The sequence below is a fragment of the Thalassophryne amazonica genome, chromosome 15, assembly GCF_902500255.1.
Source record: "Thalassophryne amazonica chromosome 15, fThaAma1.1, whole genome shotgun sequence".
In the NCBI taxonomy this organism is placed as follows: Eukaryota; Metazoa; Chordata; class Actinopteri; order Batrachoidiformes; family Batrachoididae; genus Thalassophryne; species Thalassophryne amazonica.
Genome location: NC_047117.1, coordinates 10,486,984 through 10,559,072, shown reverse-complemented (window position 1 = coordinate 10,559,072; position 72,089 = coordinate 10,486,984). Strand labels below are relative to the sequence as shown.

Sequence of the window (72,089 nt, the reverse complement as noted above, 5' to 3'; positions counted from 1 at the left end):
GGAGACCCGCGGGCATCGCTCCTCCTTCGACTTTTTTATTTATTTCATTCCCAAGACATGGTTTTCTATTGGAAGCGTCCTCTAGTGAACCCTAAGCAGGTGTTAGGCCATTATTTCAATGTGACAAACGCTCCCATTAAAACGTGAAGGATTTACAACTGATTTTTTTAAAAGACCTTCAGCCACAGGTGCAGCTGGCCTGAGGCCCCCTCCGCACGTGGCCTCAGCCACACGTGCAGCTGGCCTGAGGCCCCTGCACGTGGCCTGCGGGAAAGCACCTAAAAGGCCTTGGAAAGCCCCTGACAGACTGAATGACTAATAGAGCCCTTTTTTTGGGTTGAACACCTGCTAGTTCAACCAGAGGACATACAGTTCGGATCAGGACACTTGATAGTTCATCACAGTTCAAATATGGACCTAAAAATTCTTCTACAGTCCCTCCTCTGGGACTCGAAAGAGTCCCATTACATCAACTATACTCTTGGGTTGTTTACTGACAAGACATCCTCATTTGTGCATTGCAATAAAAAAGAAAAATACATCACTCGACTTACTGATAACTCTGGTGCGGATATGACTATAAGTGATTCTTCACACAGTAAATATATTTAAGTGTAAGTGCAGGTGAACCTACATACTAAGGCACAAGGTGATCAATTAGCTGGATTATATCAACGCAAGGTGACATTCAAACTTTGAGTTTTAGTGTAATTCAAGGCACTTAAAATGGCCACATAAAACAAGTTACAGCAACTTCGTAATCATGGCAAAGTAAAGGCTTTACATTGACATCAGTGCAACCAATCATCTTCAATCATTGTCTCACTCGACCAGAGGCTCCAACCCATTATACTTGGTTCTACATATTATTTTGTTAAAGAGTCACACATGTATTACTTAAATGCATCAAATAACACCTACGTTACCACTATTTAGTCGACCAATCAAGAAACTATTCTAAGGTTAGCGCAGCTATGACTAATTAAACGATAAAACACAATAAATGGTTTCCCTTCATGTCCGTCCTTAAGTCATTTGCCTTAGTCAATCATATAATGGTTTTCATTATAGGCCATTTCTCAACATTTTCCACTTTGTTTTTCTTCTTTTTTCAGCTTGTTTTCTAATGCCCTTTTTGGCCAGACGCCAAATTTAGGCGATGCATGTCTCTTGAGGCATGCTATAATTTAAGAAAAAGGGGTCCCTATGGTGCATCTTTACTACTAAATCTACAAACACGCCGTGTAAGGGTCCCCTTTTTATAACTTTGCAATGTGATATCTATGTGTATGCATTTAGCTTTATCTGTGTTACGCAGATGATGGTAAGGACAGACATTTACCCAACCTTCGTTACTAACATATATCCTTCTTTGTTTTATTTACACTCAGATTTCTGAAACCAGTCCGCAATTCAAACTCAAGAACCAAGATCATAGTCCGTGTTCAGTGCCATTACGTCAGTCCGCGCTCCTCAGCATTTACTCAGCATCTGAAGTTTTGGGAGAAGTTGGGGAACATGGGGAGGTTGGCCTTTCAGGGGTAGTGGGGGGAGGATCAGGAATTCTGGCTTTCAGACAGTCGTGCAGTTCTCTGATGGATCTTTCCAGCTCCTTGTGCTGCTTGGCCAGGTTGTACAGGGCCCCCAGAGAATTCTTGCCCACATTCAGGGTGGTGGTGGCCAGCCCTAGCTGTTCCCTTTCCATATGCTCCATCATGCAGGCTAGCATGTCCATACTAGACTGAAGACCACACAGTTGAGTATGGAGGCCCTCCTGAGCACAAGAGATGTTGGCATTGTCACGGTGTATCCTGAACAGGTATGCAGCTGTCTGACTTAGTTGTGGCATGATTTCCTCAAATAGCTCATGGGGAATGTGATTTGTGAGGGGCAGGAGCTGCTCCAAGGTTTTTGGAACAGACTCTTGTGGAAGACGAAGCTCTCGAACCAAGATTGCCATGTCCTGTGGGGTGACCATGACCAGATTAAGGTTGTGCAGTCCAGGGGACAGGAAGTACAAGGGGGAAGGCATTTCGTGTGTGGGGGGAGTATTGTTGATGTCGCACAGGCAAGTGGGTGGGACACTCTGGGCATTTAGCAGCCTGTACAAAGCTCCCCTCTGTCCTGGTGGGTGAGTTCGGCTAAGGTCTACCCCTGCTGATCCTCCTCCAGAGGTACTGGGCTGATCAGAATATCTCTCCTGCCTTGGGGGTGGAAAGCTGGGGACAGGTCCTAGCAGTGAATTGGGTCTAGGATGCACTCGGGCGGTTGCTGCATATGGCCGACCTTGGCTGCCTCCCCTGGAGGGTATCGTTGCCACTGGTACATGTGACTGTCTCCATGGCATCTGCGGAAGGGGTGTGTTCCTGAGTCCAAAGGGTCCTTCAGGTGATGGTGGAGTCCTCGGGCCGACTCTTGCTGCAGGCAGATTCTGTGAAGCCGTCATCGCCAGGTGCTGGAACGATGAAGATCCTTCTGTTGCCAACTGGTTTAGCTGCTGGATGGATGGCGGCTGTGGCGACCAATCATGTCTCGACCATCCCTCCTGTATATCCTCTTCTCCAAACAGTTCTGAGAGTCCAATCAGACTTGATAGAGGCAGATCAGGCATAGGTCCCTGATCAGGGGAGTCTGGTCTCTCAGCCATACTCCTGTGTCCTAGTAATATACATATACGTTCATTATTACAGCTCCATGTCATTCTTTCAGATATTGTCTATCCTATCTCTCATTTTTGTGGGTGCATGTGTGTGAATGTAAATGTGTGTGCATGTCTTCTTCCTCGTCTACAATATCACCAAGCACGGTCCATCCCAGTCCTCCCTATCTGGGGTGTACGCCACAATATTAGGGAGCTGGGGGCTGTCGGGGAGGATAATTGGTATTTCATCCATTTCCATATATTCTGGTTCTCTGTCTGTTTCGTTTGTGCTTTCTTCCAGGGCTCGGATGGCTAACAGTGGGAGCTGTCCTACTGTGGATGAAATCAATTTATTGACCAGAAATTTTATCAAGGGAATACCACAACATATTACCAGCAAGACCGCCACCCCTGTTGGTGCCAAGATTACACCTATCTGGTATAACCAGTCTTTCCATGATATCCACCCTCTCCTTAGAGTCCCAAACAGTGAAAACAGTGGGCCAATATTCATTCCATTCCCTACAATGTATCCAGAATCGTCAGTTTCATTTCTCCCTCCTATGGAGTTACTTAACAGTTCCTGTTGCATCTCCTCAAGTGTGATTAAGAGCTCTGTCAAATTTCCGTCTTCCCCTGTACGCATGGGAATAGCTGTGCAACATTCGGTGGCTTTGATCATAATACAAACTCCTTGTTCATCAGCCATCATCATCTCAATAGCTAATCTATTTTGCATTGTCATTAGCGAGGTGGCGTGCAGTTGTTCGGTTAAGGCTCCTACAGCTGCCAATGTCCAATTCAAATATCTTTGTTGATTATACCACAAGTAATTAATCCACTGCACCTCCTGGAACCTAGAACGGATTTTTGGAGTAACCCCGAACAGAGCCAATGCCCATCCCCATTTATCCGCATCTTCATCTGCTTTAACTCTGCTACTGTCTATGGCTTCTAACTGTCGGGGTATCCCTTCTGGTATCCCGTTTCTTACTGTGATGTTGTAGTCTGTTTTAAACGTCATTATTCCTCTTTTCTTACGAAGTTTCTGTGGCATGGGTTGTATTGAATTTGGCATTTCAATTACTGTTATAGCTCCTGTGAGCATCACAGGAGCACAAAGGCCCTTCCAATTAGGGGACAGCGATGACAGGAGTTTCCTTCTTTGTCCGCATATCCAAAAGATGTCAGCTAAGGGTACCGTTCCCTTAGCTAAATTTGGAGTAGATACCCATGAAGCATGGGTGAGATTCAGTCCAATTACAGACCCCCCTGTGGCCGGTACTATTTGTTCACACTGTATGCCTGCTGCTGGCAGGGTGTGACAGACGGTAATGTTCCATGCTGTTTTGGCCGGTTTGTATTCTTGCTGCTTTTGCATACACTGTATGTGGTGTTTTGGCTGGGTCGTCCCTACCTGCCAATCGCTTATGTATTGTGCTACTAAGCCTTTAGCTATACAGAATGGGTGTATCATCCCTTTCTCTATTTTAATCATAGGTGGAACGGTTCCTTCTGTACTTAGGGGCACTGGACAAAGTTTACTGTCGGCAGCATATTTTTCATCACCTACTGCCATTTTCATAACACATTGTGTATAGCATTCTGCTTGGTCTGAGTTATGTTGGGGACTCCTATAACAGTTGTTGATATCAGGTAGGGGTTTAGCCTGAGGTATCACACCTTTCCGGTGACAGGCTATGCAAGGCTTTTCACTGATCTGCCTAGCCGAAAATTTCAACCATTGGTAAAATAAATTGGTCTTCAACCCTTGTGTGCGGGCTAGGTCTGTACTGGGATCCCATCTCCCTAAGTGACTGCTTGTTTCTAGGCTTCTAATTGTCCTCTTTTTCCTTGGTTTGATTTTTACCCATTTTGTGGCTTCATGTACTGTAACAGTTACGTCTTGCTTGGTTTCCCTGCATCCTCTTTTATCACAAATTACCTCTATGTTGAGTGTTCCCTCCTCTTCACATTTGATGCTAATGGCTTCGCCTAATATGTAATCCCCCAGCTTTCCCTGTATTCCTATGTTCTTGTAGGCTTTTGATTTAATGTATACCAAATTATATGTTTTTCCTGTGTTTAGAATGCCTTGTTTAGCTGCTATTGCGGCCATGGCCACGGCACAGTCCGTTGTATGTTTTGGATGTCTATTTTCTCCCATACTGACCACCAGTAGTATTGTCAATCCCTTGAATAATTCCTTAATCATTGCTCTGATGACTGTTGAGATGTGCTACTAGATGTGCTACTAAGTGAGCCGTCACTAGATGAGCTGTCACTAGGGATGTGTGGTGTATCTGTGCTTTGTCTGGGTTGTACTTCCTGCGGTTCTTCTGTCGGTAAATCTACTGAGTTGCTGTCCGAGTCTGATGTCTCCTGTGGCCTGTCTATCTGTCGGTCTGTATTTCTGTCTGTCTGTTGGCCTGCGTCTCCAGTTGTTTCTGAGTCTGCATCTGAGTCTGTCGCTGCTCTATCTGGCAGGGATCCACTACTCTCTGAAGCTGTGCGTCGTCTTTGTTCAATCAGTCTCTGTGAGCGCCTTGGTCAGTGTTCGCCTGGCTGCAGGGAGGCGTGGCCTTCCCTTGGTGCTTCTTCTGGCTGCAGGGAGGCGTGGCCGTCCCTCGGTGCTGCTGTAGGGTCTCTGGCTTCTCCTGCTTCCCCCCTTGGCCCGGCGGCTCTGCCAAGACGAGCTTGCCGAGGCCGCAGGGGCGCTGGGCCACCAACCCTACAGCAGTGGTTTAAATGAAACCAAGTGTCCTTACCGTCTACTTTGACTGCTGTACGTGAGGCAAGAATAACTTTAAAAGGACCTTCTCGGCGGGGCCTGTCCCACTTCTTTTTGAACACCTTGACGTAAACCAGATCACCAGGCTGGATGCTCTGATTTTCGAGTGGAATCTCTGCTTCTCTGTCTTCTGTAGCACCTTTGACCTGCAAAAAGATAGTTTTGTGTATTTGGGTTAACTGTCTCAGATAATTATGCCATTCGTCTTGTAGCTGCTCCAGCGATGGTCCTTCGTAGGGTCCTCTCAGGTATGGAATAGGCATCGGCCGACCTGTAAGAGCTTCAAATGGTGTCAAATGGGTTAGTCGGTTAGTTTGTGAGCGCATTGACAATAAAGCAAGCGGCAACGCATCCAGCCAGGTTAGTTTGCCATTGCTGTCTGCTATGATTTTTGCTAGTTTGTTCTTTAAAATGCCATTAGCCCGTTCCACTGCCCCATTTGATTGAGGGTGATAAACACACCCAAACTTCTGTTTGATACCCAATTGTTTGAATGTTTCTTGTGTAACCTTGGCTACAAAAGCCCTACCGTTGTCAGATGAGATAGTATCTGGAATGCCAAATCTTGGAAAGACGTCTCGGCACAAGAATTTGGCTACCGTTTTATGGTCTTGATTTGCAGAGGCTACTGCCTCAATCCATCGGCTGAATCTGCATATCACTACCAAAACATATCTCATTCGTTTAACTCGGTTTTCAGCTCCCATGTCTATGAAATCCATCATAAGATGTCTGAATGGCCCATTAGGGACCGGAATGTGGGCTAAAGGGGCTGTGAATGATTTCCGGACATTGTACTGTGCACATACCTCACACTCATTCAACAAACGGTCCACTGTAGCTGCCATATATGGTGACCACCAGACAGCTTTTAGTTTGTTCATAATTTGGACTCGCGAACAATGATCGGGTCCATGGGCCCAAATGATTGCATGTCGTAATAAATTGGTGGGTAACACAAAATGTCCATGACTACTGCGCCACAGCTTGTCCGCTGGCCCCTGACTGCGTGTCTCAATAGCGCCTCGTTTAACCCACATTCGTTTTTCTTCTCCACTGGCCCTACTTTGAGCCACTATCAGTGCGTCAAGTGAAACCAGTGGGGCACAATCTTGGATGGTTAGCAGGGGAAACATATTTTCTCCTTGTGCTCCTTTGCGAGCTGCGTCATCTGCTAGATTGTTACCTTGAGCTATGATGTTATTATTCTTTTGATGACCTGCACATTTAATGATGGCTACCTCAGACGGTAATTGGAGAGCTTGTAACAGTTGGGAAATCGCTTCTCCATGAGTGACAGGGGTGCCATCTGCTCTCAGGAATCCCCTTTGTTTCCAAATGTTTGCATGTACATGACATACGCCATAAGCGTAGGCTGAGTCTGTGTAGATATTAACACGTTGATCTTTAGCTATCTGGCAAGCCATAGTTAAGGCTTTGATTTCTGCCAGTTGGGCTGAACAAGGCTGATCAATTCCTTGGGACTCCAGTAATTCAAAGGTCTCGCCATCCGTGTTTAGTTTAACAATCCCCATACCCGCATGCAATCCCGCGGCATCCCGAAAGCACGAGCCATCCACGAACAGGGTTAGATCTGCATCTATGGCGTGATTATACAAATGTTCTCTGGCTCTCAAAAATTTCTCTGTCTCTGCCACACAGTTATGTGGAGTACCATCTAACGGTGTGGTCAATTTGGTGGCGGGATTCACCGTGTGACAACGTTGTATTGTTATTTCTGGAGCGGACAACACAACTTCATATCCAGTGCGTCTAGCTTGTGTTAAGACAAAACGTTTACTGGTTAGCAGGGCATGTAACTGATGCGACGTGTACAACATTACTGCATGTCCCATGATTATGGATGATGCTTTTTGAAATGCAAAGGCAGCTGCTGCTAGACCCTGATAGCATGGTGGCAATCCTGTTTCAATGTTGTCAAGCTTTGTACTATAATAGGCCAATGGTTGTTTTCCTTCATTTGTTTCCTGCATTAGTACAGCACAAGCATATCCAGTTTTTTCAGTAACATACAAATGGAAAGGTTTCCCATAATCTGGGTTACCTAACGCGGGAGCAGATTGCATGTCTGTTTTTAGGGCCTCAAAAGCTCCCGTTGCCTGATCTGTCCAGACGAGGAGAGCTGCATTGCTTGTTTGCCCCACTGCTCTAATCATGGCACGCAAAGGTGCAGTTTTTATAGCATAATCACAAATCCACGGCCGACTGTACCCTGCCATCCCAAGGAATGAAAGCATCTGTCCCACTGTTTGGGGTTTGGGAGCCTTGATTATAGCCTCCACTTGGCTTGGGGCTATACATCGCGTGGTCCCACACAACTGTCTTCCCAAGTATTCTACTTGTTGTTTGCAGAACTGCAATTTGTCCTTACTTACTTTATGACCTCCATCTGCCAATGCATGCAATACAATTAATGAATCTTTTTCACACTGTTCTTGAGTCTCTGATGCAATAAGGAGATCATCCATATATTGCACCAATGTACTGGGTATGTCAAGGTGTTGTAAATCTTCAGCCAGGACTTTGTTAAAGATGGCTGGGGACAGGTTCAGTCCCTGAGGTAGCCGTGTATACGTTAGCTGTTGTCCCAGAAATGTGAATGCAAACAAATGTTGTGAGTCTGGGTGCACAGGCACACTGAAATAGGCTGAACACAGATCGATTACTGTGTACCATTTTGCTCCAGCAGGGATGCTTGATAGTATAGTATGCGGATCAGGTACTATAGGTGCATCCATTTCTATTATTGCATTGATAGGACGCAAATCATGTACCAGCCGATACTCTTTGGTATTGTTTTTAGGGATAGGATAGATAGGAGTATTGCATGGGCTTGCAGTTTTTATTAGAACTCCAGCTGCCATTAGTCCCTTAATTACTGGTTTTATGCCTTCAATAGCCTGAGGTTTTAATGGATACTGCCTTTGGTGAGGCAGTTTTGCTCCCGGTTTTACTTTGATTTTTACTGGTAAGGCTGTTTTTACTAGTCCTACATCTGTTTTGCTTTTGGACCACACCACTGGTGGTATTTGCTCTAACAATTTCTCTTGTTGGGCCGATAACACCATCTGTCCCTCTGGTCTAGGATTGAGCTCCACTTTTTGAGCTATAGCCTCATCATTTACTTTTAAATTAATTTGTATAAACTGCTGGTCTTTTGACAGATGTACTTGTGGACTTTCCATGTTTTGCCATTCTTCAACTTCTGAGGCTGTCTTTACCATTGGACCTAGGTCATGGGATTCGTACTTTTCAGAGACTAAAAGGGTCACATGAGGCATGGCATTCGGCACTTGATACCATTGTTGTTCAGCTGAAGTTAGCTTGACAGAAGCTGCGGCCCCTTGGGGGCCTAAATAAATTTCTGTGGTGGTTATGTGAAACAGCCGTTGATTCATCAATGCATCCCAGCAGCATGCATAGTCAGTTTGTTCTTGTTTGGCATCGAACATCAGGGTGACATGTAAAGGTAAACTAGGTGTACATACTGCTTCATAGTGTTGTTCTGCCCAGGGCTTCCATTTTTCCCATTCCAGTTGAAGATTTGAATTTTCTGGTTGTAACTTCAGCCAGTATACCATGGGTTGCACAGGTCGGACCTTGTTTTCCATGTCCATAAGCACCATAATGTTGGTGAGTGCTTCGTCAGGAAAGTGTATTTGCAGTCCTTGATGGGTACACACTATCTGGGTTTGTAGCTTACATAAAATGTCTCTTCCCAGCAAATTCACAGGTGTATTTTGTGAGTATAACAGGGGTGCTTCAATTGTTTTTCCTGCAATCGTTACAGGAAGTGGGCGTGTAAACGGTATTATTTGAGTCTTCCCAGAGAAGCCGATGGTCTTAATTACAGACCCAGAGAGGGGGAGATGAGCGCCCATTTTCCCTATGCAAGAGTATGTTGCCCCTGTATCCACCATGAAAGGGAAATCTCTGTTTTGTATATTAACAGTGACGGTTGGCTCTTCCTTAGGTATCATCGAAATAGCCAATGCCACCGTTTCCCCCTCTGTCTTCTCTAGGCCTCCCTATTGCCAATAGGCAGAGGGTCCAACCCAAGGTCGGGCCGGACAATTTCTCATTCGATGTCCAGGTTGTCCACAGCTCCAACACTCATTAGAGGGTTGATCCCCTATTGGGGGTGTTGGTCCCATAGGCGGTCCCGCTTGACTGTTCCTGGGAGCTGAGTTTTGGAATCTGCTTCCAAATGAAGGTTGGCAAGATCCTCTTCGCCACCCTCCTCTTTGACCTTGAAAGTTCCGTGACTCTCCTCTCCACCCATGACTGTAGGTGGGTCCATTTCCGGGTGTGCCAGTGCTATGGTAGTGATAGTGATGCTCCACTGGTGCTGAGACTTCTCCTGCAGCAGTGCTCCCTGCTGCTCCTTGGGGGCTCTGTGTGGCTGTTACCACAGGTGCCTGTATGGTGGCAGCAGTGTTTGTCGTAGGGCCTGTGCTTGCCGACTCAGAAGGAACAGGGGTCATCATTGGTGCCTGGGTCTTTGTTTTTTCTTTCTTGACTTTGGTTAGCTCTCCCAACTGCATCTGCACCAATTTTTTCGTCAGGGATTTTGCTGCATCTTCTTCTTTTTGTTTTTCTTTCTTGTAGATTTCAAGATGGTGACAAATATGCTCAGAGTATAAAGCCCAATTCATTTTCGATAGTCCCACGACTCCATCTAGGGCTTTCTGAACCTCATCTGGTAGAGCCTTTTTTACAGTTATTTTAAACAGGATTTCAGTTGCTGGAGAATGGTTCCATGCATTTCCTGTTTCCTCCGCCCATCTTTTCTGGAATCGGTGCAGGAACTTCTTTGGGCACTCTTCAGGTGTCCACTCCTCATCATCCAATTTAGAGGGATCCAAGACCTCAGGGTACTTTCTTCTCAGTCCTTCCCACATGGAGTTTCTATAGCGATTAAAGGGGACTTCATCATGTTGATTAGTGCCCATCATTTGTGTTAGTCCAACCTTTCCTGCTAATTCTTCAGTGTCATGTTTTCCCATGACATGCATTAGCAAGGCTTTTATGTCACCTAAAGACAAGGTTACCCCTGCAGTGCCTTCTTCTAAGGCAGTTATCCATCTCCCAGCTCCTTGGGTGATGTCTGGCAGCCTGTTGGCCAGCCCCACCATGTCTGTCCAGCTCCATGGGGTATACACATGATGACCATTTCTAACCACCAATGGGCATATGAGGTCTTCGTCCTCCTCTTCTTCTGTGGGGGCTCCATACTGTCTTCCAGATCGAGTGCGACTGACTGGTTCCAGGCAGTCCATCCAGTCGGTTATATTCTGTTCTAAAGCCGCTATGTCTTTGGCTACACATCGTTGTCTTTGCCTGAGTCGGGCCTCTTTTGCACTCTCAATGATGATCTCACCAGAAATCTTTCGGGTGGGTGGCTCTATAATGTGATTCCCTTGATTGGGCGTCGATTGTTGTAATATTCTTCTTTCCTCGGCATCCCTATGTCTTTGTATTCTTTCCTTCGCTAGCCGAAGTTGCTCAGCTAGTTCTTCATTATCTCTTCTGGCCAGATCCAGTGTGTCACAGAAGCTCTTGTGCCACTCTTCGGAGCCTCTATAGCCTGTGAAGGTCCAGTCGGCTGACTTATGGTGGGAGGGGACGGTTTTCAGTGGACCTCGATGTGCAGGCGGAGCCTTCAGGTCTCTCTCTTTATCCTCGTCTGCCTCCGTGTCACTGTTATTTGTGGCCCCCCCTGCTGGTCGTGGTGTGCGACCACTTACTTTCGGACTTCGAGACCTTGTATGATCCATTTGACAGACTGAGGACCTGTCTCCTTGTGGCTCTCGAGCTTTTAGTGTCAGTGTGAATTTGCCCTCCACATCCATGCCTTGGTCCTCTTCACGAGTTCCTAATACAAATTGTCCAGCTGTCTTTCCCATATCATGACGTTTATATGGGGGTGGCTCTGCTTCCCAGCTCGGTGCACTGGCTTTAGTCTCTTTGGATCTTTCCTCTGTCATTTTTTCTCTTTTCTGCTGTAGCCTCTGTGCTTCCTGCTTGAACAAGGCCAAAACTTCTTTTTCTTCAGTGCGTTTTTTGTTGTTTTTTACGTTCTTCTGCTGATCTTTAATTTATTTTTTCTGTATTTCTACCGCAACTGCTTCACACATCACCGGATCAAATGATCCCTCCAAAGGCCATTGCCTGCCCCCATGTGACCTTTTGTGCCACTTTCTCATACATTGGTTGGCCTTAGTGCGTTTTCCTGGATATTTTCTTAGTACTAAGTCTAGCGGGGTACTTTCCCGACCTTGACCTTGAGAGTTACCCATGTAACCCTGACAAACGCTATGTGAGGTGTTTCTATGGTGTTCTGGTAGTCCCTCAGGGGCTGTCCTGATCCAGACCAATAACTTGCTGGCTGTAACACCTGTTTTGTATTTTAAACCCTTAAAAGGATTAAATTTCCAACTGCTATGCCCGTCTTCTTTTTCTTTAACTAAATATGAAAATTTACCTGTTTCCCACCGAACCTTCCTTGGGACCACAGTCAGAGTCAACCTAGGAAACAGTTCTTCACCTGGATCGGTTGGTAGTGTTACTAAATGATTTAATGGTATGCTAAGTTCTTTATTAGGGTCAGCACAAAGCAGCTCCAGCCACGGGGTTAAACCCTGATGCCACAGACGTCTTATCAGCAGCTCCCAATTAATTAGAGGGAATTGTTCTATCTTTTGCTTCAGATTGATTACCTTAGTAATCTGCCATAATTTCTGATTGATCTCTTGTTCGTCCTGCCAATGTTCTGCTCCTACCCTGTCAAAATAGGTCCTTTCCAGCCAAAAATGTGTCCTGATTCCCTGGGTTTCGATGTCTCCGTCAGTCAAGTAATGTTCTGGGAGTATTATTTCATCATCACTTAAGTCTCCCATCAATGACTGTCCCAAGCATTGATCAGTCTGTCAGCTTTTTCACTATAATCTAAGCTTTATCTCTTTTGATTTATAACCAATTTTATTTATTTAATCCTCTTACAACCCTAACACTTCCTAATGTCTTTGCTCCCGACTTTCTATTTTCCTTCTAATTTTTTTTTTTTTAACTTTCTGCTTTTCGTCTTTTTCTGCTATGTTTGTTTATTAGTTTTCTCTCTTTGAAATAATATATTTACATAGCACTCTTCTCCTGTCTTTTTCTTCACTGTCTCTGTTTCACACTTTCCTCTCTGCCTGTCATGCACCTCCCAAGTCCTCCTGTTGGGTCTAAATACCTCCCCCTCGTACTCTTTCACATTAATCTTGTATGTCAGCCAGCCTGCAAGTTCTCACAGCTTTACACAGATTACTCTCCACTCTCCCACACACCAATCTTCAAAAGCTTTATACACAAAAATTATTAAAAACAACTTTCTATATATCTCTATCTAGACTTCTGCCACTTTTCACTCCGCGGCTTTAAACAACCTTTTTATTCACTTAACACCAATGTGTTCTGTTTAAGCATGTATCTCTTCTTCACGTTAGACAGCTTCTCCGGCGCTGTCAGCAACTTCATATATTACTTTTTTACAAGCCCTCTTTGAGCGTACAATATTTCATTTACTTCTACGCCTTACCGCGCCTCGCGTGCGTATCCTGTGCTTAATATATTATTTTTCACCAGCTCCTTTCTGAGCATACAATATTTCATTTACTTCTACGCCTTACCGCGCCTCGCGTGCGTATCCTGTGCTTACTATATTATTTTCACAAGCTCCTTTCTGAGCATACAATATTTCATTTATTTCTACGCCTTACCGCGCCTCGCGTGCGTATCCTGTGCCTTTCTGCACTTTCTTCTACCTTTTTTTTTTTCCACTTACTGAGCTCCTCGTGAGCTTAATGTGCCTTTGCACTGAAAATATTCTCTTTTTCTTTTCTTATAAAAAAACTCATATTACTGTGTACTTAATTACTTATTCTTCTCCCACGCCCCACAAGCGTGTATCTGGTGCCTTACTGCACTATTTTCTGCTTCATTAATTCTCATGTATTCTGCACTAACTCTTCATTCATTTTATTTTATTTTTTTATAGTTTTTCTCTTTTCTTAAAAAATGACGTCCTTTATTGAGCTCTTTTACTTACTGTCAGCTGTGCCACTTTGCACTTTTAAATCTCTTTATCACGTACGGTATTTCTACTGCGCCCCCTCAGGCGCTTATCTTGTGCTTCCTCTGCACGTATTCTCTGTTAAACTCTTTTTCTCACTTATTTCACTTCAGTCTCTGTTAAACTCTTTAAACAACCTTGTATTACCTTGTATCTATTTGTCAGTATACTCCCCTAAATTAACCCCTACAGCGCATGCTATCAGCCGGCACGTTAGTAACGAATTTCAACACCAATTATTCCCCAAGCATCCAGGTTAGTTCTTCACGCACTCTTTCCGCACCAGAGTTCATGAACATTCCTGACCTTTCACTCACACAGACATTCTTTTTCCCGGGAACACACACACCTTCTGAGCATTTTATCTACAAGGCCTGATAATTTTCAATCTTATCTTTTTTAGTCTCTTATCAATTTTCTTAGTCCAGGTTCTTTTGGGTAAGAGGCAATTAAAAATATCACCTGTCAACTTGGGCGGAAATCCCGACTCACTCCTCCAGATCGTGCAGAAGTTATAAAAGGTTTCTGCTTACCTTTTAGTTGTGATCACTGTTATTTACGGTCTGGAGGGATGAGCTGGACTGCCCCAGGCTGCCGGAATGCCCCTGGACCCTCCTGAAGCTGGCTCGCCAAGTTCTGTCGCGGCTCGTCTTTAGTCTTCTCAGGATGTCGTCTTTTAGATAACACAAACTAATTGCAAGTGATATGCTAGAAAATGACACAACACTTTAGAATAATTCAGCCTTAAGCAAGATAAAATGCACAGAGTTTTTATGTTTATTTAAGCCTTCGACACAAAGCTTAGACAAACTGAGTCCTCTAGAGAGACTGAATAGGTGACAACCGCGCTCATCTATTTATTGGAGACCCGCGGGCATCGCTCCTCCTTCGACTTTTTTATTTATTTCATTCCCAAGACATGGTTTTCTATTGGAAGCGTCCTCTAGTGAACCCTAAGCAGGTGTTAGGCCATTATTTCAATGTGACAAACGCTCCCATTAAAACGTGAAGGATTTACAACTGATTTTTTTTAAAAGACCTTCAGCCACAGGTGCAGCTGGCCTGAGGCCCCCTCCGCACGTGGCCTCAGCCACACGTGCAGCTGGCCTGAGGCCCCTGCACGTGGCCTGCGGGAAAGCACCTAAAAGGCCTTGGAAAGCCCCTGACAGACTGAATGACTAATAGAGCCCTTTTTTTGGGTTGAACACCTGCTAGTTCAACCAGAGGACATACAGTTCGGATCAGGACACTTGATAGTTCATCACAGTTCAAATATGGACCTAAAAATTCTTCTACAAGTTGTCCACCAATCTCTATCCTTTAAAGCCTAACTTAATCTGCATGTATCAAAAAATAATAAGCACTTCATTGGTCATCAATGCTTTATGAAAGCCTGCAGCTTCTTGTTTGATTTGCAGCAGGGGTTAGTTGCATCACTTAAGAGTTCCCATTAGTTCAATCAAAACACAGGATGATCAAAATATTGAGTTCTCATTATTTGTTGCTTCTACACTGCTGTCAATTCACCCTCGCCAACATTAATGTGTCTAACAGGAGGTCTATAAACGTTACAATAATCAACCCAGTTTTACTGTGCACACACTGTACAACCTTCTGCTCTGCTCTTCGGCTGGAGTGATAAATTACACTTTGTTTCCAAAACAAATCAGGCTTCAAGAAATAGAACACTGAATGTATTTGGTAATGTCAATGCAACGTAATACAAAACAACATTAAAGCTGGAACTGATTACGCCAAATAAACAACATCTCTCTAAGTGTAACAGTAACAAACACTTTTAAAACACTAGTATCAATTACATGTAAAACCCCTGTATTTCATGTGTTAAAGCACAACAAAACATTGCTGCAGTGTTTCTCAAATCCTCCCTCAAGTTGTGGGGGTGTGGAGTGGCGGGGAGAGGAGGAGGAGGAGGAGGGAAGTGAGCATTTAGAGCTTCCCTCAGCAGCTGTGTGTGTACACGCTCCTCCTCCAACACCCCAGACCAAGAACAGAATACCACAACTGCTACAACAAACAAGCAAAATAACCCAGCTCTTCTCAAATAAAAACCCAAAAAACTTCCACAGGTCCAAAGAAGACCTGTGTTACATTACACACAACATATTATACACACATGTAGACCCGTAGACCTCAACGGAACTATTAAGTACAGTGAACTGATAGGAGACTTTTTTTTTCTCTTTCACCAACCTTCTGTCAGGTTGTTTGGGACCCAGAGGTCAAGAACCGGGTATGCAATCACAGTCTCACAATCAGTTTTTAATAGTCCTCAGAGAATCTACCACAACCACTGCTCCCTTCTGTCTGTTATGTGCCACAAAAAATTAGTGAATCAGTCAATCACAATTTTTCAATCTTTTAGCAGTATTTAATATGTATACTGGGGAACTGATTCATAGAAATGTTTTATAACCCAAAGTCGTTATTGCCTAGATGATGTCGTGGACTGGGCTGTTTGGCTGGCTGTGTTTTCTGTTTCCCACCAGGTGGCACGTGAGGGGAGCTGAGCATCTGGAGACCTCACCTGCAGCTCGTTTCCACCTGATCAGGAGCTGCTGCATTTAAAGCCTGATTATGCAGTTCATTGCCAGAGACTTGACATCTTGACATTTTGAGATCTGATGATGTTACATGGATGCTGAAGCCGACTCGTGGTTGACGATTATGTCTCTGGTGAAGAGGAGAAATTGCTGAGGAATCCTTGAGGTCTGCTGTCAGACAGCACACTTCCTGAGGTAATTCAGGTTCTCTAACTATCATTATTAGAGCCTGCAAATTTGGCGTTCCCTCGCGCCTCCTTGTTTGAGTTGCTATGAGATCTGTTTGATCAGCTTCTACCCACAGCTTGCAGTTGGAACTTTCTGTTCTGCACCTGCTGGTGAGATGCCTGATCCTAAATTTAGCCTGGAAGTTTTTGCTGTGTAAATCTGTTGGCGTTATAGAGTGTTTGGACTCACCTCAGACTCTCCTCCTCCTCAGACTCAGCTCCGTCACGGTCACCTGGTGCCGGCTCTTCTCCCGGTCCAATTGACGCTGTGGCTTCCTGCTGTTCAACTGCCTGGAGCGGGCCGTATCCGCCACTCCACAGACCGTTTGACATTATAATTTATTCTGCTCACTGTGTTATTAAATCTCAGTTATTCACTCCCTCCTTCTTTGCTTCTGTTGCGTTTGGGTCCGGTCAAACTCCGGGTCGGGCTTCAAACCCACATCCAATCCTTAACAGATGAGCCTGTTTCCAGACGAGTTTATGAATAGCCGCTGGAACTCATTGATCTAAGTGGTCAGTTCCACAGTAGCTCATTCATGATTACTGATGCAAGATTAGCCAAATACTGCAATGTTCAATTGAAGCAATCAATCTGAATTCTCTTCTTTTTTTCTTTTTTTTTCCCCAGACAGAAAAGAATCACCTCACACAAATTTCAAACCAACAACACACAAAAAATATATCACACAACAATAAACCAATCATTAATGGAATATATGTTATGTGTCGGACGCAGCTCGGAGAACCGACCAGCGTTTGAAGGACCCAGTATGAAATAAGCAGAGCACGGTACAAAGGCTAACTGAATTTAATACATAACAGTGATACAAAAAATAACAGAAAGTGCGGTCTGGCGTGGTGCGCTCCCAGCAGCGCTAACGGTCCGGAGCCAGAAGCTGTTCGGACCCAAGGACCCCGCCGACACCCCCCAGGTGGCCGCAACAAACCGAGTCTGTGAAAGAAGGAACCATTATGTGAGTCCACACTCTACACACAGAGAGACCACTTAAAGGTGTACAAACAGCAAACACTTCCTGGCTTGATTACTAATCAGCTTCCCAACCTGCAGGCATGGAACATCCAGTTCACAAAACTCCACTGCAGTGGAAGCCGATACATGACTAACATACAGCTCAATATAATAAGGTGTGAGGGACACCACATTTACTGACTGTATAAATGTTAGTCACAAAATCTAACGTACCTCAGGAAGTGTGCTGACGAACGTGAGACCTCACCCCCTCCTCTTTCACAGACCGTGCATCAAACCCTGGACGTTCTCTGCATCCACTGATGATGAGATGGCTCCCGAGACGACGATCTCACCCGTCTGGTCACAAGGTCGAGTCTCTGGCAAATACACACTGTATACTCCAGTCTTAAATGCCACCATGTTCCAATCCATATAGATGCACCTCAGCTGTGAGTCCTGACGAGCCGCAGGTGATCAGGGTGAGGTCCTGATAACCTCAGCAACACAGCCACTCAGTCCCAAATGCAAACCACCTGGAAGGAGAAACAAAGGACAGAAACAAAAAGGCAGCCAGCCCCCCCCAGCCATATAACAATATAATCTTGATCAGCTTTGCTTAAAATCCGTAAAGTAGGCGAAACTAATCAACTTTTACACCTTATCCAGTGTACAAAAATCAACCATATTTTAACCACTTCATCCCAGTTACATGATCATTCAATATGGGAAGTAGGAAGACGATAGTATTTATTGTCTTTGAGTTATCAAACCAAGCTGAAAAGTTCTATTTCAGAATTCTCCCTCAAAATACTCTTTCACCCTGGACACCAACTCACACTCATATACATGTATAAAATTGATTAATGTGCACTTATTTCTCAGTTTCTTAATTCCACACTTTAAAATGCTGGAGCACCAACAACTGTGACCTTGACAGTTTTATCTAAAACAATTCACAATAATTACACACAATCTGTCTATATAGTGACAACAGAACAAAAGTAAGGAAAAACTGACAACTATAATCTGCTAGGGAAAAAAAAAGTTCTGCAACCTTATGTACATAAACAAAATTCATGTTGAAAACGGAGAACTCCTTATCTTTGCGAGTGTGTACGTGCATTCACGCGCAAAGTGTCCCTTCTTTCCACACTTCCAACATGTCAAATTGTTCTTTATCTCACGCTCACAGGCTTTACCTCTGGCCGCTCTGCAGCGCTGACCTTTGCCCTTCCCTACAAAATACACTTCTTCCTCATACATCATTATGACTGCTCCGGCAGGTTTAAGAACTGCTGTGTTTGGTGCAAAAGCATGGTCTGGTGTATTTTTCACTCCACGTCTCTCTTGCCTTTTTGTAAAATCACTGGTGTTCTCTTTTATGGTGTCAAATGACTTTATTGTGGAATTTAACTGTAATTTTTTCTGAGAAATTAACTGTCTCTCGCCACATTTTTAAGTGTTCAGGTGATGCTGGATCTTTTGTCTCCATGTACCTAACATCATTTGATTGTGTGTCATGTTGGCTGTGAGAACAGCGGTTACCCATTTTAGCTGTTCGTGGGGTTATCTCATAGGGAGATCTAAACGAACAGGCTGTTGTTCTTTTTTCACTGTTTGGTCACCGATCAGCCTGAAAAGTGTCACCACTTCGACCTCTGAGAGGTGGGTCACCTTGCTTAGGGCTTCTTTCCAGACTCGTAGGCTCACAAACAGGTGTGGTGCGTATAGAACGCTTACAACCTACTTCACAGACAGGGCTTCGTTTCTGCCAGTGGGTTAAAACTGGTGACAGGCCCCCTGCAATTCAGTTGTGTATGTCCTCAGTCATAAAAACACATTCACACCGCTGTGCTTCAGTTATTATCACGTTTTAACTCCGCTATTATCACGCTTCTGCTCCAACCGGTTTTTATATTCAGAATTTCTAGAATATATTTATATAATATATCTCAGAATTTTACAGTTCGCCCACCGAAGGTTTCCCGACCTAACACTGTACAGTTTTTTACGCGCTGTTCCGGACCTGAAAGTGGTCTTCAGTTGTCTCTTGCTTTATTAATTGCCAATTGTTACCGCTGCTGGATCTGGAGCCAACAGCCACATCAGGTGTCTGCAACAGTGGGAATGCAGCGCGAGCACGTGGCATGGTCTTTAACCGCTGCGCCACCTGACTTTTCTCAGAGAGTAAAATTTAACGCTTTACAGCCAGGCCTTAGCCTCACACCTTGCAGTGTTTAAGCCAAGAGACGAACCAAGAAAGACATTACGGGTTTTTTTTCTCCGCGGTGGTCCCAGCCACACGCGCACACGTGCACGTAAAGAAAAACAGTCTCACCCATGATCACACTCTGTCACCACCGCTGCAGTCCGTATGCCTTCACCCCGGTAAGCGTCGACCCATTAGGGAGGAGACCCGTCCCCCAGAAAGGGGTCTGCAGGAACTGGTTCCCGCGCTGCGGCCGCAGACTCCACGGGCGTTTCCAGTCTGTTGGCATCTGACTTGAAGGACCAAGATGTCAGAGTTGTTCAGAGTTGGACCTGAAAAGAACAACTGTTTACACACAAAAATGATCACGCAAGAGACACTGAATTTCTTTGTCCTGTACAGGAGAGGACAAACAAGAAGCTCCTTCAGAAAGAACTGCCGTCCTTCCTAAAGGTCCCGCCCATTTGCCTCTCCTTTTATTGAATATCTTTACATACAGCATATAGGAGTGACAATATCACAAAACAATGGAAAGACACAAAGTCTGGTCTCACATTGATATGAAAACTGTTATGGCTTTTGAGCCCTCAGTCTCCTAAGCTTTCCATAACAATGTCCAGCCCTTGAACCGTGTTCCAGTTACAATGCTCTTCTTCAAGGCTGAACCATTAATCAAAAGTACACATCTGCAATTAGCCAAACATGACCCTAGCCAACCAGTCTGACATTCTGGCAAAACAATCTGCACATTGAATGGTCAAAGATCATCTGCTCACTTTTCTCGTTTGACAGTCTTAATGATCACTTGAACCATTCAGCGTATATGATTGCTTTTGACACTAAGTAATTATTTAAAGGAATAATGGTACATGAACTTTCACACATGCATATACGTATATATGAAAAATAGAGAACAGAATCAAAGACATGATTACAGAGAGTACATCAAAGTGAAGACATTAATATTTGATAATACATATATTGACAATATAGAGAAAAACCCTGTCAGATAACAACTACAAAACCTCATTAAGTTCATTAAATATCCTACAGAAAAGAGCAATACAGATCATTCACAAATGCAGGTTATCAGGCTCACACAAACACATTATTTCTAAAGTCACCATTACTCAAGCTTACTGACACTGTGCAATACCAAACAGCAGAAATAATGTTCAAAGCAACAAATAATCTATTACCGGGGAATATTCAACAACTGTTCAAAAATCATGAAGGGGATTGATTACAATCTAAGCAGAAAATGTAACTTTAAAGAACTAAGATTTTGTACAACCAGAAAATATTTTTGTGTATCAGTCTGCAGGGTGAGACCTCTGGAGGGATTTAGTGTGTAATAGATCGATCGATCGATCCCCAAAAGGAAATTTCAGTTGTCATAGCAGCCTGGTGCCTCAGAAACAGCAACAGGGATGGATGGATGGATATATAGATAGCCAGATAAATTTATCAGCCAGGTACCTCAGAAACAGATAAATAGTAAATAGCATAGATTTTGAGATTTTGGCAAACAACCTCCTTCCCTCAGTAAGAGCATTGAAGATGGGTCATGGCTGGGTCTTCCAGGACGACAATGACCCCAAGCACACAGCCAGGGCAACTAAGGAGGGGCTCCGTAAAAAGCATTTCAAGGTCCTGGAGTGGCCTGGCCAGTCTCCAGACCTGAACTCACTAGAAAATCTTTGGAGGGAGCTGAAACTCCAAACCTGAAAGATCTAAAGATCTGTATGGAGGAGTGGACCAAAATCCGTGCTGCAGTGTGTGCAAACCTGGTGAAAAACTACAGGAAACGTTTGACCTCTGCAATTGCAAACAAAGGCTACTGTACCAACAGGGTTGGGTAGGATTACTTTGAAATGTAATCAGATTACAAGTAATCCAAATGTATGTACATACATACATGTAATCCACGTATTATTTCAAAGTAATCCTACCCAACCTTGTGTACCAAATATTAACATTGATTTTCACAGGTGTTCAAACACTTATTTTCCTCACTGTATCTATGCTACAAAACCTGCAAAGGTGTGTCAACTTAATATATGGTTAGATCACCTCTGTCTCCAGGCACTCCTCATTCCTTTCTACCAATTTGTCCTCTGTTGTTTTACAATAAGAAGAGCGACTGCTTCGTGACCATCACGTTTTGAAGACTTCCACATCGGCTTGGACTTTACAGCTAAATGACAATATTAGATTCCTGGCTTGAAGTCAGTCATGTCTGAACAAGCTCTTGGCTCAGATGGACAAAGGTAAGAACATAACGACTGTCACCTGCATAGTGATGGTTGTCGACTGTCATGTTTAACTAATACGTGGTGAAATATCAGCAGATGGTTGTCATGACATGTAAATGTGGAATTTTAGGGTGACTGTGGCTGAGTTTAGTAGATTTTATAACAGATTTATTTCATAATTAATGGTATAGGTGTTAACAAATGCATCACTGGTATGAAACAGGTCCACAACTAATTGTTGTTTTCACAATAAAGTGTGTAGCTGTTGCAGAGTAATCAAATGTGAGCTGCAACAATTAAACTTTCATGAATCAACTATGAAACTAATTGACAATGATAATAGATTAATGTTTTGAGCTATTTAAAAACATCTCAGTTCTCTGATTTCAACTTCCTAAATGTGAAACCATTTCTAGTTTATTTCACTACTATTCTTTTCGTTCTTTTTTTAATAAATGAATATTTCATTTTCAGACATTCCACCAAAAGTGACCAGAATATCAAAGTCAACACATATACACCTATTCTTTAGTGTTAATACAAACACCACACACACACACACACACACACACACACACACACACACACACACACACACACACACACACACACACACACACACACACACACACACACACACACATCTTTAATTAGTATTTTGTGATCAATCGTTTCAAATGTTTTTTGTAAAACAAAACAAAATCAAGAAATACCCCTGCAGCAATTATTTTTTTTTAAATCTATGTGTTTGCACGGACCCACGTTAGGGGGCGTAAATGAATGGTCAATAGGAATACCAATAAATAATTTATTATGCAAAGTGCAAACAAAGGTCAAAATATGCTTAGTCCAATTCTCAACAAAATGGTGATACGTGGGCAGGCCCGAGGGTAGGAGACGCCTATCCAGAGAAGAGCCGGAACCCACAAAGCCCCACCACCAACCGGAGACCTGAAATACACCAGAGCCGCCAAGGCTGACTCCGCCAGGTGGCCACTGTCCGAGGCTGCTGGACCAGTACTGCTGGCAGGAGCAAAAACAGGCTAGGGTGGGTGAGTGTTCACCCAGCAAACAGTCAGCAAATCACAGTAATTATAAATCCAGAAACTCCCAGAGTGCAGAGGAAAAACTGGAGGACGTGCAGTGTCAAAGGTTATACTCAGTAAGTCAGAAGTGAGGAGTGGAGGCTCCAACTCCTCCAACTTCCATAAACTCGGCTACAAGCTGCAACTATAAATCACAACTGCAAGACTTCAGAAAACAATGAATGTGCGTATGGCACAAAGTGGCTGAGTAGGTTTACCTGTAGGGTAAGCTGACTCGGCAGAGTTATGGTGTCTCTCCCAGGCTTTTATGGATGAAGTGATGATGATGAGAATCAGCTGATGATGAGAATCAGCTGCCAACTGAACGGTGACCTGGAAAAAGCCAGGGCGCCCTCTAGAGCACAAAAAAATGCCAAAATGGCAGGGCGCCAACTGGTGGTGGGCCAGCAGTACCTCCTCTTCGGCGGCCCACACAACACTACGGCGCTTGTGATTTCCTCTATTAATTCCAATCCTGCCAATCCTGTGGATCTTTATATTCTGAATACATATTGACATTATGAAAACAGATTATGTTTTTCAATGAATTTATTCAATCTGTCAACAAAGAGTTTTTCAAAAAAATTGGAAAATTGTGAGAGTTAAGAAACAGTGACCAAATGATGCGCACAGCCACAGTGCTCCGATACAGATAAAGCTTTATTAAACAAAACGTAACGTTTCGGGCGACCTGCCCTTCGTCAGACGTAAAGAAACAGGCCTGTAATTTGTGAACTGGTCTTTCACTCCTCTATGGCAGTAAACTGAATATCTTTGGGTTTTGAACACAACGAAACATTTGAAGGCATCATCTTGTACTCTGGAAGAGTAGACACTGATCAACAATAACATTTTCTAACATTTTATGTACCTAACAACTAATCAATTATTTGAAAAAATAATCAATACTGAAAATAATCAGCTGGTGAAAATACAGGAACATTGTGATTATTAATCTATTATTTACTGATTATCATCACCTGCTTCTGGTTTTGGTGGGATCATATTTTGGAAAATAAATTATACAAGTTCTGCTGCAAAAATTCATTAAGAAAAACAATATTATTTATTTATTAAATTAATAAAATGTTCATGAAATGCTGAAAACTATGAAATTTCAACTTATTACACGCACACACACCAACCTATATACTATATATGTATACTATATACATATACATACATATACACATACATATATATATATAAATATAAATATATATACAACCCCTGGCAAAAATTATGGAATCACCGGCCTCGGAGGATGTTCATTCAGTTGTTTAATTTTGTAGAAAAAAAGCAGATCACAGACATGACACAAAACTAAGTCATTTCAAATGGCAACTTTCTGGCTTTAAGAAACACTGTAAGAAATCAGGAAAAAAAATTGTGGCAGTCAGTAACTGTTACTTTTTTAGACCAAGCAGAGGGGAAAAAAAAATGGAATCACTCAATTCTGAGGAAAAAATTATGGAATCATGAAAAACAAAAGAACGCTCCAACACATCACTAGTATTTTGTTGCACCACTTCTGGCTTTTATAACAGCTTGCAGTCTCTGAGGCATGGACTTAATGAGTGACAAACAGTACTCTTCATCAATCTGGCTCCAACTTTCTCTGATTGCTGTTGCCAGATCAGCTTTGCAGGTTGGAGCCTTGTCATGGACCATTTTCTTCAACTTCCACCAAAGATTTTCAATTGGATTAAGATCTGGACTATTTGCAGGCCATGACATTGACCCCATGTGTCTTTTTGCAAGGAATGTTCTCACAGTTTTTGCTCTATGGCAAGATGCATTATCATCTTGAAAAATGATTTCATCATCCCCAAACGTCCTTTCAATTGATGGGATAAGAAAAGTGTCCAAAATATCAACGTAAACTTGTGCATTTATTGATGATGTAATGACAGCCATCTCCCCAGTGCCTTTACCTGACATGCAGCCCCATATCATCAATGACTGTGGAAATTGACATGTTCTCTTCAGGCAGTCATCTTTATAAATCTCATTGGAACGGCACCAAACAAAAGTTCCAGCATCATCACCTTGCCCAATGCAGATTCGAGATTCATCACTGAATATGACTTTCATCCAGTCATCCACAGTCCACGATTGCTTTTCCTTAGCCCATTGTAACCTTGTTTTTTTCTGTTTAGGTGTTAATGATGGCTTTCATTTAGCTTTTCTGTATGTAAATCCCATTTCCTTTAGGCGGTTTCTTACAGTTCGGTCACAGACGTTGACTCCAGTTTCCTCCCATTCGTTCCTCATTTGTTTTGTTGTGTATTTTTGATTTTTGAGACATATTGCTTTAAGTTTTCTGTCTTGACGCTTTGATGTCTTCCTTGGTCTACCAGTATGTTTGCCTTTAACAACCTTCCCATGTTGTTTGTATTTGGTCCAGAGTTTAGACACAGCTGACTGTGAACAACCAACATCTTTTGCAACATTGCGTGATGATTTACCCTCTTTTAAGAGTTTGATAATCCTCTCCTTTGTTTCAATTGACATCTCTCGTGTTGGAGCCATGATTCATGTCAGTCCACTTGGTGCAACAGCTCTCCAAGGTGTGATCACTCCTTTTTTTAGATGTAGACTAACGAGCAGATCTGATTTGATGCAGGTGTTAGTTTTGGGGATGAAAATTTACAGGGTGATTCCATAATTTATTCCTCAGAATTGAGTGAGTCCATATTTGTTTCCCTCTGCTTGGTCTAAAAAAAGTAACCGTTACTGACTGCCACAATTTTTTTTCCTGATTTCTTATACTGTTTCTTAAAGCCAGAAAGTTGCCATTTGAAATTACTTTAGTTTTGTGTCATGTCTGTGATCTGCTTTTTTTCTACAAAATTAAACAACTGAATGAACATCCTCTGAGGCCAGTGATTCCATAATTATTGCCAGGGGTTGTATATATATACACTCAACAAAAATATAAATGCAACACTTTTGGTTTTGCTCCCATTTTGTATGAGATGAACTCAAAGATCTAAAACTTTTTCCACATACACAATATCACCATTTCCCTCAAATATTTCACAAACCAGTCTAAATCTGTGATAGTGAGCACTTCTCCTTTGCTGAGATAATCCATCTCACCTCACAGGTGTGCCATATCAAGATGCTGATTAGACACCATGATTAGTGCACAGGTGTGCCTTAGACTGCCCACAATAAAAGGCCACTCTGAAAGGTTCAGTTTTATCACACAGCACAATGCCACAGATGTTGCAAGATTTGAGGGAGCGTGCAATTGGCATGCTGACAGCAGGAATGTCAACCAGAGCTGTTGCTCGTGTATTGAATTTCTCTACCATAAGCCGTCTCCAAAGGCGTTTCAGAGAATTTGGCAGTACATCCAACCAGCCTCACAACCGCAGACCACGTGTAACCACACCAGCCCAGGACCTCCACATCCAGCATGTTCACCTCCAAGATCGTCTGAGACCAGCCACTCGGACAGCTGCTGAAACAATCGGTTTGCATAACCAAAGGATATCTGCACAAACTGTCAGAAACCCTCTCAGGGAAGCTCATCTGCATGCTCGTCGTCCTCATCGGGGTCTCGACCTGACTCCAGTTCGTCGTCATAACCGACTTGAGTGGGCAAATGCTCACATTCGCTGGTGTTTGGCACGTTGGAGAGGTGTTCTCTTCACGGATGAATCCCGGTTCACACTGTCCAGGGCAGATGGCAGACAGCGTGTGTGGCGTCGTGTGGGTGAGTGGTTTTCTGATGTCAATGTTGTGGATCGAATGGCCCATGGTGGCGGTGGGGTTATGGTATGGGCAGGTGTCTGTTATGGACGAAGACCACAGGTGCATTTTATTGATGGCATTTTGAATGCACAGAGATACCGTGACGAGATCCTGAGGCCCATTGTTGTGCCATACATCCAAGAACGTCACCTCATGTTGCAGCAGGATAATGCACGGCCCCATGTTGCAAGGAAGCTGAAAATGTCCCAGTTCTTGCATGGCCAGCATACTCACCGGACATGTCACCCACTGAGCATGTTTGGGATGCTCTGGACCAGCGTATATGACAGTGTGTACCAGTTCCTGCCAATATCCAGCAACTTCGCACAGCCATTGAAGAGGAGTGGACCAACATTCCACAGGCCACAATTGACAAGCTGATCAACTCTATGCGAAGGAGATGTGTTGCACTGCATGAGGCAAATGGTGGTCACACCAGATACTGACTGGTATCCCCCCCCCAATAAAACAAAACTGCACCTTTCAGAGTGGCCTTTTATTGTGGGCAGTCTAAGGCACACCTGTGCACTAATCATGGTGTCTAATCAGCATCTTGATATGACACACCTGTGAGGTGGGATGGATTATCTCAGCAAAGGAGAAGTGCTCACTATCACAGATTTAGACTGGTTTGTGAACAATATTTGAGGGAAATGGTGATATTGTGTATGTGGAAAAAGTTTAAGATCTTTGAGTTCATCTCATACAAAATGGGAGCAAAACCAAAAGTGTTGCGTTTATATTTTTGTTGAGTATATGTATTAGGGTGGTTCAAAAAAAAAAAAAGTTGTAAATTCATTACTCTCACCCCTTCATTTTATGATGCTTTGGGAAAAAAGAAAGCCTGCCAAATATTTTTGTCATACATTAATATTTAGAGGTAGCACATCATAGCTGAAGGTTGTAAATATATCAATTATCGCTGCCCGAGTGCCTGTGCAATAGGTTATCCATTATCCAGTATCTAATCACATCACTTATAAAGAGGATAGAAGTTAACCACCTGTGTGTAACTAAAGTATAACTTTATATTCAATTTAAAACTATACCTGGGTTTAAATATTTCTCACAAACAACATACTTTCAAAAATGTTATTTTAGGCTACAAGCTGAAACTTTTGCTTCAATTCACAGCTTCTTTTCTTTCGGATCTTTGGTGATGGTGAATCTAACATGAGATAAATGTAAAAAGAGACACTTGCTGACTTAACATGCTTAACCATTAACTGGAAACTTCAGTAAAACGTGTCAGCTACTAGAAGTAGAACATTTGTATACCTTATTGGTTCCACCGACTGAAATAAAGGGAAACAAATTGCCCTCAAATGGGCAAATACTCAAGGTATTTTTCTTCAAACACACTGATTTGAAGAAAACTGTCCATGATGCTGCTGTGACCTCTATAGACATGACAATTCCTTTTTGGGAGAGAGCTAGAATCCCACTGAGGCCAAAGCAGCATCTGATCACAAAGTTAGAAAAGGTGTTCGGAAAATTTTTTTTTCAGAGAGAGAGAGAGAGAGAGAGAGAGAGAGAGAGAGAGAGAGAGAGAGAGAGAGAGAGCAACTGAATCAACCTTATGGCCCCCTTTCTCAGACAATGAAATAGTTAAACAAGAAATCAAGTCAGTTATTCAGTTTTGAAAAAAAAAAAAAACTTTGCCAGGGTGCTTACATATAGCTAAAAATCAATACATTTGTACATAGAGAGTGGAGGGTGATACCAAACTGTACCAAGCTTTGTCTTTGTCTCCTATGAGTCCTTATATAAATCTGAAAACAGAAGCACTAAGGAAAAGCTTGATGAGAAATTCTCACAGATTAAACTACCAACATTAACAGATGAACAACAGGAGATCCTAGGTAGACCTATTGACGAAAAGGAAATTTTGAAAGCAATATCACTAATGAACAGTGGAAAAGCTCCGGGCCCGGATGGGCTCCCTGTAGAATGGTTCAAAGCATTTAAAGAAAGATTGTTCCCTATTTGTTAAGGACATTAAACTATAGTTTTACCAAAACTCAACATCTTTCAGAAACTATGACACAGGCAAACATTTGTCTTATCTTAAAAAAAGGCAAAGATGCTGAGGATCTGGCATCTTATAGACACATCTCCCTCATTAATGTAGATGCAAAACTTCTAGCAAAAATACTAAGCTTAAGACTGGAATCTTTTATAAGATTGTTACTCAAACACGAACAAATGTTTTATGAAAGGGCTTTATGAAAGGGAGGAGCTCATTTCATAACATACGCAGGGTACTTAACAGCATACAACGGGCTAATAATAAAAATATTATGGGTTTGGTAGTGTCCTTGGACTTGTTAAAAGCATTTGACAGAGTCTAATGGACATATCTATTTCATGTGATGGACAGGTTTTCGACGGGGAGGTAAATTTATTTTTATTATTATTCTGTCTCTGCTGAGTATTGGTTTGTTTATAAGTTTGTTCTTGTAAAAAAAAAAAAGTTGGAGATTTAACATACTCGTATGTAATATGTGAATGTAATACACATTACAGTCCCAAATAAAAAGATAAAAAAAAAAACTAAAACTGGTTAAGTGTTGTGTCAGTATTACAGTTAGGTGGTGTAAATTGGATATCAACTTCAGCCTTTTTAGAGTTCCTATCAAATTGCATAATCCTTAATGAATGAGTTTTATTCGCGCAAAGCTAAAGAAAAACTAAGTACTTTCAATTTCTGCAAAACTTACATGGTGAACAACAATTAAAATTTAAATGAGTCAACATTTTATGCACAAAACGTGTTAAACTGAAAGGGGGCCAGCTTTACAACACTTACTACAGTCTTGTAATACACACACACACACACACGGCAAAAAATTTGAATATTGGATTTATGGAAGGCAAAATATGCCTCAAAAAAAAAAAAAAAAAAAAAAGGTAAAAAAAAAATTCATCTTGTCTCAATCTATGAGTCAGGTTCCATCTGCTTTGGGTCCTGGATGTCAACCAGTAGACATTTCTTCAGCCCGCTTCTGTTTACTTTAATTGGCTATAAATCACCTACATGCTTTCTTTTGTTTTGAAATTCTTAGGTTGTGCGTGGCTTTTGTCTATGAGTACGTGGGTGTGTTAAATTTCTCTCAGAACTCGCACAGGTGTGATCTTCTGGCATCTTAATTGTTCCAAGCGCCACCATGAAACAAATACTGCACAAGGCTGTATCTGAGAATATCTTGATCCACACCATCCATGTGAGCCACACCAAAAAAGATTGTGATTAAGACTTTTGCACAGATTAATGTTGATTTGGAATTTATCCATTCATTCCTCAAATTCAAATTTATTAATTTATATAGCGCCAATTCACGACAAAATCGTCTGAAGGCGCTTCACAACATAAAAAACAATTAAAAATTTAAAACACAATAAAAACAACCATAAAAGAAAGACAACAGTAAAAGAATAGAAGATTAAAAACACATCATAACACTAATGATAAAACAGGGAAAATAAATGAGTCTTTAAACGTGATTTAAAGGTCTCCACAGTGTCCGACTGCTGAATGTGTGCTGGCAGATCGTTCCACAGAGCTGGGGCACGATAGGAAAAAGCTCTGTGATCGGCAGACTTTTTATTCACCCTGGGAACACACAGAAGTCCTGCACCCTGAGAACGCAGGGCCCGAGCTGGTACATAGGGGCTTATCAAGTCAGCCAGATAGGGAGGTGCAAGTCCATGAACAATTTTATAAACTAAAATCAGTACTTTAAAATCCGATCTTGCAGAAACAGGAAGCCAGTGCAGGGACGCCAAGATTGACGTAATGTGGTCAAACTTTCTGCTCCGTGTCAAAAGTCTGGCAGCAGCATTCTGAACCAATTGAAGACCCCTGATCCTGGACTGCGGTAAGCCAGAGAATAGAGCATTACAATAGTCCAATCTAGAAGAGACAAACGCATGAATCAAAGTCTCAGCATCAGCCATAGACAGAATAGGACGAATCCTCGCTATATTTCGCAAATGGAAGAAGGCAGTCCTTGTAATGTCTCTAATGTGGAAATCAAAGGACAACGCAGGATCAAAAATTACTCCATGGTTCCTCACTTTATCCATATGATGTATAACACACGGACCTAAGCTAAATGCTAGCTGATCAAATTGATGCCGATATCTCGCTGGACCAAAAACCATAACTTCAGTCTTATCAGAATTTAAAAGTAGGAAGTTACTAGACATCCAACTTCTTACTGATGCAAGACAATCTTCCAAGGATTTTATGTGAGTAAGATTACCAGCAGTTATTGGCATTTACAATTGAGTGTCATCAGCATAGCAATGAAAGGGAATCCCAAAACGCCGCAATATATTCCCGAGGGGTGCTACATAAAGAGAAAAAAGCAAGGGGCCCAAAAGGGATCCCTGAGGAACCCCAAACTTCATGTCTCTATGATCGGAGGAGGTTCCATTACACAATACACAGTAGGAACGACTGGACAGGTACGACGTCAACCATGCAAGAGCAGTTCCAGTAATCCCAAAGTGATTCTCCAGCCTATTGAGTAGAATATGGTAATCCACAGTGTCAAATGCAGCACTAAGATCCAGCAGCACCAGGACCGTAGTGATATCCGAGTCCATTGCTCGCAAAAGGTCATTCACTACTTTAGTAAGTGCTGTCTCTGTGGAGTGAAATTTTCTAAAAGCAGACTGCAGTGGCTCAAAAAGATTATTCTCAGTGAGGTAGTCCATGAGCTGTCGCGAGACCACTTTTTCCAGGATTTTAGAACAAAATGACAGATTTGATATCGGTCTATAATTCTTCAATACACTAGGGTCGAGATTAGATTTTTTAAGTAATGGTTTGATCACTGCAGACTTAAAACACTTAGGAACAGATCCAGAAGTTAATGAGAGATTTATAATTTCCAGCACAGTTGGTCCAAGAATGGGCCACAGGTCCTTAAACAGTTTTGTTGGTATAGGATCAATTAAACAGGTTGTGCTTTTAGTAGACGTCACAAGCTTCGTCAGTGCGCCTAGCGAGATACCATCAAAATCTGTAAATCTGGATACCACCTCAGTGGGTGCATCCACCTCCACAGCAGTATGCAGTGGTTGGGCCAAAGCCTGCTGAGATATACTCAACCTAATATCCTCAATTTTCTTCTCGAAGTAATACAAGAAGTCCTGTGCCGAGAAAGGAGAGTGAATAACAGGTGGCTGTCCATGAATAAGCAGTGCTACAGTTTCAAACAAAACTTGGAATTATTCTTATTTTTATTAATCAAATCAGAATAATAGGCACGCTTTGTAGCCAGTAGTGCCTGCTTATAATCCAAGACAGCATCTCGCCATGCAAGATGGAACACCTCTAACTTAGAACTATGCCATTTCCGTTCAAATCCTCGAGCCTTCTGCCTAAGGTCACGCAGGTAACCATTAAACCAAGGTGAGTATGCCTTGGGAAGGCGTGTCCTCAAGAGAGGAGGCGCAACCTTGTCCAGTGTGGCCTTGAGCGCTGAGTTCAAGCCATCCACAAGACTATCTACTGATTGAATATTCTCTAACCCCGAGGCCAAAATTTCAGGCAGTCTGGCTTCGAGTTCTATCATAATTGAAGGAGTAATGCGTCGCCGCAAAGAAAGACAAGGCTTTTGATCCACTAGGCGCGGCAACATAAATGCACACCTAACAAATGAGTGGTCAGAGATCACCGAGGCAAGAGGCAAAATGTCAGTGTTTGTGACAGCAAGGCCACGTGTGAGTACCAGATCAAGGGTATTTCCACTAATATGTGTTGAATCCTGAATACATTGCTGGAATCCCAGCGCATCCACAAGTTCCATAAATGACTTGCAAAGGGGATCAAAGGGCTTATTTATGTGAATATTAAAATCACCAATAATCAAAATGTTGTCCACACTAGCTGACAGGCTAGAGATGAATGCACCAAATTCATCTAAAAATTCAGAATATGGGCCAGGAGGCCTATAAACAGTGACAACATGGCATGACTGATTTCTACTTCTGACCCTGACAATATGTAGAATTATATTTATGCCCCCCGACAGTCAAGAAGGTAAACTTGGATTTATAGATAAAAGCAACACCCCCGCCTTGCTTCGCACAAGACATGTGACTGAATGTGTACCCTGGTGGGCAGGCCTCATTCAGAGGAAGAACAGCTGTGGGTTTGAGCCAGGTTTCACATAACCCAATCATGTCCAAATGATGATCCATAATTAGATCGTTAATCAACAGGGATTTTGAGGACAAAGATCTGATGTTAATAAGACCCAAACTGAAGACTTCTGTCGGTTTGACAGACTGACATCTTTGAATAGGCCTGAGTATCTTAAAATCCACTCCACGTTTTCTATCCAGCGCCCGGAGAGTGTCAGGAACCGCTGTCGTCACATCAGGACTACAATTCCCAGAAGCTGCAGCGCTCTGATGACGTGGGCGCCGAGCACCGATGCGCTCAGCTGACCAGATGACCGGCACAGACGACCCAGTTCGATGGAACACAAACTTTCTCCGGGAGCCTCTGTGGACACAGCGACGTCGGCGGAACAAGCCAAGCTCTCTGATAGCGAGAATGTCCCGAGGGACATTATTGTTGTTCAAGCTTCGTAGCTCAGCTGCAGAGTAGCTTAGCATCACGCCAGCCGAGGGAGTGAAATGCGGCGTCGAACAGCGCAAAGCAGGCAATAAACAATCAAAGATAACTAAAAATGCACACTGAAGGACCAAAAACCACGTTAAGTACATATACAAAATAAAATTATACACGAGAAAACTGGAGAAAATCAGACGAGCGGCGAACACACAACGCCAGCAACTCTTCGTCTCTTCGAGAGAGGCCAGATCACTGTCCTGTTTGTTTTAATGAGGTCTTTTATATCAGTCTTTCTCTTTGTGGTTCAGATCATGGTCTGTGCAGTTGGTGATACAATGGCATATTGATTCTCATGAGCATATATGGTCGATTGGCCACTTGAAAATCTAAGAACAACAGTTCACAAATCACTTTTTGCACAGAAATCCTCCTGTATGATTCATTTAAAATGTTAATTATATCATTATATTTTATTTTCTTTGGTATTCATTATGTTTTTTTTTTTGTTTTTTTTTTGCTTGTTTGTTTCTTTTGCTTATGTACCAAATTAGAATGAGGTTTATTGCATTTAGCATTAATGGTTTCCATCCAGAACATGTTTTGAAAGTGTTCATCTTTTGAAACTACTGCATGTAGGAGGACTATTAAAAGGTTTTTAGAGTTGAATATATTATGTTGCTATTTTTAATATCGGCAGTCAATATTGTCAAATATGGATTTATGGCACACAGAGTGTCATATTGTTGTTGCAGCATGAAATATTTAATCCAGCATGCCAAAAAACCTGCAATTTGTCATAAAGATCACACAAATAACATTTTTGTAATAAAAAAAAATAATAATTTCAGGGTTAATTTGGGGGCCAGCTTGAAATTAGATGCTTAGTCATCCTCAGTAGGAGGACCCACAGGTCAAGGATGATTAACAAATAACAGGAGCGAGACGACACACAGCGGCGTGAAGCATGCTCATGGTATAAGGAGTCCCAAACAGAAAGTGCCAAATGTTAAGTCCACAGAGAAACCGTACTCTCACATGCACCACTATCTTATGGCAAGCTAAAAGTGGACGCTCTCATTTTGGCCGCACAATTATACAGTTTTTGTAAATTCAGTGTTATCACGCACCCGTGGCCGATGTGTTTGATGAATTCCTGTGCAAAAAGTTCCCAGACGTGTGATGACTGTATGTTTTCATGGGTAACAAAAACACCAGGAGTATATCTGGCGCAAGAACTTGTCTATCGTATGTGTTTTTATGCCTAAATGATCGTAAGTCAATACTCACACCCATCCAGCAACATCTTCTCATGTCGGCAAATTCAGTGCCATTTTGCAAACAACCGGAAACTTGGTCAGGTGAAAGTAGTCTGGTGAGGTCAATCTGTGGGCGTGCTATCCCGCAATGCCAAAATAGCAGAGATGTCGCTCCAACGAGGGCGGCACACTGAGCAGGGTGCAGAGAAACAGGAAATGTCAAATCAAATCAATTTTATTTATATAGCGCCAAATCACAACAAACAGTTGCCCCAAGGCGCCTTATATTGTAAGGCAAGGCCATACAATAATTACGGAAAAACCGCAACGGGCAAAACGACCCCCTGTGAGCAAGCACTTGGCAACAGTGGGAAGGAAAAACTCCCTTTTAACAGGAAGAAACCTCCAGCAGAACCAGGCTCAGGGAGGGGCAGTCTTCTGCTGGGACTGGTTGGGGCTGAGGGAGAGAACCAGGAAAAAGACATGCTGTGGAGGGGAGCAGAGATCAATCACTAATGATTAAATGCAGAGTGGTGCATACAGAGCAAAAAGAGAAAGAAACACTCAGTGCATCATGGGAACCCCCCAGCAGTCTAAGTCTATAGCAGCATAACTAAGGGATGGTTCAGGGTCACCTGATCCAGCCCTAACTATAAGCTTTAGCAAAAAGGAAAGTTTTAAGCCTAATCTTAAAAGTAGAGAGTCAAACATGTCAAATGTCAAACACTTCCTGGATTGACAGACAAGATCTCATGGAATCTCGCGGGAACTCATTGGCAAGTTCACACTGAAACAGGAAGTGCCAAATTTTGAGTCCACCGTGAAACAGGAAATGTCAAATGTTGAACACTTCCTGGCATGAGTGGAGCTCGAGTGGAGGCCAGGGTTGCACTGGACTCCACTGAAATCTGATTGGACACAGATGATTGACACATCTCAGCACCGCACGTCTGGTTGAAAAGAACTGCATTTCGAAATCAGTGAGTCATATTGACTACTAGGTTCCTCCTGTCCAGTAGTTGGAGCTGTGTACCACAAAAACTTCTAATCCACCTTAGTAGAAGAAGAAAATGTTTGCCTTAGATTTGAACTAAACACATCGTTTGAACCATGGACTAATAATGACACCAAAGTTATATTGGTGAGTAAATGACATATTTTATGCAGAAAATGAGGTTCAAGCTGTTAAAAGCAGCATTTCTCATTTAATTTGGGTTGTCTTATATATGCATTTGTCTCCAGTGATTTTTAAACAAGCAGGGAGCTGTTGATTAAATAACCTTTTCATTTTGCTGTCTGAGTGACACACCAGTGACACAACTTTAGATAAATAAATCTAAAGTTATCTTCCTTAAACTCAAACTGAAAGCAAATCTGTTAAAAAGAACATGTGATAGTTCAGCTACAGTTTGTCAGAAAGCACATCTGAGATGAAAGCTTAGATTTGATGTTTTGGTGAAAGAAACTTTTGTATTTCTTTATAACTGATGTAAATACAGTCCAAGACATATTCAGTGACTTGGAAACGCTCATGTTTCCATCCCCTGACTTGTCTGAAGAAACTGGCAGTAAAACTGATTATTATTTAAAGGTTTTATCAAGTTTTAGATATTTGCTTTCAGTTTGAGTTTGAGGAAGATCATTTTCATTTTTCTTGTATTTCTTGTATTTGAAATGGCATAAACAAATTAAAATGTGTGAAATACCAAGTGTTCCAATACTTTTGGAGGGCACTGTATCCAACCTTAAGGTGAGTGCAAAATACGAGGTCTGAGAAAAGTAACGGACCTTATTATTTTTTTCAAAAATTATATGGATTTGAATCACGTGTGATTACATCAGACATACTTGAACCCTCGTGGGCACGCAAGATTTTTTTCACGCCTGTCGGTTACGTCATTCGCCTGTGGGCAGTCTTTGAGTGAGGAGTCGCCCACCCTCTCGTCGATTTTTTCATTGTTTAGGAATGGCTCAGAGACTGCTGCTTTGTTTGATAAAAAGTTTTTCAAAATCTGTAAGGCACAACTGAGTGGACACCATTCGATAAATTCAGCTGGTTTTCGGTGAAAATTTTAACAGCTGATGAGAGATTTTGGAGTTTTACTGTCGCTGTAAGGAGGGCCCACGGCGCCTGAAGGCGATCTGCACTCCGAGGCGTCGTCGTCTCGCTGTTTCAAGCTGAAAACTTCCTAATTTCAGGCTCTGTGGACCCAAGATGTCGTGAGATAACAGAGAACTTTCAGAAGAATTCGGAATCAGGAGTTTATCCAGACATTCCACTATTAAAGGAGATTTTGTAATGAAAGAACGTGCGGGCAGATTCGCATGTCGGGCTGGGTCCGACCGCGGGGGGTCGCCACAGGAAAAACACCTCCGTTGGAAACCTTAACGGACAAGTTGGAACATGCCCAAGCTGTTAAACAATTTCTCAGATACTCACTTGTTGAAAGCCATCAAAAGCCGCCTGAATTTTACAAATGCTTTTCAACAAGGAGGTGTTTTTCATGTCGTGGCGCAGACGGATTTGCCACGTCGTCACGGATCCGACTCGGCAAATTCGTCCGCATGTTCTTTCATTACAAAATCTCCCTTAACAGTGGAATGTCCGCATAAACTCCTCATGCCGACTTCTTCTGAAACTTCTCTGTTCTCTGACGACGTCCTGGGTGAACAGAGCTTTAAATTAGGATGTTTTCATCTCGAAACAGCCAGACGGACACCACCTCCGACCGCGCCGCGCCGATCCGCTTTGTGGGCTGTGCTTAAAGCAAAAGAAACTCCACAATCTCTCATCAGCCGTTAAACTTTACACCGAAAACCAGCTGAATTTCTCGAATAGTGTCCACACGGATATCCCTCACCGGTCCTGAAAAAATTTGATAAAGCAACGCGCGCCGTCTCCCTGCAGTGTCTCAGACAAAGAGATTCCGACAGGAGGGGGAGTCCACACCTCACTCAAAGCCTGCCCACAGGCGAATGGCGTCACCGACAGGCATGACAAAACTCACGCTTTTTTTTCATGGAAAGAGGAGCGTAGGAATGTGCCACCGTGCCGCTCATGGCGCGGGACAAAACCACCTCCGTGTTGGTCTCTCAGGACGGCTTTGAAATGGATTTCAGACGGCTGTCGGTGGGTTTTCAGTCGTGTGACTATCCGAGAAATTGTGCATGAGCTGGACATGCCGGAACATGTCCTGTGAGGCTTCATCACGGCATTGCTTTGTGCCATGCGGTCCCTCCCGACGCGCGGAATTCCTCTGCACGTCTGTCACAATGTGCCGAAAAGTGCTGATGTCCACGTCTTCCACAATTCCTGTGCCAGTCAGACGATGTCCCGGATCAAAACAGCATCCAGTTTGGAAATGAGCGGCACATTCCACTGTTACAGGAGTTTTTGTCATGGAAAGAGGAGCGGAGGAATTCCACGCTTCGCGGCAGAGCCGCATGGCGCAAAGCAGCGCCGTGATGAAGCCTCACAGAACATGTTCCGGATCAACAAAGCCTTCACGTTGGAAATGATCTGGTTGTTTCAGCGGGGTTTGAGCCTGTCGATCGGCGCGCGGAGCGCCGTGCACTCTCAGCAGCTGTGGGCGGTCTTTAAACCAGCTGGAGCATTCCTTAATCTGTGTAATCCCCATAAAATCGTCCCTGAAAGCCATCTGAATTTTCAGAATGGTGTCCACCTGGAGGTCTCTCACAGTTTCTGGAAAAATTTGATGCAGCAAAGCTCCAAATCGTTCAGACATTTTATTCGCAATAAAAATCCGACGAGAGGGGTGGACCACTGCTCACACAAAGCCTGCTCACAGGCGAATGACGCAACCGACAGGCGTGAAAAAACTCACACATGCGCACGAAGGTTCAAGCTTGGCTGATGCAATCACACGTGATTCAAATCCATATGTTTTTTGCAAAAAATAAAAAGGTCGGATACTTTTCTAACAGACCTCGTACATATTAACAGGTGTCAAACAGTGATTCATGTTACAAAAAAATTCAAGGCGCTGTCATCACATCTACATTAGCAAGAGCTGAGTGTCTCCATTACAAAGAGATTTATAAAGTGCTGAAAAATACATACATACACATAATGCGATGCTAATGGGCTAACGTTAACATGAGTGGAATGCCTCCACTGATTTATAATGTGCTTAAAATTACACATTTAAGAGTTACAATTTAGATTAGAAAAGATTTATTGCACATCTTCACGTAATTGCCTGAAAAAAGATAATGATGATAATGATAACAATAAGAGATTTTTGAGTTTTTTTAACAGACAGGCTGACCCATTAATAGACACACAGATTTCACAATTAGAGAATTATGGTATAAATATGAACATAAAATCATCAGTTTGAAGTTCATATAAAAAAAAATTGCATTTGAGCCTTCAAGCGTGTAATCTGAATACAATGTTGGTATCCAACAAACTTCAACTGTCTTTCCTTTTCCTTTAGACAAAATGAAGAGAGACCATTTCGTCAGAAGATGATGTTTCACTTCAGATTCCAGTTGCTGCTCCTGTTTTGTGTGATAACCGTCGTCATGTGCTACACCCTCCTGTGGAGGGACTTGCTAAAAAGCCAGAGCATGTTACCACTTAATGAGCACTACAACAGGATGTTCAACATTACCAAAATGAATAATCAAACTTCTTACCATATTCATCCAAAACACAAGTTCAAACTAAATGATACACATAAACCACCTGCCTTTCAGTACCACACAGCTTATCCACGCAACTACCGCTTTATCATCAACCATAAAGACGCCTGCACAACCATGAACCCTTTTTTGGTCCTGATGGTTCCAGTAGCGCCACACAACATGGCGGCGCGTGATGCCATCCGCAAGACGTGGGGCAGTGAGAAAGTGGTCCAGGGTGAGAAGGTCCTGACTCTTTTTGTGCTCGGCCTCCCTAGTAAGGACATCAACGGGCTTCAGGAGGAGGTCCGGCAGGAGAATCTACAGTACGACGACCTGATCCAAAGTAACTTCATTGACAGTTACATCAATCTGACCATCAAAACTATGGTGATCATGGACTGGCTGGCCACCCATTGCCGTATAGCAGCATATGGCATGAAGATTGACTCGGACATGTTCCTGAACATTGACAATCTGATCATAATGTTACACAAGCCAGGCATCCCCAAGGTGAACTACCTAACAGGGAGGATTGCACGGGACAGGCCTGTTGTTCGTGCAAATGACTCTAAATGGTACGTCCCCAAAGAGATGTATCCAGACGAGACATACCCACCTTACACTGTGGGCATGGGGTATTTGTTCTCTAATGATCTTCCAGAAAAATTTGTGGAGATTTCAAAAATGATCCCACCTTTTAACATAGAAGACGCTTACATCGGAATGTGCATGAAACAATTAGGGCTTCGAATTACAACGCCACCAAAATACCCAAAGTTCAGGCGCTTTAAAACAAGGTTCAACCGGTGCAAATTCTCCAAGGTCCTCACATACATTCTTCAGACTTCAGAAGATCTGGTGAGGTTCTGGAGAGAATTGAAGAAGCCTGGGCCACCATGTTAGCATGGTGGTGGAAACAGGATTTGTGTTGGGATGCTGTTGCAGGGTGTCCCGCTAAGCCGAACACAGGCACTGCTAAACGCCTGCTAGCTGGTTTAATTAAAAGTGAATAAAACTGTTGCCCACATCTGACTCCCCTCCTTAGGCGGTCCTTGGCTAATGTGGAATATGTCATGCTATTGAAAAAGAGTTTTGTAATAATCAAATAATATAATTAATTATGCTTAGCTAGCTACCGAACGACTCTCAACCCTTGGCAAGGCTTGGACATGGCCTGTTTTGGTGCACCATGCCGAATGTATTGCTACTCACTACAACAGCCGAACAGTAAACTCAGTAATCCGAAACGCTGTTTGCCACACTGGATCAAGCCAGTCCACCAGACCACACTGACAGACATTAGCCTACTAATCCACACTAACGGATTTTAGCTTAAAACTAGAGGCACTAAACTGATACTGATTTGATTTGGTGCAATCACAGATACAGAACATAAAATCATAAATACTTCATAAAAGAAAAGAAAAATGAGACAACATATACACCTTTACACAAACACATAAAAAATCATGTAAGCTCATACGACCTGGGAAATGACACTAGTCAAACAATGAAATGCTAACTGTTGTAACACACCAAGTTCCTTAGTCAATTTTAACCTCCTAGAAATACACTTGATTTTAAATCTGATCACAATCTGGAGAGCACGCAAGGGCAAGTTAGCTTAGCATCCGCTAACCGCACGCACAGACTGTGAGATATTGCTAATTTCAAGAGTTTCCCTCTGTGGGACATTGTATAAATCTGCAATTTATTTAGTGAAAAATGCTGGTGAAGATAGCTTAACTAATTCGTTCACGTTGTGAAGTCTTGCTCACTGAAAACCTGATTGAATAACACAGGAATTTCCAGGCTAAGCTAACAGAATTTCTTGAAAAAAAAGCCATATGAAAAGTGCTGCCATCTGCAGTTAACTATCCCACACTGCATCCTATTGACCTCAAAGGTGGCCGCTACATTTCAGAATCAGTATCAGAATCAGATTTAATTGGCCAAGTAAGAATGCACATACAAGGAATGTCTCCGGACTCTCTTTGCTCCCGCCTCTCAATGAACATAGTAGATACCAACAGAAAAACAAACCGGACACAACTAGACATAAGAAATATCATCAAGAAAACTGTCACAGGTATCATGAATCTTCTGAAAAATTACCTTGCGGTCCTCCTCCACACGTTCAGCCTCTTCCGATTGTCACTGATCAAGAACTTCATGAGATGGCACTCCACATAATCCACTTTGAGCCAACCCTAGGTGGCTCCTAAACACTGGTGCTTACTTGAGCAACATAGGGTATTTCCTCTGAAGAGTTCCTCAAGGTACCACTGATGAGCTTATTTATCTTGTAAAACAAACTTTTAGATGTGAGGTTAGTAGGTTCATCGATTGCCAACCCAAAGTGGTGGAGTAGGAATTTCAGAAGCTCTGTATGGCAATGGAGTAGGAATACTCCTTCCATACAACCCATACTTAGCTGCAACAATGGTAGTAAAACAGGGTAGGCAAGAGGCCCCAAAATAGTATGCCATCTTTTTCTTGTATACTTTCGCACCCGAAATGAGCCAGGCATGGAGGAAGATCTCAATTTTAAAACTATGTTCCTTGAGAACCTCCAGTTGTCTACCAGTCACCACTTTTTACTCCTTGGTGACCCCAAGAAGGCCACTATTCAGTATTTGCCCGATCCTGCATCAAAAGATTCACAAAAGAAATGAAAAGAGAGGATAAACCCACCAGACATCATTCAGTTTTAACTATTAAAACTCAACTTCCAGCCCTTGAGCTTGAAGCACCCCCCCGCGGGCTTCACCAAATCTCGATATAAGCTTTGCAGAAGTCTCCCTTGCTCTGAAACAGAGATCTCCAGAGACCCACAAAATGTCCAAGGTGGACCAAGCTCAAACCAACAGTCCTCCAAAACCCAACACAGTCTAAAACAGGTCCAGATTTTGAGACACAATGTGAACAGTTTGCACCCAGAACAAAAATGTTTGTGTCATCAGCAAACAAAATACATTTTAAAGGTTTAGACACATGACATATGTCATTTATGTACCTGAGGAACTGTTTTGGACCCAAAACAGATCCCTGAGGTACACCACAGGTGATATTAATACATGTTGATTTATATTCATTTATGTGTACAAATTGCAGGCTGTTTGTTAAATATCTTTTCAACCAGTTCGATACAGTTCCGTGGGTGCCAAAACCTTTTCCTTTTTTAAATAAATTTATTGCTGTTAAAGGTGTCAAAAGTTTTTTTTTTTAATCTACGAATATGCCCACTGAGTAACAGGCTTGAAACAGTTTGAAAAAACTGAACAGAGAAATAAAAGTTAATGGTTTTGCAATTTTTTCAATGACTTTTTTAATCACTATCATGTCAGTGTCATTCCAATCTGCAGATTATTTTTGTTCTTCTATTTATTAACAATATCTATTATTTCCTTTTCATCAACTGGACTGAGATACATTGATAATGGATTTCTATCCAGATTGCCTTGCACTGCCCCTTCTTTAATTGCAGCTCGACTATCTTTTTTGCCAGTTCAAGACCAATATTTCCAAAGTGTTGATTAAAGCCATTAAATGCATCCTTCATATTACTTATTGTTATTACTTATTTGCCATTGTCAATGGCAAATTATCACTAATGTCACTTACGAGTAGGCCACTTGCTGTATTTTATGAATATGTTGTCAATTAATCTTGCACAGTGTTTTGTTATTCTACTGCATCTGGGGGATTCTGGATTAAAAAAAAACAAACAAAAAAAACAAGCTGTACATTAAATTTATGAACTCCTCAGTTGGTTTGTGTTCCTTCTCTTTAAGTAGTCCTACACTGACATCACCACAGATAACACTATTCTATTGTTTCTGCACCTTGGTTAAAAACTTTGAAAAAACCTTGGAGCTGTTAGAATGGCCTAAGCACTAGGTCACCCTCTGAGTCTGGTCTTCTTGAGGTTTTTTCCTCAACATCATCAGTGGGAGTTTTTCCTGACCACTCACGTGTGTGCTTGCTCTGGGTGTTGGTAAGTAAGATTAGACCTTTCTCATGTGAAGAGCCTCCTTGAGGCAGCTTTGTTGTGATTTGGTGCTATATAAAAGAAATAAATTGAAATCAAACGGTCTATTAAAGTGGATCAATCACCATTCATAATCTGATTTGAGTACTCGATCAAACTATTTGGCCAAATAATAACTGCAGCTATTGTTGATATTGATGAAGTTGTTGTCAGCATCAATGTCATTTACCACATTTTGTGACTTCTGTTCACTTTATTCAAAGGTTTTCAGATCAGTTTCGTCATAAGCCATTTCCAAAGATGTTAGAGCCGTTCTAACATCTTTGGAAATGTATTTGTTTGTCTATCTAGTAGAACATCATTACCACCTTCAGAAGAAGTCCAGCCATGAAACCAATGATAGGAACAAATCTAACAGATGTACGGAACCACCGATGTTTGTCATTCTGGTCCTGGACACAGCTGAGATAAGCTATAGGTTGCTGGCTTGGTACCGAACTATGCTTAAATCAAATCAAAAACTTTGAGATGTTGAACATAAAATATCAAGGACATGAAAATGTAAAATGTAGATAAAAAGTGATTTTGTATGATATGACCCCTTTAATATTTATCTCATTTGATCAAAAAGACCATTTTCATTTTAAAATCTGTTCAGGAAACGTTAAAACAACACAAATAAAACATTTTTTACCATTTGTACACAGTTTCAGAAGTTTGAGAGGTTTGTGTTTATGTTTCATTTCATTATCGATCACTTTGGCTTAACGAGTATTTCAGCACAAAATTCCTCCAACAAATCGGCTGCTTTTACACACACACACACACACACACACACACACACACACACACACACACACACACACACACACACACACACACACACACACACACACACCTTTCTATGTCAGTTTTTAGAAAGCTACAGCTTTTAAAAGAAAAGGTACTGCAGAACCATATATATATATATATATATATATATATATATATATATATATATATATATATATATATATATATATATATATATATATATATATATATATATATATATATATATATATAAAATCCGGATAAAGCGGAAGAAAACGGATGGATGGATGGATATAAACCCACCCCTGCCACATTTCTCCATGTAATGTGGAGTTGCGTCAGGAAGGGCATCCGGCGTAAAACCTGTGCCAATTCAACATGCAGATCCACCTTGGATTTGCTGTGGCGACCCCGACTGCAAACAAGTGCGCAGCCGAAGGGACTTACTTTTACTATATATATGTATATGTATATAAAGGTTGTAAGTTCACATGTATTTGTATTGAACCGTTTCGGTACGGGACGTGTTTACCGTAATTTCTAGACTATAGAGCGCACGTGAATATTAGCCGCACCCACCAATTTTAAAAAGAAAAAAGAAATTGTACATAAATAAGCCGCACTTGTCTATAAGACGCGGGTCTCCACGTTGTAACATGAGATATTTACACAGAAAAATGTTGGACAGAAAGATTTTTTTAACTTTTAAGATTTTTTTAAATGCTTTTTTTTCCCCCTGAAGTACACGTCACGGACGTCATCCAGCGCGCGCGCACGGCTTCCCTGCTCCACAACTGAGTAATTTTATAACTTTTTCTTTAGATTTCATCCCGTGTGCAGCTCTTTGACTTGTTGCACCAAAACAGAGAACCGGGGTGGGGGGCCTGACTGATCTGACGGCGCAAAGTGCAGCAGAGCGACTTTTCTTCACTTAATACGCACAGGTAAGACCTTATATTTACACTGTGTGTGAATTCACACCTCATGAGGAGCGCAGCTTTCAGGAAATCAGTTGACATATGTTTATTTAACAACATTTTATTTACCTTATTATCAGGCAGCACTTTGCAATTATTTTATTTTCCTGTTTGTATAATGTTACAATAAATTGTTGGTTTAAACAACAAGCAAATTAGGTTTTGCATTTTGTTCCCATACTGTACTGAAAAATGAACCAAACCGTGACCTCAAAACCGAGGTACGTATTGAACCGTGATTACTGTGTATGGTTACACCACAAATATATATATATATATATATATATATATATATATATATATATATATATATATATATATATATCAAATAAATGTGCTGATGCATTTATTTGCTTAGAGCACAGAAGGTAGAAGGTACTGCTGTCTCAACGAGAAAAATTTATGCAACAATTTGCATAGATTTTTACGTCCGCCAAAGACGTAATAAAATCATTGGCATTTATTTGTTTGTCTTTCTGACTGCTTGCAAGATTATTCAAAACTGCTACAGGGATTTTGACAAACCTTTCAACCACAGATAGATGTTAGGCCATGGAACACTCCATTAAATTTTGGAGATGATCCAGATTTTAGATTAAGTTTCACTTTATATAAACTTTGAAAGATTGTCAAAACTACTTCACAAATTCAACCACATTTTCAACCACAGAGGGATATTAGGGCATGAAAGACTCCGCTGAATTTTGGAGGTGATCAGCATGCAGATTGGTAGATGTCAGAAATCTCTGATTGCTTTTGTTTTGAATGTAAAGCCTCAGTCCCCCGAATAATAAGCCATGAATAATGAGCCACCCATGGGTGTGTTATGGATTATTTGAAGAATGGTCCATGTTTTAAGCCATCACGTATCCACAACTGAGGTGCCTCTATGTGCCTCTCTGTACCTTGCATGTGCCAGGTATCAGCCTCTTGTGAGCCATGACTGATTTGTCATTTGAGCCCCGTCCAGCCTCGAGTGACTCCTGTTGCCACATATGATCCACGTCAAGCCACATATGTTCCATGTAGCACCATGATAACGTAACGTTGGTGCACGTTTAGGTATGGGTTTGGTCCAAATCTCCAGCCCTCTTTGTCCCTTTAAAGTGGGGTTTCAATTCACAGCATCCATTCAATATGTCACATTTTTTAAACGCAGTCCAAAAAAGATGCAGCACTGAATGACTGTGCTCTCCCAGATACAAATTCTGATGGGGATAACTACTTTGACACGACACTGCCTGGTGTGCGCCAAGCTGCTGTTCACCTGTTCCAGAGTCAAAAGCAGCAGTTCTGTGTGTTCATCCAGCTCTCTGTGACCACAAAAAAAAAAAAGACACCACAATGAGGTGGCGGCATCTGTGGATCGCTTCCAAAAAAAAAAAAAAAGTATTTCTTCTGCAGCTTACAGTCACCGTGATCCAGCTTTTAACTTTGTGTTATTGTTGTTGTTGTCCATTCGGCTGCTCCCGATTCATTCAGGGTCGCCACAGCGGATAGAGCCAGATCCGCATTGGTACTTGGTGCAAGTTTTACACCGGATCTCCTTCCTGACGCAACTCCAGTTTTACCTGAAGAAACACACACAGCCGCTGGTGTTCCAAGAGGTCTCCCATCCAAGTACTAACCAGGTCCCCCACTGCTTAGCTTCTGAGATCTGATGGGATCAGGCTTACACTTTGACACAGTGATCCAACTTTTAACTTTGTGTTCTTCTGTTATTGACTGCAAAATCACTCTTTGGCGAGCCAGCATTTTGCGTAAATGCTCGTCTTGAGTGACAGTCAACGCGCACTGAGTGCGCCTCATCTGATCCATTAACAAGATGTTAAATCTATCATAAACATACTTTTGCAGCTCGGAATGAACATGCAACTGTTTTACCAAGCTATCAAAACATTACAAATAGTTAGCTTTCAGCTGTTCCAAAGTACGTTCCTCATGGAGCAGGAGAGAGAGAAAAAAGCGTCCAGATGGAACAGTCTTCTGTGAGTCCAGAAGCGATTCGAGGTGTTTTCAAAATCCAAGGTTCAACAGGAAATGATTTAATCTGCTACAAATTATTTATTTTATATACAACGTCCGGCACAGAAAGCAGGTGGAATTGTGCACAAGAGGACTGAGCCGCTCCAAAAATAGCCTCTCAGGTCCTTGTAGTTGCCAGGCACTCGGATAATGGGTTTTTAGCAGCTTCGTCCTCACCACACACGCCTCTAAAATCCTCGTTAGTCCTCGTACGAACTTGTATACAAACTGTCCCACGCTGTTGTTGCTAAATTTTGAACATCTTGAAATTAGCGCCACTCTCAGAGATGAGCCTCAGTAACCAAATATACTGCCTCTAAGAGCCTCTGAGAAGCAGAAACGGGGTGTTAATGGGTGAAAAATGGTAAATGGACTGCGTTTATATAGCGCTTTTCCATCTGCATCAGAAGCTCAAAGCACACATCAGTACCTCACATTCACCCTGAATCAATGCCCACTACACACCGGGAGCAACTAGGGGATTAAGGACCTTGCCCAAGCACCCTTAGTGATTTTCCAGTCACGCTGGGATTTGAACCAAGGATCATCTGGTCTCAAGCCCAACACCTTAACCACTAGACCATCACCCTGCTGTGGTCCGAAATGACGTTCGGTCTGCGACACCGCCCCACATCTATTCCATGTCAGCTTTAAACTCTTCCCAGGTCATAAACTGTTCCCCCAGGTCCCAAAGCTAGAGGTGGGCGATACCGGGAATTTTGGTATTGATCCAATACCAAGTAAATACAGGCCCAGTATCGCCGATATCGATACCCATACTTTTTCATATTTAAGCTTCATAGATCCAAAAGATCCAAAAGACCTAGGATAGAATTTCGCCAAACATTGTACGTGACAACAAAATACTTTATTATCACAATCAACATTTTTGTTTAAAAATATCACTCAACACAACTTAAAATCTCCTGAGGTAGAGGGCTGACAAACTACAATACAAGGGTGCGCTGTTCCGTGTTGTGTGACACAGCGCAGCGCTGCTCTTAGGCCGCGTTCACACCGGCCGCGATCAGACACCACAAATTCGTGGGGGTCGCGTGGCGACGGACGTGCCTCCTTCGCCCGGTGTGTCGCTCTGCTTTTGCTGCCAAAATTCGCACCGATGTGTCATCAAATAGGAGGAGCTTCCATTCCGCTCATCTGCTCCGGTTGTTAAGTCAAGTTAACATGACGGACCTTGATCACACAGAGCGAGTTGTTGTGGAAAGCTCCCAATACAGGGAGTATCATTATTTGCTGCAGGAGCTGCGTCTGGATGACGGCTGCTTTCAGCGGTCCTTCCACCTCTGCGGGACAAAGTTTGAGGACCTCCTGTCCCATTCACGCTCGCACATGTAAACAATAAAAAAAAAAAAAAAGAAACTCCGCTGCTTGTTGCAGCTCGCTCTTCCCCCCAAAAAACTCTGTCATAATTGTGTTTAGAAACGAGTCACCATTTGTTTTATTATACATCTGTGTAGTTAAGTAATAAAATGTTCTCCACAGACGATTCGCTCGCGCGCGCACGTAAAAAAAAGAAAAGGAAAAAACTCCGCTCCCCCTGCTGCAGGGCTGCTGCTCGCTCCAAAAACTCTGTCATAATTGTGTTTAGAAACCAGTCACCATTTGTTTTATTATACATCTGTGTAGTTAATAAGTAAAATAATCTCCACAGATGATTCGCTCGCGCGTGCACGTAAAGAAAAGAAAAACTCTGTTGCTTGTTGCTCCTCGCTCTTCCTCAAAAAACTCTGTCATAATTGTGTTTAGAAACCAGTCACCATTTGTTTTATTATACATCTGTGTAGTTTATAAGTAAAATAATCTCCACGGACGATTTGCTCGCGCGTGCACGTAAAATAAAAAAAGAAAAAGAAACTCCGCTCCCGCTGCTGTGGGGTTGCTGCTCGCTCCAAAAACTCTGTCATGATTGTGAAATAAAGGACAAAAGAGACATAAGTCCTGCTCACAGGCTGCTACCAGATACAGGACATGTTCACATCTTCAGTCAAACTCCAGACATCTCCACGTCACTACATATTCAGTCCCTGATTGGTCATCGCGGCGCGATGAGACGAAAAAGTTCAGATTTTTCAACTTGGGGAGGAGGGCAACATGACGTGACGCACAAAAACGCTTAAAATCGCTTCACTCGCGGCGCTTCACTCGCGGCGCGCTGCGCGGTTTGACGCCAAAACGCGTCCTTACATAGGGATTACATGGCAACCTGTGGCTGCAGTCACTCGCGTCGCGCCCAGTGTGAACGCGGCATTAGTGTGTCGCTCTGCTTTTGCTGCGAAAATTCGCCCCGGTGCATCATCAAATAGGAGGAGCTTCCATTCTGCTCGTCGGCTTCGGTTATTAAGTCAAGTTAACATGACGGACCTTGATCACACGGAGCGAGTTGTTGTGGAAAGCTCCCAATACAGGGAGTATCATTATTTGCTGCAGGAGCTGCGTCTGGATGACGGCCGCTTCCAGCGGTCCTTCCACCTCTGCGGGACAAAGTTTGAGGACCTCCTGTCCCGTTCATGGACATGTTCACATCTTCAGTCAAACTCCAGACATCTCCACGTCACTACATATTCAGTCTCTGATTGGTCATCGCGGCGCGACGAGACGAAAAAGTTCCGAGTTTTCAACTTGGGGAGGAGGGCAACGTGACGTGATGTGACGCAATATCGTGCCACAAACGCGCCGGTCGCTCAAAATCGCTTCACTCGCGTCGCTTCATTCGTGTCCATTGCGTCGTGCTGTGTGACTTGGCGCCAAAATGCGTCGTTCCATAGGGATTACATGGCAACCTGTCGCTGCTGTCGCTCGCGGCGAACGCGGCATTAGAGACAGAGAGTAGACTTTGACGAACATGCGTGCGCAGCAGTCAGTGCATGCGGGAGAGAAAAAAAAAAGCTTGAGTATCGATCTTTTTACATGAGGATTGTTCAATATCAATACCAGCGTTGGTATCGATATTAGGATCGATCCACCCACCTCTACCCAAAGCCTTCCTCCCTATTACACATATAAAGTGAAATGGTAAGAGTTCCCCTTTAAATGGCATCATTTCAATCTGATATTACAGTTTGAATTCGCCCAGAGTGGCAGCAGCAAATGAAAAAGCAGCGCCTTGCCAAAGCAACAGACACAAAAACACTTCTTATTTAAAGTAGATTAGCAGGACGCCTGTTTGTGGGGAGGTTTTGGCGACAAACTACGACTTCCGTGTTTAACTCAGCCGCTGACGTATAGTAACGTTCTGTAATATGATGTTTTAATTCATCACAGCGGCTGGTTTTTGTCGTTTTATTTGTTGTCGTGGCGGCGGCTCCCCGTGTGAGGAAGTTGTGTTTCGGTGGGTGGGCGCTGTGTGGTTTTTGGAAGCCCACAATAAGTGCTTGTCGTTCGTGTTTTTCACCGAAAATGAAGCGGGGCAAGCGGGAAAACAACGTCCCGAGGCGCTTTTAAGACGAACTGAAAAGTAAGTTGTTGGTCTTGTTGCGTTGTTTAAAGCGTGATTCGGTCCTCGGTGTCGCACGCGGAAGCAGAAGGCCGCGTGGACCGAAAACACGCTTCCTTTTCAGTTTTTATAAGAGGAGAGAAAAAAAAAAACACGCACGAATGTTGCTAAACACCGGAAGGCAACAGGTGAAAGTATAAGTGTCTTTCAGTTGTGTAATTCTCTTCCTTCCTGAAAGTGTGCGACGTCTTGGACACTAATTCGATTATTTCACATTAATGTGCGTGTTTTTCACACTTCAGCCGCATAAACAAAGGTTAAATAAAGGCAGAATAAAAGCCCACTAGTTCACATCACATAGAAAGAAACAATGACGGCAAAACTTAGTGCTCCGTGCTGCAGTGGCGGTTCTAGACCGTTTGGAAGGGAGCGGGGGGGGGGGGGGGGGGGGGGTGCCTGCTGCAAGTACCTATTACTTTAGGTCGACCCCCGTGTCCATAACTCTCGTTTCACTATTCGCACAACAAGACTCTGGTGGCAAACCTTGGAACTACAGACGGTTGCCCAGTTCTGGATCACCTTTTTTAAAGTCCCGCTATCCGGTTGTTAAGTGTGACGTAACACATCATGTGATTTTCAACTTCCGGCTCCAAACAAAAAAGGCGCGCTGTCGTTAACATTGAGAACTGCACTGAGACGCTCTGATCAGGCTGCACTTACGCCGTTGCACACGAACAACAGCATTAACATCGCAACGTAAAACCCTTTGTATATTGTGCCTAAAACTCTCCTGGATATATTAACTGGGTTTTTAGACGTTGTTACGGCATTTGTTTTATGTAAAAATGTCAGACGCTCAGGTTGTTTCTCTGTTATTTTCAATGGGAGTTGCTGTGAGCTGCGATCACTTCCTGTTCATGTCGTTCGGGGAGAAAGTGAAGTTTGCACTTTAACGTCCTGTTTATTGTAATAAATTATTTTTTTTTATTAACAAACAGACATGTATATTTTACCTGTGCATAATAAAATATGTAAAGTAAAAGAAAAAAAAATATTAAGTGTTCTGACCATAGAGCCAGACAAATGCGTTTAACGGAGGTGGAGGCGGAGAAGGGAGGGACGGAGGTTTGCGCACAATGTAAACACAAACTAAACTTAAACTGTAAATCCTTAAAATGATCATACAGACGTAACTTTAATTATAAACATGGAGGTCTTTGGACCCGGAAACAGATTTATCACATGATGCGTTACATCAGCGCTTAACAACCGGATACGGAGCCATAATGCAACTAAATGTCCTGTAATTGTGTATTGTTGTATTGGGTATTTGGATGTTATTTAGCTGAAAAAGTCTGGGTGGAGTAGCGCTTCTACTTAAAGTGTGAAGCCACATTATGTGTGGTGCAAACATCTGCCAGAAATGGATCACTTTTGCCGGTTCCGGATCACGACACTCTGCGTCACTTTGGGGTCATTCCTGGCATCTGGCTGGAGCCCTTCTAATGCAGAATGATACACACTGTGCCTGAGAATGTGTTTTGAACACAAAATGATAGAAATTATACTTATTAAATGAGAATTTACTTGGTTTCGAAAGGCACTGTTATACGTTTTACGAGCAAAAAATGAAGTGTGGAGATGAGATTTCTGCCGAATTAAAAAGTAAAAGCCCCCACATTCATGTCCATTCGTGATGTTGAGATGACCTCCAAAGTCCACATGACTCACAAGTACTGACATGAGGCTGCTGCTTCAGTGATCCACAACCGGCAAATTTTTGCGTCGGAGATAAATGCGCGCAGCAATTAAACAGCAAGACATAACACACTGACCTTTTCTACCCAAGTAAGTATTTTCCCACTCTAGAACCAAAAACACCGAATGGCTAACTCATCTTTGCTACATTTTAGAGATCGTTACTTTCAAACTTGCAGGAATGCGTGAGTGAGAAAAAGCGCGCACACCGCAGACACTGGATGTTTTGATTTCTCTGCTGATCACAAGGACGGCTGGATCCGGTCGAGCTTGTGGTCCTTTGTAGACACAACATCAATCTTTCCATTGGTACCAAGTATTAGCTTATTCGTGCTGATTACGAGAAACGGTGGTGCAAAAACTACAGCAGTGATCTGGAACTGGGCAAGTGACTGTACTTGTACAGTGAGGAAAATAAGTATTTGAACACCCTGTGATTTTGTAAGTTCTCCCACTTAGAAATCAATCATGGAGGGGTCTGAAATTTTCATCTTAGGCGCATGGCCACTGTGAGAGACACAGTCAAAAAAAAAAACGGAAATCAATGTATTATTATTTTTTTTTTTAATAATTTATTTGCATGTTACTGCTGCAGATAAGTATTTCAACACCAGCAGAAATTCTGGCCCTCAAGTACCTGTTCGTCCGCCTCTAAAAAGTCCACCACCACTCCACTTACTATTCCAAATTAGAAGCAGCTATTTGAGGTCGTTAGCTGCATAAAGACACCTGTCCACCCCACACAATCAGTAAGACTCCAACTACTAACATGGCTAAGACCAAAGAGCTGTCCAAAGACCCCAGAGACAAAATTGTCGACCTCCACAAGGCTGGAAAGGGCTACAGGGCAGTTGCCAAGCAGCTTGGTGAAAAAAGATCAGCTGTTCCTTTGTGCTTTTACTTTCATTTCCCTGCATGCTGATCGGAGTCAGTTTGGTAAGGATTTGGATACAAATAGATTTAATTTAAATGTGGCAGCTTTTTGCTTTTAGATATTAGTCACGTGATTTGCATGCAGAATGCATTCAGCTAGTGCCCCACCCTCATAAAAAGAAAAAATATGCTTCAAGTCTTCTAAAATAGTTCAATTCTGTGTGCAAAACTGCAGACTTGGCAACTTGTTTGTCAGCAGTGCTGCATGTTAGTCTGTGAGGAGGGAGAAAATAAAAGTGCCAAAGGTAACATAGTTACTAACGTCATCACATTTTCACCATCATTTTAAAAATGCCACAAAATACATAAATGCAACTTTATTATTGTGAATCTTTCTTAAGGAAGAAACTATTACCAGAAGAATCATTATTTTGGTATCCATCCATCCATCTGTCACTATTTTCGATCACAATGAAACACTTCTCCCGCCACTGAAACATCACTGAAATACGTTTGATTTTTGACCCGATTTCATTCTAAATGAATGTGCACATCAGGCAAATATGCAGTATAGTGCACATTCAAAATTTGTAGTAGTGCAAACCAACAACCAAACTATGACGTGTGAAAGTGACCTTTTAAGTTTTAATCAGATCAAATTATGTGTGTTTGACGTTGCTTCTTCTTCTTCTTTTTTTTTGTTTTTTTTTGTTAAGTTGTTCTAGAGAACATGAGGAGCTACTTGAAGCCCATCTTCATCTGCAGCCTGGTAGCCATCACCTGCTTCCTAATTTACCTCAACCAGTACTACAGCTGGGAGCAGGGCATTGTTCTAAGCATGAAAAACGAAGGACCACCAACACAATGGGACGATCCTGGACCGTACCATGTGGCTTACCCGCGAAACTACAAGTTCATCATGGATGGCACCAAGGCCTGTAAGGTCACAATCCCTTTTGTGGTATTGATGGTTCCAGTGGCACCTAATAATGTGGAAGCTCGGGACATTATCCGAAGGACGTGGGGCAAAGAGGCATTGGTTGAGGGCCAGTTGGTCCAGACTCTGTTCGTGCTGGGATTCCATGGAGGAGCTGATGCTGACTCAGAGCAGGAGATGCTGAGGCAGGAGAACCTGCGGCATCGTGACATGATCCAGAGCAACTTCCAGGACAGTTACCACAACCTGACCATCAAGACCATGGTGATGTTGGAGTGGCTGGCTGCTCACTGCGTTAAGGCCTCCTACGTCATGAAGATCGACGCCGATGTCTTCCTCAATGTCAAAAATTTGGTGAAGCTATTATTGGATTTTAACACTCCCAAGGAAAACTTCATGACGGGATTGGTGTGGTGGCACAGCCCAGTTATGAGAAACCCATTCAACAAGTTCTACATGCCAAACTATGTGATTGCAGAGTCTGAGTACCCCCCATATCCACTGGGCATGGCCTACATTATGTCCCTGGACCTTCCTCTTAAGATCTTGAATGTGTCCAGGCTAATTAAACCCATCTACATTGAAGATGCCTACTTGGGTATGTGCTTGAAACACTTGCATATTTCTCCCTCTGATCCTCCTGAAAAGTCAATGTTTCTTGTTGACCCCTCCCATCCTCTGAGCAGCTGCAGCCTGTCAAAAGTAATCGCCATGACGACAACAAGCGTCTCACAAATGATGAGTTATTGGCAGAAGAGCAAGGAGCCTGGAAATATATGTTGATATTTATCAGGGAACAGCCATTTATATGGTGAAATGTCAAAACCAAATAATTTAATTTAACTGTGACAAATACTGATTAATTCCTGGGGAAAAGTAAATCTGAGCTGGGACAAAACAGGAAAAAAAAAAAAAAAAAAATATATATATATATATATATATATATATAGGTTTTTTTTTGTTTATTTTTTGCTTTTTTCCCCTTTCCCCAGTTTCATATTCACTGAATTTTGATTGTTACTGCTCATCACAACCCACTGGAAATGCTGTCTTTTGAGTCAGTAGAAACAAATAGCAAAAATTTTCAATTGAGGTAGTCATCACGTTAGCTAGCTAGATTCAAACAAACCAATCTTAGAAAAATCATGCTGTGCTGGAATACGAAATATTCCCGAAGGGAGTAAAGAAAAAAAGTCCTTCCAGTAGTAGCTTAATCTGCTGTAGTGACCTCAAGCAAAAAAGGGAGTAGTTGAAAGACTACTGTATCGTCTGTATACGAACAGACATTAAAAATACACTCCCTTCATGAATTTCATTACAACATACTACCTCGGTAGCACAGCGCTATCTTGCTAGGTAGCCATGATGAGACGTCCCACAGATGGTGAAGTGCTTGCTGAAATTCATCAAGGTGAGAATATTTATGTGTGTTCTGCTGCCAGTTTTAGTTTTTGGCCATGTTTTAAGATGACATTTTTAAACAAAGAGAAACTGTCTATCAGGGGTGGCCAAGTTTGGTCCTCGAGATCTACCTTCCTGACACTCTTAGTTGTCTCCCTGTTCCAACACACCTGAATCCAATGAAAGACTCGTTAGTAGGGTTTTAACGAGTCTCATTGGATTCAGGTGTGTTGGAGCAGGGAGACAACTAAGAGTGTCAGGAAGGTAGATCTCGAGGACCGAACTTGGCCACCCATGGAAAACCAAAACCTTGCTGGAACCAAAAAAGTAACTGGTAGCTTTCAAATTTGGAAGGCTAGTTGTGTCAATTAGCATGAGCCCAAGCCGCTGTATTGGCTAACTAGCTTGAAAATGAGATTGTTGATACTGTTTCTAAACAAACTGTGTATTCTCTAAATGCTGTATGTAATTACTAGATGATGTTAGCGCCTGACTCATTTATGATTTTGATACGTAATTAATGCTAGAATGTTTTGTGTGTGTGTGTCTGTGTGATGATGATGTGCGTTACACTGAAAATGATAGCGGCTGCATATCAAGGCACTTGATCACCAGACTTTGAGTTTCCCCATGTTTGTTGTGCAAATTCCAAGTTTGACCACTGACTTTTTGTTTTGTCATTTCTGTGCCTGACAGTTTATACTCGTGTGCGTAGATGATCTGTGGCTGGAAAAAGTCACATGTTTCACATTCAATTAAAATCTTAGTTCCTGTGAGATTATATATAATAATTAAAAACTAATTATGACAGAAAAAATAATGAGAATCAGTGATGAATATCAGTGGGAAACTGAAATCTGTTTGGGGTAACAAACAGTGAAAGCTGTCGATGTAGCGTAGCTAGTAGCTGTTGAATGCATTCGGGTGCAAAGACACTGAAATGAAGGCTAATTACGTCCGCCAAGGATGGAATAAAATCATCAGCGTTTATTTATTTGTCTGTCTGTTAGCAAGATTACATCAAAACTACTGCACGGATTTTGATGAAATTTTCACCACAGATAGATATTAGGGAGTGGAAGACTTCATTAAATTTTGGAGGTGATCTGGATCTGGATCCGGTTCTCAATAAAGATTTCACTTTATTTAGGCTTTGAAGGATTACGTCAAAACTACTTCACAGATTCTCACCAGATTTGCACCACAGATAGATATTAGGGTAGGAAGGGGTGTTATTTCAAAAATTTTTGAAATCTATAAATGTTTGCATGGAATATGGAAATATACATGGAATAAACATAACAGTATAATTTTTGGGTCATTTGGTTCCAAAAAGCCATATGGATGGAGCGTTTGAAAATTTCAAGTAATGCGTGTGTCGTATATGTGTTGTTGATGTAGAAAACCACTCTGTTTCTTATAATTAGTTCATTGTGGCCATGTCATTCTTTACATGTGATGATTACACTCAACTGATGTTCCTGAAATAAAAACTACATAGATTTTGTTTGTTACAATTGATCGTAACATATGTACTGAAATTAGTTTTTTTGTCAATTACTCTTAAAAAAAAACACCAGATAGGCTTATTGTTACTATAGAAGTTGACCATAAACTTGGGGTCAAGCAACATTTGGAGTCAAATTTCAAGTCTCTAGGTGCACCGGTTCTCAAGATATGACATTTTCGTCTATTTTTGGTGATTTTTGAACCCGATATCTTCACTGGCTCCGTCCATATGGGTTTTTGGAACGAAATGACCCCAAATTTATCCTGCTATGGTTTATTCCGTGTATATTTCCATATTCCATGCAAACATTGATAGATTTCCAGATTTTTTGAAATAACACCCCTCCCTAATTAGGGCATGGAAGACTCCACTGAATTTGGGAGGTGATCCAGATCCGGATTGTGAATCAAGATTTCACTTTATATAGGCTTGGAAGGATTACGTCAACACTACTCCACGGATTCTCACCAAATTTGCACCACAGATAGATATTAGGGCACGGCAGCAGCAGCCCTCTGTTGCCTTTCATTGATTCCGCTTTTCCGTTTGATTCTTTATCGATTCCTGATCAGTTTATTGTGTGGAAAAATGTTTGCTTATAGGTTTTCAGCATCACTCCAATTGTTTGCCCTTTTTGCTGGACCCACAGGTACCTTAGTACATCTGAAATTAGAACACTTGAATTTTTGCGACCTGGATCAAGCATTGATAAAAGGTATTGATCAAGTCTGAGGCATACGATTCTGATGGATTGGAAAATTTGGAACCAGTTCTCCGCAAGAACTGGTTCTCTGTTCCTATCCCCAGATATAATGGCATATAATGTATAATTTTAATCAAACTCATATATCAAGCTGTGCAAAAGATTTAGGCGCTGTAGTTGTCTTCATTAGTGTGTCCACTGAAGGTCTAAATAGAAATGTTTGAATATTTGCCTTTTCCAGCAGTTTCAAAAGTGAGCTTTCCTCCATTTCATTAAAGAAACTAATCAGTAATCAAGTAAACCTTGGTTTAAAAAAGGAAAACAAAACACATTCATTATTTTGGCACACAAGAATTAAAGAAAAACCTTAAAAAAACAAGCATTTGCTGCTGCCCATCAATAAGAAAAGGTCACATTTTCTTATAAATTGCAGGATGCTCCCGAAGCTAAAAATGGCATTTTAAAGTTGAAAGTGGTCATTCGGGGCAGAGTTTTGCTGAAGAGTGTTATCAGATGTGTTTGGCGTCTCCGTTGGAGGGCTGGCAAGTGAGATAACATTAGGAATGTCAGGGATATCTTCCACGCCCGCTTTGCAAATTACCTCGCTTTGTGCCCGGCATATTGTGGCGCATCGACAGCAAACAATTCATATCATAGAAATGTTTGACCTCCGCCAACACAGGAAGATCTTTAAGACATTTCTGTTTGTGGGCCTGTTACTTTAAAGTGAAATAACAGAATTCTCTGCAGTCACAGACACATCGGGACTGACAGAACTGACACAAAATTAACTTTGTGCCAGTCGCTGTTGATCTCTAATAAAACATTTTGCATACATTTTTGTTATGTTAACACAGATTCACATAATAAATGTAATTATGTGAATTATTATAGATGTAATCCTCCTCCACCAAAAATTTCTGCGTCTTTTGTGGTGTAAACAGTGAGTATGTTGCTTTGTTTACAATGTCATTCAAACTGGACCTCGACGGCTATATCGGTTGGTTGATAATAACGGCCGATATGAGCCTTTCACAAACTATCTGCGTTACTTTTGCAGACAGGAAAACTTATTTAACTGAATAAAGGATTCCAAAAAACACATTGGCTTTTGAAAATGGTGTCATTACATAGTTTGTTCAGCAGAGGGCCCTCTCATGGCATTGTTATCCCCCCTGGTATGACATAACTGGGGTACATAGCGTTCAGCAAGTCCATTGGTCCGTTTTCGCTTATTAGAGCAATATCTCAAGAACCAGTTGACCAATTTCATTCATGTTTAGTGTAAGGGAGATCCATTGACACCAGTCAATTATGGTGACCTTGGGGTCAGTTTCAAGGTCACAGCGAGATATTCAAGCTATTTTCATTGCCACCATTGTCTAACTCGGGCGAATAGCTGTCATTTTGGGCGACTGGGCATGGACGTCGGGACTCAGAAAAATGCATACCGCACGACAACAGCATGTTATTTGCATTATTATCACTTTTTACTGAGATACACAACATGCAACGCGTACATAAAAAGTTGGCTCACTTCTGCCTTGTCGCCGGTGCACGCGCTGCTGTTCAAATTCAGCAGTGCGTCCTCATCAAGCTGGCTGCTTTAGCTGATGTTCATTGTCGTACTATCCATGAGAAAATCATCCGTAATATCCATATTTGGACCAAAACACACTTCTCGCCTTTTCGTCTTTTCCTCTGCGAACAGTTTGTTTTTTTTTTCCCCCCCTCTGCGAACAGTTCTTGAGCTGCGCGCTATGATGTCATTTGTTTACGCACAGCGGGCGGGTATAGCCAGATACCATGGACGTAAATCTATGATACCGGCCTAGCAACGCCCCGGTAAAGTGATAATAATGCACAGTATGTTTGCTTGCCAGAATGTTAATATTTGCTAACTTTAGCCACAGCTGTACTTTGTTGTAAACAAAACATACCGTATTTTCTGGAGTATTAAGTCAGTTTTTTTTTATTTTACTTTATTATTTTTGGGACACCCTGCAACTTATACACAGGTGCGAGTTATATGTTGAAAAATCATGCATTTGTTAATAATAATAATAAAATAATAGTAACTATTTATAGAGGACTTTCACAGGAATCAAAACACAAAACTAAACAATAAAATAAAGGTCAGTAGTAAAAAGTACATTATACAAGACTGCACAAAAATACAAAGTTAATGAGCTGATAATACAGGGAAAAAACTTTCCAGTGTACCTTATACATGATTTTTTCATCTTCAAGGGTAATTTTTTTAACAGGTGTAACTTATACTCTGGAAAATATGGTATTTAGTATTGCCTTAGGATAAAATAGGTACTTTCAACTTCTCCCTTTTTCTACTTTGAGTCACCACAGCAAAGTGGATGTGGATCTGCATGTTGATTTGGCACAAGTCTTACGCCGGATGCTCATCCTCATGCGTATATGAAGAATGGACACTGGGGGTCTTGAAAGCAGGAACCTTCTGCTTTGGAAGCAGGTGCACTGACTGCCACGCTGCCTTATTGTGTTTGGTGAAAGTACACTCATTAAAAAAGCCCAAACACAAGATCAGCTAATATCACAAGAAGGTTAATGTCGAATTAATCCTTGTCAGTTTACAAAAATCAAACAAATGAATATAGCTAATTATATTTGCACATACTTGTGCTTGGGGAGTTTGGAAAGTTTTCAAGTTTATGCAAAACAAAAACTTTTCCTGAACAGATCAGTGATGTGGGCAGAACAGTGGATTAGTGGTTAGCACTGTTGCCTCACAGTGAGAAGGTCATGGGATTGATTCCCACCTGTGGCCTTTCTGTGTGGAGTTTGCATGTTCTCCCCGTCGGGTGCTCCGGTTTCTTCCCACATCCAAAGACACTCAGGTGGATTGGAAACTTTAAATTGTCTGTAGGTGTGAATGTGTCTGTATGTGGCCCTGTGGCAGACTGGTGTCCTGTCCAGGGTGAGCCCCGCCTCTCACCCTATGACTGCTAGGATAGGCTCCAGATACACCCCCCCCACCCCCATGATGCTTAATTGAAGTAAGTGGTTGAAGATGAGTGAGTGAAATTTGGTGTCTCTTTTCATTTTGCACTTTGCAGATGATCCCTGAACATTTGTCTCACGGGCGCCGGCTGCACGTACAGATCATTCGTGTCAGATTTGCATTCCTGCAAAGTCGCGGCTGCAGCTCCTTGTTTGCATTACTGTGGCTGCAGTCAGGTGTCTTTGGTGTTTGTTTCACGTTGCTATTGTGATTTATTGATGTGGAAAGTTTAGAATCTATGAATTAACTATCAAACATTACCGCAGTGTTGAATGAGGGGCTTTTCAAAGCAGAGGTAAAAGAAACAGCCACATCAAAATTTTATCCAGCGATTGCTCATCGCCACATCTTGCTCATTTCTTTCATTCCCGAACCATAGGTCTGGTGGCCATCACTGCTTGTTTAGGTGTTGTGTTTTCATAATTCATTTTATTTACTTATTTTCACCAAAAGGGGCGGAGCCAGCAAGTTTTACAGGTCTTTCTTGTAGCATCAGTAGAGCAATTTAGATCTTAGCAAAGGTATGCAATTTAATAAGTTTATGAAGTACTATGTGTTGACAAATGCATGAACTGTAAGTCTGCCTCATTTACACTGTTGTGATTGTGTCGTCTGTCTGTGCACAAATATTTGTTTTTAGCCTAGAAGAAGGCAGTCATGAGTTGTTTTTTAAAATTAATTTTATATATATATATATATATATAATATATATATATATATATATATAGTTGGTTACATGCACTGCAGATTGTCTTCAAAACAGTCAATCTTTCTGTTGTAAATGCAGAAATTCATTTATGGACGTGTGTGTGCGTGCGTGCGTGTCTAGATTGAATTTTTAAATTTTTTTTCTTGCATTAAAAAAAATCACTCCATATGTGAGATTAGCACATTATGATCTGCAGGAACAAATCATAGAAAAGTTAAATAAAAAATAGGATGTTGACCCGTGGGGTACTACGGGTTCTAGATGTGATCATTTGTACTATAATATACGGAGGACAGCTGACTTTTGAGGAAAATCTGTTTACAGTTGTGCTACATTTTTTTAAATATTGATATAGAAACATTTGTTGGCTTTTATGAAAGTCTTTATTGAAGGTTTAATCTGTTTTCAGTTGTGTTCAATTTTCTAAAATGAATTTTTGTCATCAGTAAGCTCTGAAGCTGCTTAACCAGTACAATATTCCATGTAAAGAAGTTACGAATAACTGAAGTTTTATATTTGCACTGAGACAGAGTTCACATGAGGTCAAATTTCTTTCTTTTTTTTATTTTTCCTGTTTGACACACTGTTGAGACACAATTCTGCTGTTTTTGTTCAGAGTGTGAACATGTAAATTCTGGGTTTGGGGTCACATGCAAAGAGAAAATGTCCAGATTTGAATCTTCTGTCTGGGATGTTAGAGGACGGACAGACTGATGAATTCTGTCAGGTCTGCAGCAACCTCACAGGTTTTTATTTTGAAATACAGGCTCTTATTGTGGAAGTGCAACATAAACAGGCTTGTTGTTTTCAAAAATTAATAATTTCTCAAAAAATATTGTTCTGATCACCTTGCTGCTTTCACCATGTGAATCCTCATGGAAAAAGTACATAAATTGCCAAAGGATGAAAGTCAGCTCTTTCTGGATTTCAGTTGATGCACACACACACAGAGGCCACTCCCCTGTTATTATATGGATGCTTTAATTATTTTGATTATGTAATTTAAATTTACAGGATATTCTAAATGTTGGTGGCTTCTTGTATAAAATGGGCACAGATGTGGTCACGTTGGCCCACTGCAGCTGCTGTTTGGTGACTGATTTATTTTTTGAAGCACTTTGTGTTGTGCGTGTGTGTGTGTGTGTGAGAGAGTGTTTAAACACTGCATGTGCTGTGTACTGTGACCCTGCTCTGCACTGACTCCACCTTTATCATCTGTGTGTAACAAATGCCTGTATGAATTCACTTAATGTTGTCTGGTATAAAACATTTCTGCTGTATGATACCAAAGACTGTATATTGGTTTTTGAAATACAATATTACAAATAAAATTGTGATTTCTTTGTTATTTTTTGTGGTAATTTTTATAGTTTAGTGCCCATTAAAGGTACTGCTTAGGGGCAGAGCCAAGAGTTTCTGCAGCCTGTGCAGCTTTAATTGAATAAATGTGTATGTATTTAAAGGCTGTTACATTTTCATATTTCAGAGTGTTTTTTTTTTTTTTTTTTTTCCCTTCTCTGGTTTCACTAATGTTATCCAGGGTTTTTTGATGTGTGTTGGGGGGGGGCTGTTCAGAGGAAGTCAGATCTGCACCAGGACCGTGAAGTTGAAATAATCTTCATGGGCTTGTAGCATAAACTTTGAGCTTTAAGTCGAGGAGTTCATCATTACGCTACTCATTTACGCATTCAACATCAGCATCAGTGATTCTTTTTTTTTCCAGCTGACTCCCAGCAGGCATACGGGAGAGTTGATCCTAGATTTGAACTGATTTCTTGTTCACATTTGATTGTGGACGTAACCTGGCTGTCACTAAAGTGTTTATCCTACCACTGTTATTTTGCTAAACTCGAAAAGGATTGTCATTTGGCAATATGTAAACAGGCAAACTGTACCAGGAGTCCTGAGTTCTTATATATTAAAGAAATTGGCATCATTTTTTTTCCATTTATTATGTTAAATAATTTTAAATATGTGTAAATGGTAGGGGTTTCATTTTTATTTTTAAATACCTTTTCCCCTTGTTTCTCTGGTCGTTCTCCTCTCTCGCCACTAGATGGAGCCACACGTCTTAATGTGTTTTTCACTATTCAGTTAAAAGATGAAAGTGAACTACATATAGATGCTTTTTGTACCTTCAAAATGTCACATAAATCCAATCAGTGTAAATTTTTCTCAAGACTTGTTTTATGTTTTAGCTTCTATAAAAATTGTAATTTTGTCATTGTTGCATTTCTGTTTTAAAAAAAATGGTTTTCGTGAATCTTTTTTTTTTCATGCAAACATTATCACAGCCACAAGACGTGATCAAGCCTTTAAGCTCATTTTAACATTAAACCCAAATTCGAGTTAAAATCTTATTTTTCCCTGGTTTTCAGGATTTTTCTCATTTAAAAAAGTACAGAAGATGCTCTGCTCTCCACTTCTGTTACGTTTTACCCACCGGCCTCGGAGGATGTTCATTCAGTTGTTTAATTTTGTAGAAAAAAAGCAGATAACAGACATGACACAAAACTAAAGTCATTTCAAATGGCAACTTTCTGGCTTTAAGAAACACTATAAGAAATCAGGAACAAAAATTGTGGCAGTCAGTAACAGTTACTTTTTTAGACCAAGCAGAGGGAAAAAAAATATGGACTCACTCAATTCTGAGGAAAAAATTATAGAATCATCCTGTACATTTTCATCCCCAAAATTAACACCTGTGTCAAATCAGATCTGCTCGTTAGTCTGCATCTAAAAAGGAGTGATCACACCTTGGAGAGCTGTTGCACCAAGTGGACTGACATGAATCATGGCTCCAACACGAGAGATGTCAATTGAAACAAAGGAGAGGATTATCAAACTCTTAAAAGAGGGTAAATCATCACACAATGTTGCAAAAGATGTTGTTGTTCACAGTCAGCTGTGTCTAAACTCTGGACCAAATACAAACAACATGGGAAGGTTGTTGAAGGCAAACATACTGGTAGACCAAGGAAGACATCAAAGCGTCAAGACAGAAAACTTAAAGCAATATGTCTCAAAAATCGAAAATGCACAACAAAACAAATGAGGAACGAATGGGTGGAAACTGGAGTCAAGGTCTGTGACCGAACTGTAAGAAACCGCCTAAAGGAAATGGGATTTACATAAAGAAAAGCTAAATGAAAGCCATCATTAACACCTAAACAGAAAAAACAAGGTTACAATGGGCTAAGGAAAAGCAATCGTGGACTGTGGATGACTGGATGAAAGTCATATTCAGTGATGAATCTTAACTCTGCATTGGGCAAGGTGATGATGCTGGAAGTTTTGTTTGGTGCCGTTACAATGAGATTTATAAAGATGACTGCCTGAAGAGAACATGTAAATTTCCACAGTCATTGATGATATGGGGCTGCATGTCAGGTAAAGGCACTGGGGAGATGGCTGTCATTACATCATCAATAAATGCACAAGTTTACATTGATATTTTGGACACTTTTCTTATCCCATCAATTGAAAGGATGTTTGGGGATGATGAAATCATTTTTCAAGATGATAATGCATCTTGCCATAGAGCAGAAACTGTGAAAACATTCCTTGCAAAAAGACACATAGGGTCAATGTCATGGCCTGCAAATAGTCTGGATTTTAATCCAATTGAAAATCTTTGGTGGAAGTTGAAGAAAATGGTCCATGACAAGGCTCCAACCTGCAAAGCTGATCTAGCAACAGCAATCAGAGAAAGTTGGAGCCAGATTGATGAAGAGTACTGTTTGTCACTCATTAAGTCCATGCCTCAGAGACTGCAAGCTGTTATAAAAGCCAGAGGTGGTGCAACAAAATACTAGTGATGTGTTGCAGCGTTCTTTTGTTTTTCATGTTTCCATAATTTTTTCCTCAGAATTGAGTGATTCCATATTTTTTCCCTCTGCTTGGTCTAAAAAAGTAACTGTTACTGACTGCCACAATTTTTTTTTTCCTGATTTCTTATAGTGTTTCTTAAAGCCAGAAAGTTGCCATTTGAAATGACTTTAGTTTTGTGTCATGCCTGTGATCTGCTTTTTTTCTACAAAATTAAACAACTGAATGAACATCCTCCGAGGCCGGTGATTCCATAATTTTTGCCAGGGGTTGTACTAATGAGCCCCACCAGGGCAGCGCAGGTCTGGGAGCCTGCACTAGAGTTGCGTGTCCACCACACTATAGAGCCGTCTTGGGTTGAAACTTAACCGTCTCTCTGCAACCAGGTAAAACGTGGGTGTCCCTTTAGCCCCCTGTAGCTGCAGCCGTTCTTGACTTTAGGGCACCTACATGCTGGAACGCACTCAAACACGTCACGTGGTCAAAATGTCACAGCGGACGTTCCCTCGCAATGCAAGTGATGCTCCTCATCTGATTCACCGCAGTAACTATTTGACACAGTCATTCCAACAGTACCCAGGATCCTAGTATGCGTAGTATTCTCTTTAGGTCACGAGTTGGCATCCAAGACTCAGAACCATACAATAAGACAGGAAGCACCAGGATCCTCAAAACTTGCCGGATTTGTCAGGAATGGTAAATAATTCCTTTAATAACCAGTCAGTTGTTGATTGTGTCTACAAAATTTTAATATGTTCTCTACTTACACCGCGCATACTACTATCAAAGACAAGACACTATACCAAGTTTGTGCAAAGTTAACTCTGGTATTTGCCGGGACTGTGCACACGACTTGACTGCTGACCCCGTGAACCTGGAAGTATGACATTATGACCCCAGAGCAAGATGGATTCAAGCCACATCTGAGGTTAGACTCCAGCAAATCCAGCTCAAATCCGAACAGCATCATTTGTATTCAGGAAAAACAAAAAACAATCCGGCTTAAGCAGGATTCAGCCTGCATTAGACTTGAGCCGGATTGTCAACCCCAATCTGAAAAGTGTCGTAGTCCCAGAATATGTTTTGGATCAGCTCTAAAATGTAATCACTTTTCTCTTGGAACAGTACATGCTGAAAAAAGAAACAACAAAAACTTGTTTCAGTTGGTAACATCTAATGTAAATGAATTAAGTTGTCGCCTTGCTTCTGCCCACACCCTTTTGGTCACACGGGTACTTTGTTGAGTTGTTTTGTTAGTTTTTGTTATTGTTGATTTGTGTGCTGAATAAATCCATTCATTCATTCATGTTTGAACTTAATACGTTAGAGCAACTCTAACTTACAAGTTTAAGCTCAAACAACTTAATTCATTTATATATTTTCAATTGAAACAATTTAAGTTGGTTCAATTATAACATTTTTTTGTTGAATTTCACTTTTTTTTTTAAGTTATCCTGCTAACAAACAGACAAACCCGGCGTATGGAGGAGGAGGAAACACACGCCTGGTTAAATTCCACTACATTACGCCAATTTGGATGGAATCACCCTCAAATTAAAGATGAGAATGTCAAAATATACAACAGCCTAAATGTATCATAGCTTTATATACTGGTCAGCAACCTTGGAGCTTGTGGGAGATGGTTGTGAGATGAACATAATGCCCCAGATTTCTTGGCTTTGTGACATTTTGGTGTTGAGTAATCACATCAAGAAGAGAACTTGTTTCAGACGGTCCCTCGCACCATGGCAGTGGGAGGGACCAAAGGCAGAAAAATAATTTACGGCACCACAAAGGCAGAAGGATGTTTAACTAAAGGGCAAACATCTCCCAAGACTCACCTCGGCCTGTCCGCGCTGAGCTGAGCTGACGTGTAGACGCGGGGGGCGCCGTTTTACCTAAAGGATCACTCAGAATGTCAGGTTATTTTATTCTGCTTCCACTTTAAAGTCTAATCAGCAAACCTTGGTGTGATCATGCAGCAGACTCGGCGATGATTTAAGGGAAGCAGACGGTCGTGGGCCGAGGTCAAGCTCTGGGTCTCATCGTATTGCTCCCCATTCAACAGGCCGTAAATACCCTCACAGCCGCACGGAGACACCAGGGGAGCTGGGGTCTGACAGAGAGGAGACGACGTCTTTTAATGAAAAGAGAAAGAAGGCAGGTAGTGATGTCTGTGTGTGATTTGAATATGTTTTGACCAATTTGGGGGACAAACTAGGACATCTGGTCACCCTACCTGGGGAGGTCTTCTCAGACGCCCCCCCCCAAACTCCGAAGTAGTTGGCGACTATAAACAGGGGTGCTTTTTTCTCTTCTTTGCATTTTCTTCGATTCCTCTTTCCCACATGGCTCCATGTCCCCCCCATGTTCTCACGATCCCTGTCCGACAGTCACTCTGTGGGCTGTGAGAACCACCAGTGGTTTCACGCTGTGTTCTCGACACCACGTGCACACACAAACATATGTACGGATTAGCTCTCTCAGCTACTTCCTGCAGCGCCCCTTCCTCCAACACCAAAAGACTCACATGGGAAATAATAAATAAAAGAAATTACAGAAATCCATATGCAGTGACCTCCAAAAGATTCAATAAGGAAACTAGTGAGCGCTGGCTCATATTTATATTTTAAAGAAGTTACATGAAAATTTCAATATTGTAGCAACTGCAGTGGTGGGCACAGTTCCACTAATCTGCTAACCGCTAATTAGCGAAGCTAACGTATTCTTTAGTGGATTAGCTCTTCAGCTAACTTTGAAAATCATCAGCAGACCAATTAGCGTCTGCTAACATTTTTTTCACTGGTAAAGTGAGTAAATGTAACGGTCAAAAATGTTTGGAACCCCAAAAATCATACATGTTAGTTCCTGTTTATGAACACAGAGAGCTAGCTAACACTTACAGTTCATAGGTCAAAGTACAAAAATGGTATGTAATTAAATCAAGTCAGTATTTTTATTTATTTTTTTGTGCATTTGTTTTGTATTTGTGACGGGTGAGCTGTAGCTCGTTAACAGTTTATAAATATATAATATAGAGCTAAACTGCTGCTTTTGATAAAGATGATGACAGTATTTGGGATTTTATTTTATTTATATTTATTTACTTTTCATGTGTTCGTGATCCTGGGAATGCCCAGTAGCCCCTGTGCCACTGTGTAAATCGATGACCGCGACCGAGTCAATACTAAAAATTAGCTGTTATCTGTAACGTCCACTAAATATTTTAGCGGTTTAGGGTTACAAAAGTTAACTTTTTAGTTAGTGGTTTAATGGTTATTGAATCTAACTATTCGGTTAGCTGTGCCCACCACTGAGCAAACAACATGCTACTGAATCCAATGTGCAACCCCAATTCTAATGAAGTTGGGACGTTGTAAAAAATGTAAATAAAAACAATGCAATGATTTGCAAATCCTCTTCAACCTATATTCAATTGAATACACTACAAAGTCAAGATATTTAATGTTCAAACTGATAAACTTTGTTGTGTTTGTGCAAATATTTGCTCATTTTGAAATGGATGTCTGCAACACATTTCAAAAAAGCTGGGACAGTGGTATGTTTATCATTGTGTTACATCACCTTTCCTTCTAACAACACTCAATAAGCATTTGGGAACTGAGGACACTAATTGTTGAAGCTTTGTAGGTGGAATTCTTTCCCATTCTTGCTTGATGTATGACTTTAGTTATTCAACAGTCCGGGGTCTCCGCTGTCGTATTTTGTGCTTCATAATGCGCCACACATTTTCAATGGGCGACAGGTCTGGACTGCAAGCAGGCCAGTCTAGTACCCGCACTCCTTTACTACGAAGCCACGCTGTTGTAACACATGCAGAATGTGGCTTGACATTGTCTTGCTGAAATAAGCAGGGACGTCCTTGAAAAAGACATTGCTTGGATGGCAGCATGTGTTGCTCCAAAACCTGGATGTACCTTTCAGCATTGTTGGTGCCATCACAGATGTGTAAGTTGCCCATGCCATGGGCACTAACACACCCCCATACCATCACAGATGCTGACTTTTGAACTTTGCACTGGTAACAATCTGGATGGTCTTTTTCCTTTTTTGTCCGGAGGACACGATGTCCCTGATTTCCAAAAACAAATTGAAATGTGGACTCATCAGACCACAGCACACTTTTCCACTTTGTGTTTGTCCATTTCAAATGAGCTCAGGCCCAGAGAAGGCGGCAGCGTTTCTGGATGTTGTTAATGTGTGGCTTTCGCTTTGCATTGTAGAGTTTTAACTTGTACTTGTATAGATGTAGCGACAAACTGTGTTAACTGACAATGGTTTTCTGAAGTGTTCCTGAGCCCATGTAGTAAGATCCTTTACACAATAATGTCTGTTTTTAATACAGTGCCGCCTGAGGGATTGAAGGTCACGGGCATTCAGTGTTGGTTTTCGGCCTTGCTGCTTACATGTAGAAAGTTCTCCAGAGTCTCTGAATCTACTGATTATATTACGGACTGTAGATGCTGAAATCCCTAAATTCCTTGCAAGTGAACGTTGTTAAATATTGTTCTTAAACTGTTGGACTATTTTTTCACGCAGTTGTACACAAAGTGGTGATCCTCACCCCATCTTTGCTTGTGAATGGCTGAGCCTTTTGGGGATGCTCCTTTTATACCCAATCATGACACTCACCTGTTTCCAGTTAGGTGTTCTTTGAGCATTCATCAACTTTCCCAGTCTTTTGTTGCCCCGTCCCAACTTTTTTGAAATGTGTTGCAGGCATCCATTTCAAAATGAGCAAATATTTGCACAAAAACAACAAAGTTTATCAATTTGAATATTAGATATCTTGTCTTTGTGGTGTATTCAATTGAATATAGGTAGAAGAGGATTTGCAAATCGTGTTGTGTTTTTATTTACATTTTACACAACGTCCCAACTTCATTGGAACTGGGGTTGTATTTACTTCTGTTTTTATTTTAAAGACTTGGACCAGGAGAAGAACAAAGGTCTCTGTGGAGATTCTCAGTGATAATAATAAATCCATCATTATCTGGTTTTTGAATTACCGGATTATAAAAGTGGTCATGTCAACGGCAAAATGCAATATGCAGATTTTGAAAAATTCAAGAAATGCACCAAGATTTCTGATCAGGGTTTGGTTTTCTGTTTGGCATACTGTTAATCTGGTTTCCCATATTAACCCAGAGCAAAAACAAAGGAGATCCTGAACAGGGACTTACTATTGGGCACAACAACTGAAGTGTTGTAGGTTTCAGAACAGTTAGTGATGTATTGAAGCCCTGTTTAGCAGAAGAATGGGGCTTCTTCTTTACCCTCCGTTTCGGCAAAGCAGTGACAGCAGGATATTGCTTTCAGTCGTGTGTGTGTCTGAACACGATAATCCAAAAATAGCTGGACTGATTTCCGTCAAACATGGTGGGAATATTATGTTCATAGATATTTTGAGGTGATTCAATTTTGGAGTAGATTGGTCAAAAGTCAGGGTGAAAGGAAAACATGGTCCAAAAACAAACTAAACAATCAAACGTTTTTGCATATTTCAACAACTAAGCAGCTCAGATGGATCAAACTGGGTGGAAATATTACCTGGACAGATCGAAGTAATTAAATTTTGAAGTAGTTTGGTGAAAGGTCAAGAGAAACATGGTCCAAAAACACATTTTAAATGTATATCCCAACAACCAAGAAACCTTGAGGGGTGATATAAAGCACATATTCATCAGCAAAATATTTGAGATTGATTGGTATGAATTACTTCAAAATGAACACAATCACACACAGTCAAAAACACCAATACAGACATATGAATATTTACTTGTACATTAATGTTGTGGTGTGCAGGGTGCGCATCAGCCCTCTGGTGATATTTTGAATTCTTGTGATCATTTCTCTCATTTCAAGAAATTGGCTTTTTGTTTTCTTGTGATAACACATCTTCATGAGAAAACAGCATGAAGAATCATGTGGAAGTTTGGCCGTTCTTGGCTTCCATAGCTTCTATTGAAAACTGTTGCACTTTTCCACAATGTCGTGGGATGGGAGCAGGTCTGAAATTTGCTGTAATTTGTTGTCCTGATTGGACCTGATGGCCGCTGTGAGAAACTTGGTCACCGTGTGTTTGTGGTGCACAGCGAGGTGGAAGGCCGTGTGAAAATAAAACAACACAGATGAGACCAACAACTCCACAGACTGTATGTGGTTCCCATGGCTGTCGCTCCCTCCTCTTCCTCTTCCTTTCTTACCTCCTTTCTGATTGTTTCCCCTCATTTCTTCTTCCACACTTGATCATTTTGCCTCATGTCTCCTCCTCCTCTCTCTATCAGAGATAAGACGAGGGATATTGGAGCAGCTTGACATTAGGAGATGCAAACATCTACCCTGCCAAAGTGTCCTTGAGCAAAACATTTCTTGGAGCATGTCATCTGACCTCCTTATGAAGAGAGGTAAAACAAAAATGTTCCAACTCGCACTGAACACATTAATGCTCTGAATACTTTGTGTGCGACACATCCAATAGATGCGTTTAACGGAGTCACGTTATTCACCTGTTTAGTCAGCTGATGTCAATTATTAATTATGTTTGTAGACAGATAATACCCCACAATCACTGAGCTGACACCGCCAATTAACCAAACAAAAACTAAACAAAGACTAAACACTTCAACCCTGTTGTCACTCACTTGTACTTCAATGCAGGCACCAGCAGGTGGCACTCTAGAATCAAATACATAGATGTCTGGAAAGAGCTCCTACACTCGAACAAACCGAACTACTGTCTCAATAAGAAAAAGAGATGTAACAATTTGCATAGATTTTTAAAAGTTATTTAAACTTAACTAAAGTTACTTCGACTTAACTAGAGAAGTCTTGTGACATTAACTCAGTTGAAAGTTGAAATAACTAATGTGAAATAACAAACAAAATCTATGCAAATTGTTACAGA

At 41.6% G+C, this 72,089-nt stretch overlaps 2 protein-coding genes and 1 long non-coding RNA gene across 3 annotated transcripts; 2 read left to right on the top strand and 1 right to left on the bottom strand.

Annotated features, from left to right (window-relative positions):
* The first annotated feature begins 39,043 nt into the window (after positions 1-39,043).
* Positions 39,044-40,048, top strand: LOC117525791 (beta-1,3-galactosyltransferase 2-like). Its single transcript, XM_034187730.1, has one exon. It carries the CDS (start codon positions 39,044-39,046, stop codon positions 40,046-40,048), a length of 1,005 nt encoding a protein of 334 aa, XP_034043621.1.
* A 12,017-nt stretch (positions 40,049-52,065) lies between these two features.
* LOC117526499 (beta-1,3-galactosyltransferase 5-like) lies at positions 52,066-54,898 on the top strand. Its single transcript, XM_034188566.1, has 2 exons — positions 52,066-52,070; positions 53,753-54,898. Exon 2 carries the CDS (start codon positions 53,767-53,769, stop codon positions 54,754-54,756), a length of 990 nt encoding a protein of 329 aa, XP_034044457.1. The 5' UTR covers positions 52,066-52,070; positions 53,753-53,766; the 3' UTR covers positions 54,757-54,898.
* A 6,041-nt stretch (positions 54,899-60,939) lies between these two features.
* LOC117526231 lies at positions 60,940-66,589 on the bottom strand. The gene is made up of 3 exons (XR_004565235.1): positions 66,578-66,589; positions 61,198-61,204; positions 60,940-61,060 (listed from the first exon to the last, which is right to left on the bottom strand). It is a non-coding gene; the product is annotated as an uncharacterized LOC117526231 (long non-coding RNA).
* Positions 66,590-72,089: the final 5,500 nt, after the last annotated feature.

Coding starts and splice junctions, on each gene's coding strand:
- LOC117526499 (XM_034188566.1), top strand. CDS start 53,767: ATGAGGAGCTACTTGAAGCCCATCTTCATCTGCAGCCTGGTAGCCATC.
- LOC117525791 (XM_034187730.1), top strand. CDS start 39,044: ATGTGCTACACCCTCCTGTGGAGGGACTTGCTAAAAAGCCAGAGCATG.